Genomic DNA, 72,089 nt, shown 5'->3' on the forward strand with positions numbered 1-72,089 from the left:
AGGCAAGATCAAGAGTGGTAAAGTATCTTGCTCCTTCCAAAGTACCAATCATTTCATCTATATTAGGAAGTGGAAACCTGTCAACTACCACCTCTTTGTTTAGTGCCCTTAAATCAATGCATAGCCGAATCTCACCTGTGGGTTTCTTTGCTATGACCACAGGAGCAAGCCATTCTGTAGCTTCAACTGGGACAATTATACCATTCTTGATGAGCTTATCCAACTCATCTTGTACTTTAGCCTGTTCTGAAAGAGGAATTCTCCTAACTTTGGCCACAACAGGAAAGGCATTGTCTTTTAATCTGATTAGATGTTTATATCCACGTAAACACCCCAGATCATCTCTAAAGACATTAGGAAATTTTTTTGCTAACTTCAGAGATAAATTTTCATCACTCGCTGTATTAAGTGCATCAGAAATTTCTTGAATACGAACCTGAGGAACAGCATTTGGATCAAGGGTGACTCCCAACTGTCGCTGATGCAACCAACCTAACAATGCATCTCCTTTTCTTGAAATATATACTTTTCCTACAATTATCCGAGAGCCCAGTTCAATTTCAGCTAAAAAATATCCCAACATAGAGATTGGCTTTTCACTGTAACCTAGCGGAATAATATCACATTTAAACAATTTAACATTTTTTGCAAATAAATCATTAAACATTTCCTCATTGATAATTGTTATCTTAGAGCAAGAATCAAACTTTAGGTTTATCATGTTATTTTCTACCTTGACAAGAAACGAAGGATGATCAGATTCATCATCATTTACTTCAAAGCATATAGATCTTACTTGAGTTTGTGACCACCTCCTCCTAGGATTATTACTGTTTTGTGGTTTGGTTCTGCAAAATCTAGCATAGTGACCTCTCTTATTACATAAATTACATGTCGTTTTTAAAGCAGGACACATGGGAGAATTAGCTAAATGGCTACTTTGACCACACCTAAAACAAGACAATCTAGTGTTGAAAGAATTCATTTGCCCAAATGTCTTCTCTTCAAAATTTGCTCCTTCAGTTTTTTTAATCTGGCAAATCGTTTCATCAACTTTTATCTCCTCTTTTGAATCAGCCACAGAAGATTTATCTTTCTCTTTTTTAAGTTCACCGACACATTTTGTCATGTGCTCCACTTGTTTGGCAATCTCCAGTACTTCTTCGAGAGGTGGTTCATCTTTCAACCATAGTTCTTTTCTTATATCATCATGGGCACACCTTAAAACAAACTGATCACGAATTCTCTCATCAAGAGATTGGCCAAAATTGCAAGATGATGCATGTTTCCTCAAGGAAGAGACATAGTCTTCTACGGACTCATCTTTCTTCTGTTCCCTCAGACCAAAATGATACCTTTCCATAATCGTGCTTAGTCTGGGTAAGTAGTGTCTGTCTAGTTGTACAATAGCTACCTCATACTCATTCAAATTCCTTTGTTCTGCAGCTGACAGGTCAGGTAAATGTTCCAGAACATCTTGTCCCTCTCCTCCTAAACAATGCAATAGAAGTGAATGTTTTCTTTCCGCACTGAGATTAGTTCCACAAACTCTCGCATAGTTTGCAAAAATTTTCTTCCATTTTTTCCATTTTCCATTTGGTTCACCAGGACTAACGAGAAAAAATGCAGGTTGAGTAACATTTTGCATCTTTATACTGGATTGTGTACTTGAATGTTTTATAAATAATAAATAATATGATGAATTTAATCAATAATATGATTAATTTAACTTCAGACTTTCTCCCTTTATTTATTTATAATATTTTTTTTTTTTTAAAGTAGAGCAGAAATCAGTCTTATCAATTTATATAATTATAGAGAATGTTGTTGAATGACAGAGATAGATCAAATGAGTTATTATTTTCCAAGTGTTTATGAGGTCATTTCATTTCCATTCTAATAAATTTTTTTTTTCAGGGAGAGATATTCCTTAGTATAATACAAGAATTAATTGTGTAATAGTTCCTTTGTTTATAATGCTTCCAATTGTAGAATGTTCTAATAGAATGAATAGAACTTGTTGAGAAGTAGTGTTCTCTTTTCTACATGCGCGTTCGTTTACTTGCGTGGAACACTGTGTATTTGACGAGTTGAGCTATTCCATGTTGAAACGCAGCGCTGCTTAAGAACTGACACGCAGCGTACGCGTTCTATTGTTGGATCGTCAAAGATATGCGCGCGCAGCTTTGTCTCCTGTGTTGCGCGAGCAGAATCAGAACGTAGAGCTCGCGTAGAGCTCGCGCATAAGAAATAGCGCTTCAGTTATTTTTTTTTTTAATATCCCTGATTATATTAAATTTAAAGTTTATTTAGAGATTATCCTCCCGCTCTCCTCACCGCGTTGTTGAGATTGAGGCAGCCGCTGGGAAGTCGACGCTTCACTTCGTTTTTTTCTTCGTTCAGCCGCTGGAGGAGAAAGCGAGGTACTCTTCTTTTTATCAAGTTGTCCTGGTTGAGGCTTCCAATCGTCGCCAGTGTGAAATTTGTCAGTTGTATCAATTAAACATTAAAACTTAGAATAGGTAAATAAGGTGGGTTTATTAAAACCTCATCCCAGAAACAGCCATCAGTAACTGACAACAGTCAGAACATTGTAATTACATACATTCTCAGAACCTAGAATGTGGGAAGGGAATCTGAGAAATTAAAGGGACAGTAAGTAAGACATTACACGCCGTTGCTAAGAAAAATTCCTCTAAAGCGCGCTACAGAAATGGAGCACACAGAAATGATATTTTTTCGAAACAGAGATCACCGTGTTAGTAATGGGCAATACAGATGAATGAAGAGTTGACAAAACAAAAATATAGCGATAGAAATGCACAGATCATACCTTATTTGGGATTGTATTTCCTAAATACATGCAGAATATTACCACATAATTAAATATGCAATTATTTTATCGGCAAAATAATGGGTCGCTCACATACACAGAATGTATTATTTCACAACGTATTAAAATAATGTTTTTTTTTTTTTTTTGCAAATGCGCTTTTTGTTCCTTGGAAACCAAGGAGTTTATTTACCTGCTATAAGACCTGCTGACAGTACCTTGGATTAGGCCTGGGCCGAGTTCGCTGGGATCCGCGTAGGGACAAACCAACTCCGGGGCGCTCTGCAGAGTTCCGCAACCTGTTGAGTGAGGTAAGTTGCACTGCTCAGGCTGATTTTTAGCACCGGGTATACGTCCTGTGCTGTAAAATCAGCACAAATGGTACCTCGTGCACCACACGAGTGCTGCTCGAGTAGATGTTCTATTCGAGCAACAGCTTCCTCAATGCAAGCAGCCGTGTTAGACCTGGCACCACTGGCGTGGGTCTCCCTTCCATTTTTTGCTGTAACCTTATGTGTTTTTGCTGGTTATAGATGCTTTGGGCACTGTGCCACTACTATTCAGTGACACAGTGCAAGTGCTCCCTATGGTAAATTGATGTATGGATTAGTGACTCCATGATTCGCTGGTTTGGTTTACTTGTCAGACCCTAGTACGGTGCACTGCGTGTGCCCAGGGCTTGTAAATCAAAGGCTGCTGGTGGGCTTGCAGCACTGGTTGTTCCACGCACAGAAGCAGCCTGTAAGGTGTGTCTCAGGTCTGCCATTGCAGAGCCTATGTGCAGTCTGGTACTGCCATGTTGACTGGCAAGTGCACCCACTTGCCAGTCCCTAAACCTTCCCTTTTCTGCATATTAGTCGCCCCTCAGGTAGGCCCAAGGGCAGGGTGCATTGTAGGTAAAAGGTAGGGCATGCCCTGATGTGTGTGGCATGTCCTGAATTACAGCCATTTTAGTTTTTCACTATTGCAAGGCTACCTGTTCCCCATAGGCCTGAATGGCCAGTTTGATTATAACATTTTATAATCCTAACTGACTCGGGGAACTAGGTAGAAATTCGAGTTTAGTATGCCAGAACTCCGAATGATAAAATGCATCTTTTAGTAAAGTTGGTTTTAAGATTCTGTGTTTGAAAATACCACTTTTAGAAAGTAGGTATTTTCTTGCATGACTGTCCAAGCCTGCCCCTGCTAGGTTGTGTATTCCTTGTCTGGAGTTTGAGTGACAAGGGCTGGAGGATTCCAGGAGACAAGGTGAGCCAGCACAGGGCTGAATAGACCCATCTGCATGTAGATTGATTGGAGGAGGTGCACCTGGGTCTGAATAGGGCTGTACCTGCCTTCCACAATGCTGGCTCCACCTCTTGTGGTGCGTCGGATGTCCCTGGCCCACACTGTCAAAGGAGAGAAGGAGTCTTGTCAACAAAGTGCTCCAGGACTGCACAGAACTGATTTGGACTGGGTACAGGACCCTCTGCCTTCAGAGTACAAAGGATTTGCTAGTATAAATATGGGGACTCAGACCCCAGAAATTTAGATCACTTTTGGGGAAACAAGAAGAACCTTTGCTGAGGGGAGGAACCAGAGAGAAACTGAAGGAGGACACTATCCCTAAGCTGAGTGCTGTTTGGGGGATTGACCTGCAGTAGTTGCCTGACTGCCAAAGAAAGGAGAAAGGAACTTTGTGCTACTTTCATCAACTGGTAAAGGCTCTCCAAGGGCTTGGAAATTGATCTTGCCTCCTGCTGAAGTGTCAGGGATAACAGACTTCACCAACCGGCTCCCCTGAATTCCCTTGCTTGGAATTTGAAGTGCCTACTGTTGTGCTGGGCCTTCTGAGGGACTGCGTGTCGTAAGGAGCTGGAAGCGCGACTCACGGAGAAGCATAATGCCACTGCAGCCGCTGTTGTCGCATCACTGAAGAAGGGTGTCACCGCTGCCACTGTCGCATCGCATCACCGAAGCATCTCGCATCGCCGAAGAAGAGTGTCGCCGTCGCTGCAGACGCTGTCGCATCACCGGAGAAGCGTGTCACAGGGACTGTCTGGGCTCCGAAGATTCACTGATCACCGCACGTTCGCCGGGCGTGCACGCATCATTGTCGCATTAAGAAGTAGACGCCATTTTGTTTCATTGCACTGGATCTTCATCGCATCACGGCGTTGCGGGCCACATTGCCACGGAAGAGCAGTAAGAAACCGACGCATCACCTCCCCACGCGGAGAAGAACCGACGCATCACCGTCGCTTACGCAGCAGTAGGGAACCGACGCATCACCGTTCTTGCGTGTAAGGACCCAACAGTGGAAAAACGATGGATTTGGGCCCAGATCTTTGGACTGGGGTGAATGTGTGACATTGATCCACATTCTGTCCATCATTGTTGTGTTTGCAGTTACCGCTCTAAGTGTACTGGGGATGCTCAGACGTGAGTCCCAGTTACTCCACACCACTGGAATCAAGCTAGCCGGGCTGAAGAGAGGTGTTACCTCGAAACCGGGCCGGTCCTCGGATGCTTGTTTCCGTTCTGGGAAGGACATGGCTTTTGTAGTTCGGACTGGACTGTTCCCATGGGGCACAGGGTCAGCGCTGATTTGCATATCGCCATTGTCTAACCCAGGGTGGTGTGGAGTGGAAAAACGATGGATTTGGGCCCAGATCTTTGGACTGGGGTGAATGTGTGACATTGATCCACATTCTGTCCATCATTGTTGTGTTTGCAGTTACCGCTCTAAGTGTACTGGGGATGCTCAGACGTGAGTCCCAGTTACTCCACACCACTGGAATCAAGCTAGCCGGGCTGAAGAGAGGTGTTACCTCGAAACCGGGCCGGTCCTCGGATGCTTGTTTCCGTTCTGGGAAGGACATGGCTTTTGTAGTTCGGACTGGACTGTTCCCATGGGGCACAGGGTCAGCGCTGATTTGCATATCGCCATTGTCTAACCCAGGGTGGTGTGGAGTGGAAAAACGATGGATTTGGGCCCAGATCTTTGGACTGGGGTGAATGTGTGACATTGATCCACATTCTGTCCATCATTGTTGTGTTTGCAGTTACCGCTCTAAGTGTACTGGGGATGCTCAGACGTGAGTCCCAGTTACTCCACACCACTGGAATCAAGCTAGCCGGGATGAAGAGAGGTGTTACCTCGAAACCGGGCTGGTCCTCGGATGCTTGTTTCCGTTCTGGGAAGGACATGGCTTTTGTAGTTTGGACTGGACTGTTCCCATGGGGCACAGGGTCAGCGCTGATTTGCATATCGCCATTGTCTAACCCAGGGTGGTGTGGAGTGGAAAAACGATGGATTTGGGCCCAGATCTTTGGACTGGGGTGAATGTGTGACATTGATCCACATTCTGTCCATCATTGTTGTGTTTGCAGTTACCGCTCTAAGTGTACTGGGGATGCTCAGACGTGAGTCCCAGTTACTCCACACCACTGGAATCAAGCTAGCCGGGCTGAAGAGAGGTGTTACCTCGAAACCGGGCCGGTCCTCGGATGCTTGTTTCCGTTCTGGGTCGGACATGGCTTTTGTAGTTCGAACTGGACTGTTCTAATGGGGCACAGGGTCAGCGCTGATTTGCATATCGCCATTGTCTAACCCAGGGTGGTGTGGAGTGGAAAAACGATGGATTTGGGCCCAGATCTTTGGACTGGGGTGAATGTGTGACATTGATCCACATTCTGTCCATCATTGTTGTGTTTGCAGTTACCGCTCTAAGTGTACTGGGGATGCTCAGACGTGAGTCCCAGTTACTCCACACCACTGGAATCAAGCTAGCCGGGCTGAAGAGAGGTGTTACCTCGAAACCGGGCCGGTCCTCGGATGCTTGTTTCCGTTCTGGGAAGGACATGGCTTTTGTAGTTCGGACTGGACTGTTCCCATGGTGCACAGGGTCAGCGCTGATTTGCATATTGCCATTGTCTAACCCAGGGTGGTGTGGAGTGGAAAAACGATGGATTTGGGCCCAGATCTTTGGACTGGGGTGAATGTGTGACATTGATCCACATTCTGTCCATCATTGTTGTGTTTGCAGTTACCGCTCTAAGTGTACTGGGGATGCTCAGACGTGAGTCCCAGTTACTCCACACCACTGGAATCAAGCTAGCCGGGCTGAAGAGAGGTGTTACCTCGAAACCGGGCCAGTCCTCGGATGCTTGTTTCCGTTCTGGGAAGGACATGGCTTTTGTAGTTCGGACTGGACTGTTCCCATGGGGCACAGGGTCAGCGCTGATTTGCATATCGCCATTGTCTAACCCAGGGTGGTGTGCAGTGGAAAAACGATGGATTTGGGCCCAGATCTTTGGACTGGGGTGAATGTGTGACATTGATCCACATTCTGTCCATCATTGTTGTGTTTGCAGTTACCGCTCTAAGGGCCAGATGTAGGTAGGCTTTTACCGGTCGGTAATTCGGCCGTTACCGACCGGTAAAAGGCATTTGAGATGTAGGGGGCAGAATCGGTAAATTTACCGTTCTGTAAATTTACCGATAGGTAATTTTACAGAATCTGTAAATATACCGGTCGGTAAATTTACTGACCGGTATATTTACAGAATCTGTAAAATCGATATGTAGGTGGGACTCTTATGAGTCCCACAAGGCCTTAGAAATCGGTATTTTACCATCAAATTCAATTTGATGGTGAAATACCGATTCAGGTGTGCATGCAAATGTGCGCATGCACACCTGTGCCATATGACAGGCAGACCTGCCCTTAGGGCAGGTATGCCTGCCATATGGCCCCCGAACCTTTTTTGGGGGTGCTAGAGGGTGTCAAAGTGACACCCCCTGCACCCTTGCCAAAAATCTGTATTTACCGATCGGTAAATACCGACCTGTAATGCCCCATTCATTCCTATGGGCTTCAAAGCCCATAGGAATGAATGGAGCATTACAGGTCGGTATTTACCGATTCGGTAAATACCGACTTTTACCGATTCGGTAAATAAACATCTGGATTTCCCTACATCTCCCCCCTTCATATTTACCGACTTTTAAATACCGAATCGGTAAAATTCGGTATTTAAGGGTCGGTAAATATGCTTTACCTACATCTAGCCCTAAGTGTACTGGGGATGCTCAGACGTGAGTCCCAGTTACTCCACACCACTGGAATCAAGCTAGCCGGGCTGAAGAGAGGTGTTACCTCGAAACCGGGCCGGTCCTCGGATGCTTGTTTCCGTTCTGGGAAGGGCATGGCTTTTGTAGTTCGGACTGGACTGTTCCCATGGGGCACAGGGTCAGCGCTGATTTGCATATCGCCATTGTCTAACCCAGGGTGGTGTGGAGTGGAAAAACGATGGATTTGGGCCCAGATCTTTGGACTGGGGTGAATGTGTGACATTGATCCACATTCTGTCCATCATTATTGTGTTTGCAGTTACCGCTCTAAGTGTACTGGGGATGCTCAGACGTGAGTCCCAGTTACTCCACACCACTGGAATCAAGCTAGCCGGGCTGAAGAGAGGTGTTACCTCGAAACCGGGCCGGTCCTCGGATGCTTGTTTCCGTTCTGGGAAGGACATGGCTTTTGTAGTTCGGACTGGACTGTTCCCATGGGGCACAGGGTCAGCGCTGATTTGCATATCGCCATTGTCTAACCCAGGGTGGTGTGGAGTGGAAAAACGATGGATTTGGGCCCAGATCTTTGGACTGGGGTGAATGTGTGACATTGATCCACATTCTGTCCATCATTGTTGTGTTTGCAGTTACCGCTCTAAGTGTACTGGGGATGCTCAGACGTGAGTCCCAGTTACTCCACACCACTGGAATCAAGCTAGCCGGGCTGAAGAGAGGTGTTACCTCGAAACCGGGCCGGTCCTCGGATGCTTGTTTCCGTTCTGGGAAGGACATGGCTTTTGTAGTTCGGACTGGACTGTTCCCATGGGGCACAGGGTCAGCGCTGATTTGCATATCGCCATTGTCTAACCCAGGGTGGTGTGGAGTGGAAAAACGATGGATTTGGGCCCAGATCTTTGGACTGGGGTGAATGTGTGACATTGATCCACATTCTGTCCATCATTGTTGTGTTTGCAGTTACCGCTCTAAGTGTACTGGGGATGCTCAGACGTGAGTCCCAGTTACTCCACACCACTGGAATCAAGCTAGCCGGGCTGAAGAGAGGTGTTACCTCGAAACCGGGCCGGTCCTCGGATGCTTGTTTCCGTTCTGGGAAGGACATGGCTTTTGTAGTTCGGACTGGACTGCTCCCATGGGGCACAGGGTCAGCGCTGATTTGCATATCGCCATTGTCTAACCCAGGGTGGTGTGGAGTTGGAAAACAATGGATTTGGGCCCAGATCTTTGGACTGGGGTGAATGTGTGACATTGATCCACATTCTGTCCATCATTGTTGTGTTTGCAGTTACCGCTCTAAGTGTACTGGGGATGCTCAGACGTGAGTCCCAGTTACTCCACACCACTGGAATCAAGCTAGCCGGGCTGAAGAGAGGTGTTACCTCGAAACCGGGCCGGTCCTCGGATGCTTGTTTCCGTTCTGGGAAGGACATGGCTTTTGTAGTTCGGACTGGACTGTTCCCATGGGGCACAGGGTCAGCGCTGATTTGCATATCGCCATTGTCTAACCCAGGGTGGTGTGGAGTGGAAAAACGATGGATTTGGGCCCAGATCTTTGGACTGGGGTGAATGTGTGACATTGATCCACATTCTGTCCATCATTGTTGTGTTTGCAGTTACCGCTCTAAGTGTACTGGGGATGCTCAGACGTGAGTCCCAGTTACTCCACACCACTGGAATCAAGCTAGCCGGGCTGAAGAGAGGTGTTACCTCGAAACCGGGCCGGTCCTCGGATGCTTGTTTCCGTTCTGGGAAGGACATGGCTTTTGTAGTTCGGACTGGACTGTTCCCATGGGGCACAGGGTCAGCGCTGATTTGCATATCGCCATTGTCTAACCCAGGGTGGTGTGGAGTGGAAAAACGATGGATTTGGGCCCTGATCTTTGGACTGGGGTGAATGTGTGACATTGATCCACATTCTGTCCATCATTGTTGTGTTTGCAGTTACCGCTCTAAGTGTACTGGGGATGCTCAGACGTGAGTCCCAGTTACTCCACACCACTGGAATCAAGCTAGCCGGGCTGAAGAGAGGTGTTACCTCGAAACCGGGCCGGTCCTCGGATGCTTGTTTCCGTTCTGGGAAGGACATGGCTTTTGTAGTTCGGACTGGACTGTTCCCATGGGGCACAGGGTCAGCGCTGATTTGCATATCGCCATTGTCTCACCCAGGGTGGTGTGGAGTGGAAAAACGATGGATTTGGGCCCAGATCTTTGGACTGGGGTGAATGTGTGACATTGATCCACATTCTGTCCATCATTGTTGTGTTTGCAGTTACCGCTCTAAGTGTACTGGGGATGCTCAGACGTGAGTCCCAGTTACTCCACACCACTGGAATCAAGCTAGCCGGGCTGAAGATAGGTGTTACCTCGAAACCGGGCCGGTCCTCGGATGCTTGTTTCCGTTCTGGGAAGGACATGGCTTTTGTAGTTCGGACTGGACTGTTCCCATGGGGCACAGGGTCAGCGCTGATTTGCATATCGCCATTGTCTAACCCAGGGTGGTGTGGAGTGGAAAAACGATGGATTTGGGCCCAGATCTTTGGACTGGGGTGAATGTGTGACATTGATCCACATTCTGTCCATCATCGTTGTGTTTGCAGTTACCGCTCTAGTGTACTGGGGATGCTCAGACGTGAGTCCCAGTTACTCCACACCACTGGAATCAAGCTAGCCGGGCTGAAGAGAGGTGTTACCTCGAAACCGGGCCGGTCCTCGGATGCTTGTTTCCGTTCTGGGAAGGACATGGCTTTTGTAGTTCGGACTGGACTGTTCCCATGGGGCACAGGGTCAGCGCTGATTTGCATATCGCCATTGTCTAACCCAGGGTGGTGTGGAGTGGAAAAACGATGGATTTGGGCCCAGATCTTTGGACTGGGGTGAATGTGTAACATTGATCCACATTCTGTCCATCATTGTTGTGTTTGCAGTTACCGCTCTAAGTGTACTGGGGATGCTCAGACGTGAGTCCCAGTTACTCCACACCACTGGAATCAAGCTAGCCGGGCTGAAGAGAGGTGTTACCTCGAAACCGGGCCGGTCCTCGGATGCTTGTTTCCGTTCTGGGAAGGACATGGCTTTTGTAGTTCGGACTGGACTGTTCCCATGGGGCACAGGGTCAGCGCTGATTTGCATATCGCCATTGTCTAACCCAGGGTGGTGCGGAGTGGAAAAACGATGGATTTGGGCCCAGATCTTTGTACTGGGGTGAATGTGTGACATTGATCCACATTCTGTCCATCATTGTTGTGTTTGCAGTTACCGCTCTAAGTGTACTGGGGATGCTCAGACGTGAGTCCCAGTTACTCCACACCACTGGAATCAAGCTAGCCGGGCTGAAGAGAGGTGTTACCTCGATACCGGGCCGGTCCTCGGATGCTTGTTTCCGTTCTGGGAAGGACATGGCTTTTGTAGTTCGGACTGGACTGTTCCCATGGGGCACAGGGTCAGCGCTGATTTGCATATCGCCATTGTCTCACCCAGGGTGGTGTGGAGTGGAAAAACGATGGATTTGGGCCCAGATCTTTGGACTGGGGTGAATGTGTGACATTGATCCACATTCTGTCCATCATTGTTGTGTTTGCAGTTACCGCTCTAAGTGTACTGGGGATGCTCAGACGTGAGTCCCAGTTACTCCACACCACTGGAATCAAGCTAGCCGGGCTGAAGAGAGGTGTTACCTCGAAACCGGGCCGGTCCTCGGATGCTTGTTTCCGTTCTGGGAAGGACATGGCTTTTGTAGTTCGGACTGGACTGTTCCCATGGGGCACAGGGTCAGCGCTGATTTGCATATCGCCATTGTCTAACCCAGGGTGGTGTGGAGTGGAAAAACGATGGATTTGGGCCCAGATCTTTGGACTGGGGTGAATGTGTGACATTGATCCACATTCTGTCCATCATTGTTGTGTTTGCAGTTAGGACCCAATGCATCACCTTCCCTGCAACTCTTTCGTTGTATAGCTTTACGCATTCTAAGGTACATTGAACGCAAAGTGTTGCACTTACCATCTAAAGAGAACTAAGCTATTTCTACTATTTTAAAGTACAGTATTGTGGATTTTTTGTCGTTTGTGGTCTTGTGTTAAGTCTATATAAAGAATACTTATATTTATAATACAACCTGTGTTGTGTCCATCTATAGTGTTGTCACTGTGTTACTGTATGTGTTCACAAACGCTTTACTCACTGCCTCTGAGATAAGCCTGCCTGCTCGTGCCAAACTACTAAGGGGGTGAGCAGGAGTTATTTTAGGAGTGCACCCCCTTAACCTGACTAGATGCAAGGGTCCCTATTTGGTCAATGGTACCTACCTCTGCCAACTAGAGACCCCCAAATCTAACAGGCAGGTTTCTCAAAAACAATCGGTAGCGACCTGCCATGACCGCCCACGTTGAGAAATCTTGCTGGGATGTGGTCTAATGTTAGATTTCCTCTCCCATGCCAACTTAAGGTTGGTGAGCCGCGAGAAAGGAAAAGCTCTGCGCCGCTACGTGGAGTTTTTGGGAACTCCACACAAATACAGAATGGTAGAAACTCCATGAGTGGAGTGGAATTTTACGCACAAGCTTACCTTGAATGTTTCAAAGCTTGAGGATGATGCTTTGAACAAAGGAGAGAAAGGGTCGCTGTCGAAGACGATGCATCATTTCTGAAGTCGGGCATGTCATTTATGCATCTATGTCAAGAGCGTCGTGTCGGGCCGAGGCATCGATGTTGAACAGCTGAGCTGTAGGCGATGCATTGGCGTGAAGCCGCACAGACCCGGGAAAGCGTCAGAGTCGGGGACAGTGCTTTTCACATGTCAGCGATGAGGTGTCCGAGGCTCATGCATTAGCAGTGATTGGGAGGCCCTTGTAGTGCACAAGCCTTTGCCCTTTCCTGCCCTGGCTCCAGACACACTACAGGGAGGTATGCATATCTTTGTGTGAGGACAGGCACAGCCCTATTCCGTGCAAGTTTCAGCTCTTCCCTCTCACTCTAGCTCAGGAAGACCCATCAGCCTGGTGATGGACCACCAAGATCTGCAGGTCACATCTTAGCTCCCTTTGTGTGTGACTGTCTAGAGGGAATGCACAAAGCCCAACTGTCGCCCAACCCAGACGTGTATCTCATAGACAGGTTAAAGGCACAGAATTGTTACAGTAAGAAAATGCCAGTTTTCTAAAAGTATCATTTTCAGACCTGCAATTTAAAAACCAACTTCACTAAAAGATGTATTTTTGAATTGTGAGTCCAGAGACACCACTTACTCTTCCTACTGTTTCCAAATTGGAACTTTCACTTGTTAACGGTTACAAGGCAGCTCCAAAGATAACCTATGGTAGAGATAGGCCTTGCTGTAGTGAAATAAGAATTTGAGGGTATTTCACTACCAGACATGTAAAACTGAGAGTACATGTCCTACTTTTTAAAAGCACTGCACCCTACCTAGGATCTACCTTAGGGGTGACATATATGTGATAAAAGGGAAGGTTTGGGTCTGACAAGTAGGTGAACTTGCCAGATCAAAATGGCAGTTTAAAACTGCACACACAGACTCTGCAGTGGGAGGCCTGAGAGATGTTTGGAGGACTACTCATTCTGGTGGCAAAATCAGTGCTGCAGGCCGACTAGCAGCATTTGATTTACAGCCCCTGGGCAGGCACAAGTAGTATACTGTGGTAGGGACTTATCAGTAAATCAAATATGACAATCATTGAGAAAACAAATGCCATTACATTTTAGACACAGAGGACACGCATTTTACCACTGACCCGCAGTGAAAAAGTACACAGAGTCCTAAAGCCAGCAAAAGTGAAGTTCAGCACACAGTAAAAACCAGGAGGTCAGAAGGCAAAAAGTCAGGGGAAACTATGCCAAAATATGCCAGGTCTAACAGGATCTATTCCCTATTGCTTTTCTGTAACCTCCATTTCAAAACGCCGCCTTCACCACCACTGTCAGTGTCTCATACCTCACAGCTCTCTCCGCCTCTCTCTGAACCTAGCTCTATATCTCTCTCTCAGTATCACCTCTCTATGCCTCAGCTGTCTCTACCTCGCCCCTGTCTCTGCATCTCACAGCTCAGATTCCATGTCAGCCCCTCTGTCTCTCCTCCATGTACTTCACCTCTTCATCAACCTCCACTGTCTTTATCCCACCTTCATAGCTCTCCCATTTCTTTATACCTCTCCTCCCTCTACCTATGTCTCGCCCCACTCACTACCTCACCACGCTCTCTACTTTGCATCGCTCACTTCTCTCACACTACTTAACATCACATTTTATGTCAGCATGTTTTTGTTACCATATGTATCTGTCTCCCCTCGCTCTCTGTTCCCTCTCTGTTCCCTCTCTGTTCCCTCTACTTCCCTTTTCTCATTTCCTTACTCCTATCTGGCTACCTCGATTTCTCTACCTCCACCTCTTTTTCTCTGTCTATGAATATTTCCTATCTGCTCTGCTCACCTGAACCCTCTTTCTGTACCTCACTTCTCTGCCTGCCACCTTCTCTACTTGGCATCCTTCTATTCCTGTCTCATTCCCTCACCTTTCTGCCTGTCTACCAGTTCCTTCCCCAACTTCAAACTCTCTCTCAATGATATGTTATTGTGACGTGGCTTGTGGGTTATTTTAATATCATGCACAGGTCTATTCAAACATACACAAAGTCACCCTTGTCGTGTCGTTCCTTCAATGGGAGGCAGAGGTTGCTTAGATACAGAATTTCATGTACAATATTGTTTTCACTAGACAGAAAATCTAGTTCTGAATGAAAAAAAACATGGTTTGATTAAACCTCCGTCGAGCTTTCTGAAAGTGTACCACATAATTCAATTTTGTTTGGCATCATGGGCAACACATGAAAAGTTGATGCAAATAAGGGATTACAAAAGATGTTTCCCCGGTGTCCCAAAAATCCTTAAATGGCATTACTTGCGGTACTATACTTGCAGCAGGGCAGAATTTTTACGTGGAAGTGACGTGTGCTTCTAAATGACGAATAATGTACACATGGGAGTGTGCTTACATGGGGCTCTGCAGACGCGGAGTCTCCATATGTGGGACTGTATTCTCACAGGGGAGTTATGTTTACACACTGGGTGTGCTTGCAGATGACCCTACAGATGTGGAGTGTGTTTGTATACAGGACTGTATTCTCACAGGGGAGTTATGTTTACACACTGGGTGTGCTTGCACATGACCCTACAGATGTGGAGTGTGTTTGTATACAGGACTGTATCCTCACTGGGGAGTTATGTTTACACACTGAGTGTGCTTGCACATGACCCTACAGATGTGGAGTGTGTTTGTATACAGGACTGTATTCTCACAGGGGAGTTATGTTTCCACACTGGGTGTGCTTGCAGATGACCCTGCTGATGTGGAAGGTGTTTACATACGGGTCTGTATTCTCACAGGGGAGTTATGTTTACACACTGGGTGTGCTTGCACATGACCCTACAGATGTGGAGTGTGTTTGTTTACAGGACTGTATTCTCACAGGGGAGTTATGTTTACACACTGGGTGTGTTTGCACATGACCCTACAGATGTGGAGTGTGTTTGTATACAGGACTGTATTCTCACAGGGGAGTTATGTTTACACACTGGGTGTGCTTGCAGATGACCCTACAGATGTGGAGTGTGTTTGTATACAGGACTGTATTCTCACAGGGGAGTTATGTTTCCACACTGGGTGTGCTTGCAGATGACCCTACAGATGTGGAGTGTGTTTGTATATAGGACTGTATTCTCACAGGGGAGTTATGTTTACACACTGGGTGTGCTTGCATATGACCCTGCTGATGTGGAAGGTGTTTGCATACGGGTCTGTATTCTCACAGGGGAGTTATGTTTACACACTGGGTGTGCTTGCACATGACCCTACAGATGTGGAGTGTGTTTGTATACAGGACTGTATCCTCACTGGGGAGTTATGTTTACACACTGAGTGTGCTTGCACATGACCCTACAGATGTGGAGTGTGTTTGTATACAGGACTGTATTCTCACAGGGGAGTTATGTTTCCACACTGGGTGTGCTTGCAGATGACCCTGCTGATGTGGAAGGTGTTTGCATACGGGTCTGTATTCTCACAGGGGAGTTATGTTTACACACTGGGTGTGCTTGCACATGACCCTACAGATGTGGAGTGTGGTTGTATACAGGACTGTATTCTCACAGGGGAGTTATGTTTACACACTGGGTGTGCTTGCACATGACCCTACAGATGTGGAGTGTGTTTGTTTACAGGACTGTATTCTCACAGGGGAGTTATGTTTACACACTGGGTGTGTTTGCACATGACCCTACAGATGTGGAGTGTGTTTGTATACAGGACTGTATTCTCACAGGGGAGTTATGTTTACACACTGGATGTGCTTGCAGATGACCCTACAGATGTGGAGTGTGTTTGTATACAGGACTGTATTCTCACAGGGGAGTTATGTTTACACACTGGGTGTGCTTGCAGATGACCCTACAGATGTGGAGTGTGTTTGTATACAGGACTGTATTCTCACAGGGGAGTTATGTTTACACACTGGGTGTGCTTGCAGATGACCCTACAGATGTGGAGTGTGTTTGTTTACAGGACTGTATTCTCACAGGGGAGTTATGTTTACACACTGGGTGTGTTTGCACATGACCCTACAGATGTGGAGTGTGTTTGTATGCAGGACTGTATTCTCACAGGGGAGTTATGTTTACACACTGGATGTGCTTGCAGATGACCCTACAGATGTGGAGTGTGTTTGTATACAGGACTGTATTCTCACAAGGGAGTTATGTTTCCACACTGGGTGTGCTTGCAGATGACCCTACAGATGTGGAGTGTGTTTGTATACAGGACTGTATTCTCACAGGGGAGTTATGTTTACACAATGGGTGTGCTTGCACATGACCCTACAGATGTGGAGTGTGTTTGTATACAGGACTGTATTCTCACAGGGGAGTTATGGTTACACACTGGGTGTGCTTGCACATGACCCTACAGATGTGGAGTGTGTTTGTTTACAGGACTGTATTCTCACAGGGGAGTTATGTTTACACACTGGGTGTGTTTGCACATGACCCTACAGATGTGGAGTGTGTTTGTATACAGGACTGTATTCTCACAGGGGAGTTATGTTTACGCACTGGGTGTGCTTGCAGATGACCCTACAGATGTGGAGTGTGTTTGTATACAGGACTGTATTCTCACAGGGGAGTTATGTTTCCACACTGGGTGTGCTTGCAGATGACCCTACAGATGTGGAGTGTGTTTGTATACAGGACTGTATTCTCACAGGGGAGTTATGTTTACACACTGGGTGTGCTTGCAGATGACCCTGCTGATGTGGAAGGTGTTTGTATACAGCACTGTATTCTCACAGGGGAGTTATGTTTACACACTGGGTGTGCTTGCACATGACCCTACATATGTGGAGTGTGTTTGTATACAGGACTGTATTCTCACAGGGGAGTTATGTTTACACACTGGGTGTGCTTGCACATGACCCTACAGATGTGGAGTGTGTTTGTTTACAGGACTGTATTCTCACAGGGGAGTTATGTTTACACACTGGGTGTGTTTGCACATGACCCTACAGATGTGGAGTGTGTTTGTATAAGGGACTGCATTCTCACAGGGGAGTTATGTTTACACACTGGGTGTGCTTGCATATGACCCTGCTGATGTGGAAGGTGTTTGCATACGGGTCTGTATTCTCACAGGGGAGTTATGTTTACACACTGGGTGTGCTTTCACATGACCCTACAGATGTGGAGTGTGTTTGTATACGGGACTGTATTCTCACAGGGGAGTTATGTTTACACACTGGGTGTGCTTGCAGATGACCCTACAGATGTACAGTGTGTTTGTATACAGGACTGTATTCTCACAGGGGAGTTATGTTTACACACTGGGTGTGCTTGCCGATGACCCTGCTGATGTGGAAGGTGTTTGCATACGGGTCTGTATTCTCACTGGGGAGTTATGTTTACACACTGGGTGTGCTTGCACATGACCCTACAGATGTGGAGTGTGTTTGTATACAGGACTGTATCCTCACTGGGGAGTTATGTTTACACACTGAGTGTGCTTGCACATGACCCTACAGATGTGGAGTGTGTTTATATACAGGACTGTATTCTCACAGGGGAGTTATGTTTCCACACTGGGTGTGCTTGCAGATGACCCTGGTGATGTGGAAGGTGTTTGCATACGGGTCTGTATTCTCACAGGGGAGTTATGTTTACACACTGGGTGTGCTTGCACATGACCCTACAGATGTGGAGTGTGTTTGTATACAGGACTGTATCCTCACAGGGGAGTTATGTTTACACACTGGGTGTGCTTGCATATGACCCTGCTGATGTGGAAGGTGTTTGCATACGGGTCTGTATTCTCACAGGGGAGTTATGTTTACACACTGGGTGTGCTTGCACATGACCCTACAGATGTGGAGTGTGTTTGTATACAGGACTGTATCCTCACTGGGGAGTTATGTTTACACACTGAGTGTGCTTGCACATGACCCTACAGATGTGGAGTGTGTTTGTATACAGGACTGTATTCTCACAGGGGAGTTATGTTTCCACACTGGGTGTGCTTGCAGATGACCCTGCTGATGTGGAAGGTGTTTGCATACGGGTCTGTATTCTCACAGGGGAGTTATGTTTACACACTGGGTGTGCTTGCACATGACCCTACAGATGTGGAGTGTGTTTGTATACAGGACTGTATCCTCACAGGGGAGTTATGTTTAAAAACTGGGTGTGCTTGCACATGACCCTACAGATGTGGAGTGTGTTTGTATACAGGACTGTATTCTCACAGGGGAGTTATGTTTACACACTGGGTGTGCTTGCAGATGACCCTGCTGATGTGGAAGGTGTTTGCATACAGGTCTGTATTCTCACAGGGGAGTTATGTTTACACACTGGGTGTGCTTGCACATGACCCTACAGATGTGGAGTGTGTTTGTATACAGGACTGTATCCTCACAGGGGACTTATGTTTACACACTGGGTGTGCTTGCACATGACCCTACAGATGTGGAGTGCGTTTGTATACAGGACTGTATTCTCACTGGGGAGTTATGTTTACACACTGGGTGTGCTTGCAGATGACCCTGCTGATGTGGAAAATGTTTTCATACGGGTCTGTATTCTCACAGGGGAGTTATGTTTACACACTGGGTGTGCTTGCATATGACCCAACAGATGTGGAGTGTGTTTGTATGCAGGACTGTATTCTCACAGGGGAGTTATGTTTACACACTGGGTGTGCTTGCACATGACCCTACAGATGTGGAGTGTGTTTGTATACAGGACTGTATTCTCACAGAGGAGTTATGTTTACACACTCTGTGTGCTTGCAGGTGACCCTACAGATGTGGAGTGTGTTTGTATACAGGACTGTTTTCTCACAGGGGAGTTATGTTTACACACTGGGTGTGCTTGCAGATGACCCTACTGATGTGGAAGGTGTTTGCATACTGGTCTGTATTCTCACAGGGGAGTTATGTTTACACACTGGGTGTGCTTGCACATGACCCTACAGATGTGGAGTGTGTTTGTATACAGGACTGTATCCTCACTGGGGAGTTATGTTTACACACTGAGTGTGCTTGCACATGACCCTACAGATGTGGAGTGTGTTTGTATACAGGACTGTATTCTCACAGGGGAGTTATGTTTCCACACTGGGTGTCCTTGCAGATGACCCTGCTGATGTGGAAGGTGTTTGCATACGGGTCTGTATTCTCACAGGGGAGTTATGTTTACACACTGGGTGTGCTTGCACATGACCCTACAGATGTGGAGTGTGTTTGTATACAGGACTGTATTCTCACAGGGGAGTTATGTTTACACACTGGGTGTGCTTGCACATGACCCTACAGATGTGGAGTGTGTTTGTTTACAGGACTGTATTCTCACAGGGGAGTTATGTTTACACACTGGGTGTGTTTGCACATGACCCTACAGATGTGGAGTGTGTTTGTATACAGGACTGTATTCTCACAGGGGAGTTATGTTTACACACTGGGTGTGCTTGCAGATGACCCTACAGATGTGGAGTGTGTTTGTATACAGGACTGTATTCTCACAGGGGAGTTATGTTTCCACACTGGGTGTGCTTGCAGATGACCCTACAGATGTGGAGTGTGTTTGTATACAGGACTGTATTCTCACAGGGGAGTTATGTTTACACACTGGGTGTGCTTGCACATGACCCTACAGATCTGGAGTGTGTTTGTATACAGGACTGTATTCTCACAGGGGAGTTATGTTTACACACTGGGTGTGCTTGCACATGACCCTACAGATGTGGAGTGTGTTTGTTTACAGGACTGTATTCTCACAGGGGAGTTATGTTTACACACTGGGTGTGTTTGCACATGACCCTACAGATGTGGAGTGTGTTTGTATACAGGACTGTATTCTCACAGGGGGGTTATGTTTACACACTGGGTGTGCTTGCAGATGACCCTACAGATGTGGAGTGTGTTTGTATACAGGACTGTATTCTCACAGGGGAGTTATGTTTCCACACTGGGTGTGCTTGCAGATGACCCTACAGATGTGGAGTGTGTTTGTATACAGGACTGTATTCTCACAGGGGAGTTATGTTTACACACTGGGTGTGCTTGCAGATGACCCTACAGATGTGGAGTGTGTTTGTATACAAGACTGTATTCTCACAGGGGAGTTATGTTTACACACTGGGTGTGCTTGCAGATGACCCTGCTGATGTGGAAGGTGTTTGTATACAGCACTGTATTCTCACAGGGGAGTTATGTTTACACACTGGGTGTGCTTGCACATGACCCTACAGATGTGGAGTGTGTTTGTATACAGGACTGTATTCTCACAGGGGAGTTATGTTTACACACTGGGTGTGCTTGCACATGACCCTACAGATGTGGAGTGTGTTTGTATACAGGACTGTATTCTCACAGGGGAGTTATGTTTACACACTGGGTGTGCTTGCAGATGACCCTGCTGATGTGGAAGGTGTTTGTATACAGCACTGTATTCTCACAGGGGAGTTATGTTTACACACTGGGTGTGCTTGCACATGACCCTACAGATGTGGAGTGTGTTTGTATACAGGACTGTATCCTCACTGGGGAGTTATGTTTACACACTGAGTGTGCTTGCACATGACCCTACAGATGTGGAGTGTGTTTGTATACAGGACTGTATTCTCACAGGGGAGTTATGTTTCCACACTGGGTGTGCTTGCAGATGACCCTGGTGATGTGGAAGGTGTTTGCATACGGGTCTGTATTCTCACAGGGGAGTTATGTTTACACACTGGGTGTGCTTGCACATGACCCTACAGATGTGGAGTGTGTTTGTATACAGGACTGTATCCTCACAGGGGAGTTATGTTTACACACTGGGTGTGCTTGCATATGACCCTGCTGATGTGGAAGGTGTTTGCATACGGGTCTGTATTCTCACAGGGGAGTTATGTTTACACACTGGGTGTGCTTGCACATGACCCTACAGATGTGGAGTGTGTTTGTATACAGGACTGTATCCTCACTGGGGAGTTATGTTTACACACTGAGTGTGCTTGCACATTACCCTACAGATGTGGAGTGTGTTTGTATACAGGACTGTATTCTCACAGGGGAGTTATGTTTCCACACTGGGTGTGCTTGCAGATGACCCTGCTGATGTGGAAGGTGTTTGCATACGGGTCTGTATTCTCACAGGGGAGTTATGTTTACACACTGGGTGTGCTTGCACATGACCCTACAGATGTGGAGTGTTTTTGTATACAGGACTGTATCCTCACAGGGGAGTTATGTTTACACACTGGGTGTGCTTGCACATGACCCTACAGATGTGGAGTGTGTTTGTATACAGGACTGTATTCTCACAGGGGAGTTATGTTTACACACTGGGTGTGCTTGCAGATGACCCTGCTGATGTGGAAGGTGTTTGCATACAGGTCTGTATTCTCACAGGGGAGTTATGTTTACACACTGGGTGTGCTTGCACATGACCCTACAGATGTGGAGTGTGTTTGTATACAGGACTGTATCCTCACAGGGGACTTATGTTTACACACTGGGTGTGCTTGCACATGACCCTACAGATGTGGAGTGCGTTTGTATACAGGACTGTATTCTCACTGGGGAGTTATGTTTACACACTGGGTGTGCTTGCAGATGACCCTGCTGATGTGGAAAATGTTTTCATACGGGTCTGTATTCTCACAGGGGAGTTATGTTTACACACTGGGTGTGCTTGCATATGACCCAACAGATCTGGAGTGTGTTTGTATGCAGGACTGTATTCTCACAGGGGAGTTATGTTTACACACTGGGTGTGCTTGCACATGACCCTACAGATGTGGAGTGTGTTTGTATACAGGACTGTATTCTCACAGAGGAGTTATGTTTACACACTCTGTGTGCTTGCAGGTGACCCTACAGATGTGGAGTGTGTTTGTATACAGGACTGTTTTCTCACAGGGGAGTTATGTTTACACACTGGGTGTGCTTGCAGATGACCCTACTGATGTGGAAGGTGTTTGCATACTGGTCTGTATTCTCACAGGGGAGTTATGTTTACACACTGGGTGTGCTTGCACATGACCCTACAGATGTGGAGTGTGTTTGTATACAGGACTGTATCCTCACTGGGGAGTTATGTTTACACACTGAGTGTGCTTGCACATGACCCTACAGATGTGGAGTGTGTTTGTATACAGGACTGTATTCTCACAGGGGAGTTATGTTTCCACACTGGGTGTGCTTGCAGATGACCCTGCTGATGTGGAAGGTGTTTGCATACGGGTCTGTATTCTCACAGGGGAGTTATGTTTACACACTGGGTGTGCTTGCACATGACCCTACAGATGTGGAGTGTGTTTGTATACAGGACTGTATTCTCACAGGGGAGTTATGTTTACACACTGGGTGTGCTTGCACATGACCCTACAGATGTGGAGTGTGTTTGTTTACAGGACTGTATTCTCACAGGGGAGTTATGTTTACACACTGGGTGTGTTTGCACATGACCCTACAGATGTGGAGTGTGTTTGTATACAGGACTGTATTCTCACAGGGGAGTTATGTTTACACACTGGGTGTGCTTGCAGATGACCCTACAGATGTGGAGTGTGTTTGTATACAGGACTGTATTCTCACAGGGGAGTTATGTTTCCACACTGGGTGTGCTTGCAGATGACCCTACAGATGTGGAGTGTGTTTGTATACAGGACTGTATTCTCACAGGGGAGTTATGTTTACACACTGGGTGTGCTTGCACATGACCCTACAGATGTGGAGTGTGTTTGTATACAGGACTGTATTCTCACAGGGGAGTTATGTTTACACACTGGGTGTGCTTGCACATGACCCTACAGATGTGGAGTGTGTTTGTTTACAGGACTGTATTCTCACAGGGGAGTTATGTTTACACACTGGGTGTGTTTGCACATGACCCTACAGATGTGGAGTGTGTTTGTATACAGGACTGTATTCTCACAGGGGGGTTATGTTTACACACTGGGTGTGCTTGCAGATGACCCTACAGATGTGGAGTGTGTTTGTATACAGGACTGTATTCTCACAGGGGAGTTATGTTTCCACACTGGGTGTGCTTGCAGATGACCCTACAGATGTGGAGTGTGTTTGGATACAGGACTGTATTCTCACAGGGGAGTTATGTTTACACACTGGGTGTGCTTGCAGATGACCCTACAGATGTGGAGTGTGTTTGTATACAAGACTGTATTCTCACAGGGGAGTTATGTTTACACACTGGGTGTGCTTGCAGATGACCCTGCTGATGTGGAAGGTGTTTGTATACAGCACTGTATTCTCACAGGGGAGTTATGTTTACACACTGGTTGTGCTTGCACATGACCCTACAGATGTGGAGTGTGTTTGTATACAGGACTGTATTCTCACAGGGGAGTTATGTTTACACACTGGGTGTGCTTGCACATGACCCTACAGATGTGGAGTGTGTTTGTATACAGGACTGTATTCTCACTGGGGAGTTATGTTTACACACTGGGTGTGCTTGCAGATGACCCTGCTGATGTGGAAAATGTTTTCATACGGGTCTGTATTCTCACAGGGGAGTTATGTTTACACACTGGGTGTGCTTGCATATGACCCAACAGATCTGGAGTGTGTTTGTATGCAGGACTGTATTCTCACAGGGGAGTTATGTTTACACACTGGGTGTGCTTGCACATGACCCTACAGATGTGGAGTGTGTTTGTATACAGGACTGTATTCTCACAGAGGAGTTATGTTTACACACTCTGTGTGCTTGCAGGTGACCCTACAGATGTGGAGTGTGTTTGTATACAGGACTGTTTTCTCACAGGGGAGTTATGTTTACACACTGGGTGTGCTTGCAGATGACCCTACTGATGTGGAAGGTGTTTGCATACTGGTCTGTATTCTCACAGGGGAGTTATGTTTACACACTGGGTGTGCTTGCACATGACCCTACAGATGTGGAGTGTGTTTGTATACAGGACTGTATCCTCACTGGGGAGTTATGTTTACACACTGAGTGTGCTTGCACATGACCCTACAGATGTGGAGTGTGTTTGTATACAGGACTGTATTCTCACAGGGGAGTTATGTTTCCACACTGGGTGTGCTTGCAGATGACCCTGCTGATGTGGAAGGTGTTTGCATACGGGTCTGTATTCTCACAGGGGAGTTATGTTTACACACTGGGTGTGCTTGCACATGACCCTACAGATGTGGAGTGTGTTTGTATACAGGACTGTATTCTCACAGGGGAGTTATGTTTACACACTGGGTGTGCTTGCACATGACCCTACAGATGTGGAGTGTGTTTGTTTACAGGACTGTATTCTCACAGGGGAGTTATGTTTACACACTGGGTGTGTTTGCACATGACCCTACAGATGTGGAGTGTGTTTGTATACAGGACTGTATTCTCACAGGGGAGTTATGTTTACACACTGGGTGTGCTTGCAGATGACCCTACAGATGTGGAGTGTGTTTGTATACAGGACTGTATTCTCACAGGGGAGTTATGTTTCCACACTGGGTGTGCTTGCAGATGACCCTACAGATGTGGAGTGTGTTTGTATACAGGACTGTATTCTCACAGGGGAGTTATGTTTACACACTGGGTGTGCTTGCACATGACCCTACAGATGTGGAGTGTGTTTGTATACAGGACTGTATTCTCACAGGGGAGTTATGTTTACACACTGGGTGTGCTTGCACATGACCCTACAGATGTGGAGTGTGTTTGTTTACAGGACTGTATTCTCACAGGGGAGTTATGTTTACACACTGGGTGTGTTTGCACATGACCCTACAGATGTGGAGTGTGTTTGTATACAGGACTGTATTCTCACAGGGGGGTTATGTTTACACACTGGGTGTGCTTGCAGATGACCCTACAGATGTGGAGTGTGTTTGTATACAGGACTGTATTCTCACAGGGGAGTTATGTTTCCACACTGGGTGTGCTTGCAGATGACCCTACAGATGTGGAGTGTGTTTGGATACAGGACTGTATTCTCACAGGGGAGTTATGTTTACACACTGGGTGTGCTTGCAGATGACCCTACAGATGTGGAGTGTGTTTGTATACAAGACTGTATTCTCACAGGGGAGTTATGTTTACACACTGGGTGTGCTTGCAGATGACCCTGCTGATGTGGAAGGTGTTTGTATACAGCACTGTATTCTCACAGGGGAGTTATGTTTACACACTGGTTGTGCTTGCACATGACCCTACAGATGTGGAGTGTGTTTGTATACAGGACTGTATTCTCACAGGGGAGTTATGTTTACACACTGGGTGTGCTTGCACATGACCCTACAGATGTGGAGTGTGTTTGTATACAGGACTGTATTCTCACAGGGGAGTTATGTTTACACACTGGGTGTGCTTGCAGATGACCCTGCTGATGTGGAAGGTGTTTGTATACAGCACTGTATTCTCACAGGGGAGTTATGTTTACACACTGGGTGTGCTTGCACATGACCCTACAGATGTGGAGTGTGTTTGTATACAGGACTGTATTCTCACAGGGGAGTTATGTTTACACACTGGGTGTGCTTGCACATGACCCTACAGATGTGGAGTGTGTTTGTATACAGGACTGTATTCTCACAGGGGAGTTATGTTTACACACTGGGTGTGCTTGCACATGACCCTACAGATGTGGAGTGTGTTTGTATACAGGACTGTATTCTCACAGGGGAGTTATGTTTACACACTGGGTGTGCTTGCACATGACCCTACAGATGTGGAGTGTGTTTGTTTACAGGACTGTATTCTCACAGGGGAGTTATGTTTACACACTGGGTGTGTTTGCACATGACCCTACAGATGTGGAGTGTGTTTGTATACGGGACTGCATTCTCACAGGGGAGTTATGTTTACACACTGGGTGTGCTTGCATATGACCCTGCTGATGTGGAAGGTGTTTGCATACGGGTCTGTATTCTCACAGGGGAGTTATGTTTACACACTGGGTGTGCTTTCACATGACCCTACAGATGTGGAGTGTGTTTGTATATGGGACTGTATTCTCACAGGGGAGTTATGTTTACACACTGGGTGTGCTTGCAGATGACCCTACAGATGTCGAGTGTGTTTGTATACAGGACTGTATTCTCACAGGGGAGTTATGTTTACACACTGGGTTTGCTTGCAGATGACCCTGCTGATGTGGAAGGTGTTTGCATACGGGTCTGTATTCTCACTGGGGAGTTATGTTTACACACTGGGTGTGCTTGCACATGACCCTACAGATGTGGAGTGTGTTTGTATACAGGACTGTATCCTCACTGGGGAGTTATGTTTACACACTGAGTGTGCTTGCACATGACCCTACAGATGTGGAGTGTGTTTGTATACAGGACTGTATTCTCACAGGGGAGTTATGTTTCCACACTGGGTGTGCTTGCAGATGACCCTGGTGATGTGGAAGGTGTTTGCATACGGGTCTGTATTCTCACAGGGGAGTTATGTTTACACACTGGGTGTGCTTGCACATGACCCTACAGATGTGGAGTGTGTTTGTATACAGGACTGTATCCTCACAGGGGAGTTATGTTTACACACTGGGTGTGCTTGCATATGACCCTGCTGATGTGGAAGGTGTTTGCATACGGGTCTGTATTCTCACAGGGGAGTTATGTTTACACACTGGGTGTGCTTGCACATGACCCTACAGATGTGGAGTGTGTTTGTATACAGGACTGTATCCTCACTGGGGAGTTATGTTTACACACTGAGTGTGCTTGCACATGACCCTACAGATGTGGAGTGTGTTTGTGTACAGGACTGTATTCTCACAGGGGAGTTATGTTTCCACACTGGGTGTGCTTGCAGATGACCCTGCTGATGTGGAAGGTGTTTGCATACGGGTCTGTATTCTCACAGGGGAGTTATGTTTACACACTGGGTGTGCTTGCACATGACCCTACAGATGTGGAGTGTGTTTGTATACAGGACTGTATCCTCACAGGGGAGTTATGTTTACACACTGGGTGTGCTTGCACATGACCCTACAGATGTGGAGTGTGTTTGTATACAGGACTGTATCCTCACAGGGGACTTATGTTTACACACTGGGTGTGCTTGCACATGACCCTACAGATGTGGAGTGCGTTTGTATACAGGACTGTATTCTCACTGGGGAGTTATGTTTACACACTGGGTGTGCTTGCAGATGACCCTGCTGATGTGGAAAATGTTTTCATACGGGTCTGTATTCTCACAGGGGAGTTATGTTTACACACTGGGTGTGCTTGCATATGACCCAACAGATGTGGAGTGTGTTTGTATGCAGGACTGTATTCTCACAGGGGAGTTATGTTTACACACTGGGTGTGCTTGCACATGACCCTACAGATGTGGAGTGTGTTTGTATACAGGACTGTATTCTCACAGAGGAGTTATGTTTACACACTCTGTGTGCTTGCAGGTGACCCTACAGATGTGGAGTGTGTTTGTATACAGGACTGTTTTCTCACAGGGGAGTTATGTTTACACACTGGGTGTGCTTGCAGATGACCCTACTGATGTGGAAGGTGTTTGCATACTGGTCTGTATTCTCACAGGGGAGTTATGTTTACACACTGGGTGTGCTTGCACATGACCCTACAGATGTGGAGTGTGTTTGTATACAGGACTGTATCCTCACTGGGGAGTTATGTTTACACACTGAGTGTGCTTGCACATGACCCTACAGATGTGGAGTGTGTTTGTATACAGGACTGTATTCTCACAGGGGAGTTATAATTCCACACTGGGTGTGCTTGCAGATGACCCTGCTGATGTGGAAGGTGTTTGCATACGGGTCTGTATTCTCACAGGGGAGTTATGTTTACACACTGGGTGTGCTTGCACATGACCCTACAGATGTGGAGTGTGTTTGTATACAGGACTGTATTCTCACAGGGGAGTTATGTTTACACACTGGGTGTGCTTGCACATGACCCTACAGATGTGGAGTGTGTTTGTTTACAGGACTGTATTCTCACAGGGGAGTTATGTTTACACACTGGGTGTGTTTGCACATGACCCTACAGATGTGGAGTGTGTTTGTATACAGGACTGTATTCTCACAGGGGAGTTATGTTTACACACTGGGTGTGCTTGCAGATGACCCTACAGATGTGGAGTGTGTTTGTATACAGGACTGTATTCTCACAGGGCAGTTATGTTTCCACACTGGGTGTGCTTGCAGATGACCCTACAGATGTGGAGTGTGTTTGTATACAGGACTGTATTCTCACAGGGGAGTTATGTTTACACACTGGGTGTGCTTGCACATGACCCTACAGATGTGGAGTGTGTTTGTATACAGGACTGTATTCTCACGGGGGAGTTATGTTTACACACTGGGTGTGCTTGCACATGACCCTACAGATGTGGAGTGTGTTTGTTTACAGGACTGTATTCTCACAGGGGAGTTATGTTTACACACTGGGTGTGTTTGCACATGACCCTACAGATGTGGAGTGTGTTTGTATACAGGACTGTATTCTCACAGGGGAGTTATGTTTCCACACTGGGTGTGCTTGCAGATGACCCCACAGATGTGGAGTGTGTTTGTATACAGGACTGTATTCTCACAGGGGAGTTATGTTTCCACACTGGGTGTGCTTGCAGATGACCCTACAGATGTGGAGTGTGTTTGTATACAGGACTGTATTCTCACAGGGGAGTTATGTTTACACACTGGGTGTGCTTGCAGATGACCCTACAGATGTGGAGTGTGTTTGTATACAGGACTGTATTCTCACAGGGGAGTTATGTTTACACACTGGGTGTGCTTGCAGATGACCCTGCTGATGTGGAAGGTGTTTGTATACAGCACTGTATTCTCACAGGGGAGTTATGTTTACACACTGGGTGTGCTTGCACATGACCCTACAGATGTGGAGTGTGTTTGTATACAGGACTGTATTCTCACAGGGGAGTTATGTTTACACACTGGGTGTGCTTGCACATGACCCTACAGATGTGGAGTGTGTTTGTATACAGGACTGTATTCTCACAGGGGAGTTATGTTTACACACTGGGTGTGCTTGCACATGACCCTACAGATGTGGAGTGTGTTTGTTTACAGGACTGTATTCTCACAGGGGAGTTATGTTTACACACTGGGTGTGTTTGCACATGACCCTACAGATGTGGAGTGTGTTTGTAGACGGGACTGCATTCTCACAGGGGAGTTATGTTTACACACTGGGTGTGCTTGCATATGACCCTGCTGATGTGGAAGGTGTTTGCATACGGGTCTGTATTCTCACAGGGGAGTTATGTTTACACACTGGGTGTGCTTTCACATGACCCTACAGATGTGGAGTGTGTTTGTATACGGGACTGTATTCTCACAGGGGAGTTATGTTTACACACTGGGTGTGCTTGCAGATGACCCTACAGATGTCGAGTGTGTTTGTATACAGGACTGTATTCTCACAGGGGAGTTATGTTTACACACTGGGTGTGCTTGCAGATGACCCTGCTGATGTGGAAGGTGTTTGCATACGGGTCTGTATTCTCACTGGGGAGTTATGTTTACACACTGGGTGTGCTTGCACATGACCCTACAGATGTGGAGTGTGTTTGTATACAGCACTGTATCCTCACTGGGGAGTTATGTTTACACACTGAGTGTGCTTGCACATGACCCTACAGATGTGGAGTGTGTTTGTATACAGGACTGTATTCTCACAGGGGAGTTATGTTTCCACACTGGGTGTGCTTGCAGATGACCCTGCTGATGTGGAAGGTGTTTGCATACGGGTCTGTATTCTCACAGGGGAGTTATGTTTACACACTGGGTGTGCTTGCACATGACCCTACAGATGTGGAGTGTGTTTGTATACAGGACTGTATCCTCACAGGGGAGTTATGTTTACACACTGGGTGTGCTTGCATATGACCCTGCTGATGTGGAAGGTGTTTGCATACGGGTCTGTATTCTCACAGGGGAGTTATGTTTACACACTGGGTGTGCTTGCACATGACCCTACAGATGTGGAGTGTGTTTGTATACAGGACTGTATCCTCACTGGGGAGTTATGTTTACACACTGAGTGTGCTTGCACATGACCCTACAGATGTGGAGTGTGTTTGTATACAGGACTGTATTCTCACAGGGGAGTTATGTTTCCACACTGGGTGTGCTTGCAGATGACCCTGCTGATGTGGAAGGTGTTTGCATATGGGTCTGTATTCTCACAGAGGAGTTATGTTTACACACTGGGTGTGCTTGCACATGACCCTACAGATGTGGAGTGTGTTTGTATACAGGACTGTATCCTCACAGGGGAGTTATGTTTACACACTGGGTGTGCTTACACATGACCCTACAGATGTGGAGTGTGTTTGTATACAGGACTGTATTCTCACAGGGGAGTTATGTTTACACACTGGGTGTGCTTGCAGATGACCCTGCTGATGTGGAAGGTGTTTGCATACAGGTCTGTATTCTCACAGGGGAGTTATGTTTACACACTGGGTGTGCTTGCACATGACCCTACAGATGTGGAGTGTGTTTGTATACAGGACTGTATCCTCACAGGGGACTTATGTTTACACACTGGGTGTGCTTGCACATGACCCTACAGATGTGGAGTGCGTTTGTATACAGGACTGTATTCTCACAGGGGAGTTATGTTTACACACTGGGTGTGCTTGCAGATGACCCTGCTGATGTGGAAAATGTTTTCATACGGGTCTGTATTCTCACAGGGGAGTTATGTTTACACACTGGGTGTGCTTGCATATGACCCAACAGATGTGGAGTGTGTTTGTATACAGGACTGTATTCTCACAGGGGAGTTATGTTTACACACTGGGTGTGCTTGCACATGACCCTACAGATGTGGAGTGTGTTTGTATACAGGACTGTATTCTCACAGAGGAGTTATGTTTACACACTGGGTGTGCTTGCACATGACCCTACAGATGTGGAGTGTGTTTGTATACAGGACTGTATTCTCACAGGGGAGTTATGTTTCCACACTGGGTGTGCTTGCAGATGACATTGCTGATGTGGTAGGTGTTTGCATACGGGTCTGTATTCTCACAGGGGAGTTATGTTTACACACTGGGTGTGCTTGCACATGACCCTACAGATGTGGAGTGTGTTTGTATACAGGACTGTATCCTCACTGGGGAGTTATGTTTACACACTGGGTGTGCTTGCACATGACCCTACAGATGTGGAGTGTGTTTGTATACAGGACTGTATTCTCACAGGGGAGTTATGTTTCCACACTGGGTGTGCTTGCAGATGACATTGCTGATGTGGTAGGTGTTTGCATACGGGTCTGTATTCTCACAGGGGAGTTATGTTTACACACTGGGTGTGCTTGCACATGACCCTACAGATGTGGAGTGTGTTTGCATACGGGTCTGTATTCTCACAGGGGAGTTATGTTTACACACTGGGTGTGCTTGCACATGACCCTACAGATGTGGAGTGTGTTTGTATACAGGACTGTATTCTCACAGGGGAGTTATGTTTCCACACTGGGTGTGCTTGCAGATGACATTGCTGATGTGGTAGGTGTTTGCATACGGGTCTGTATTCTCACAGGGGAGTTATGTTTACACACTGGGTGTGCTTGCACATGACCCTACAGATGTGGAGTGTGTTTGTATACGGGACTGTATTCTCACAGGGGAGTTATGTTTACACACTGGGTGTGCTTGCAGATGACCCTACAGATGTCGAGTGTGTTTGTATACAGGACTGTATTCTCACAGGGGAGTTATGTTTACACACTGGGTGTGCTTGCAGATGACCCTGCTGATGTGGAAGGTGTTTGCATACGGGTCTGTATTCTCACAGGGGAGTTATGTTTCCACACTGGGTGTGCTTGCAGATGACCCTACAGATGTGGAGTGTGTTTGTATACAGGACTGTATTCTCACAGGGGAGTTATGTTTCCACACTGGGTGTGCTTGCAGATGACCCTGCTGGTGTGGAAGGTGTTTGCATACGGGTCTGTATTCTCACAGGGGAGTTATGTTTACACACTGGGTGTGCTTGCACATGACCCTACAGATGTGGAGTGTGTTTGTATACAGGACTGTATTCTCACAGGGGAGTTATGTTTCCACACTGGGTGTGCTTGCAGATGACATTGCTGATGTGGTAGGTGTTTGCATACGGGTCTGTATTCTCACAGGGGAGTTATGTTTACACACTGGGTGTGCTTGCACATGACCCTACAGATGTGGAGTGTGTTTGTATACAGGACTGTATCCTCACTGGGGAGTTATGTTTACACACTGAGTGTGCTTGCACATGACCCTACAGATGTGGAGTGTGTTTGTTTACAGGACTGTATTCTCACAGGGGAGTTATGTTTACACACTGGGTGTGCTTGCACATGACCCTACAGATGTGGAGTGTGTTTGTATACAGGACTGCATTCTCACAGGGGAGTTATGGTTCCACACTGGGTGTGCTCGCACATGACCCGACAGATGTGGAGTGTGTTTGTATACAGGACTGTGTTCTCACAGGGGAGTTATGTTTACACACTGGGTGTGCTTGCACGTGACCCTACAGATGTGGAGTGTGTTTGCATACGGGACTCTATTCTCACAGGGGAGTTATGTTTACACAGGGAGTGCGCTTGCCCATGACCCTGCTGGTGTGGAAGGTGTTTACATACGGGACTCTATTCTTACTAGGGGTTATGTTTACACAGGGAGTGCGCTTGCACGTGACCTTGCAGGCATGAGTGTGTTTTCTCATAAGGGAGTTATGTTTACACATGTAGTGTGTTTGCAATTGACCCTACAGTTGTGGAAGGTGTTTGCATACGGGACTGTATTCTCACAGGAGAGTTATGTTTACACAGGAAGTGTGCTTGCCTATGTCCTTGCAGGCATGAGTGTTTTTGCTCATAAGGGAGTTATGTTTACACATGTGGTGTGTTTGCACATGACCCTACAGACGTGGAACCTGTTTGCGTATGTAGGAAGGTATTCTCACAGGGGAGTTATGTTTACACATGTGGTGTGTTTGCACATGACCCTACAGACGTGGAACCTGTTTGCGTATGTAGGAAGGTATTCTCACAGGGGAGTTATGTTTACACGTGTGGTGTGTTTGCACATGACCCTACAGACGTGGAACCTGTTTGCGTATGTAGGAAGGTATTCTCACAGGGGAGTTATGTTTACACGTGTGGTGTGTTTGCACATGACCCTACAGACGTGGAACCTGTTTGCGTATGTAGGAAGGTATTCTCACAGGGGAGTTATAGGTTACACATGTGGTGTGTTTGCACATGACCCTACAGACGTGGAACCTGTTTGCGTATGTAGGAAGGTATTCTCACAGGGGAGTTATGTTTACACATGTGGTGTGTTTGCACATGACCCTACAGACGTGGAACCTGTTTGCGTATGTAGGAAGGTATTCTCACAGGGGAGTTATGTTTACACATGTGGTGTGTTTGCACATGACCCTACAGACGTGGAACCTGTTTGCGTATGTAGGAAGGTATTCTCACAGGGGAGTTATGTTTACACGTGTGGTGTGTTTGCACATGACCCTACAGACGTGGAACCTGTTTGCGTATGTAGGAAGGTATTCTCACAGGGGAGTTATGTTTACACGTGTGGTGTGTTTGCACATGACCCTACAGACGTGGAACCTGTTTGCGTATGTAGGAAGGTATTCTCACAGGGGAGTTATGTTTACACATGTGGTGTGTTTGCATATGACCCTACAGACGTGGAACCTGTTTGCGTATGTAGGAAGGTATTCTCACAGGGGAGTTATGTTTACACATGTGGTGTGTTTGCACATGACCCTACAGACGTGGAACCTGTTTGCGTATGTAGGAAGGTATTCTCACAGGGGAGTTATGTTTACACATGTGGTGTGTTTGCACATGACCCTACAGACGTGGAACCTGTTTGCGTATGTAGGAAGGTATTCTCACAGGGGAGTTATGTTTACACATGTGGTGTGTTTGCACATGACCCTACAGACGTGGAACCTGTTTGCGTATGTAGGAAGGTATTCTCACAGGGGAGTTATGTTTACACATGTGGTGTGTTTGCACATGACCCTACAGACGTGGAACCTGTTTGCGTATGTAGGAAGGTATTCTCACAGGGGAGTTATGTTTACACATGTGGTGTGTTTGCACATGACCCTACAGACGTGGAACCTGTTTGCGTATGTAGGAAGGTATTCTCACAGGGGAGTTATGCTTGCACATGTGGTGGGTTTGCACATGACCCTACAGACGTGGAACCTGTTTGCGTATGTAGGAAGGTATTCTCACAGGGGAGTTATGTTTACACATGTGGTGTGTTTGCACATGACCCTACAGACGTGGAACCTGTTTGCGTATGTAGGAAGGTATTCTCACAGGGGAGTTATGCTTGCACATGTGGTGGGTTTGCACATGACCCTACAGACGTGGAACCTGTTTGCGTATGTAGGAAGGTATTCTCACAGGGGAGTTATGTTTACACATGTGGTGTGTTTGCACATGACCCTACAGACGTGGAACCTGTTTGCGTATGTAGGAAGGTATTCTCACAGGGGAGTTATGCTTGCACATGTGGTGGGTTTGCACATGACCCTACAGACGTGGAACCTGTTTGCGTATGTAGGAAGGTATTCTCACAGGGGAGTTATGCTTGCACATGTGGTGGGTTTGCACATGACCCTACAGTTGTGGAAGGTGTTTGCATATGTCGGACTGTATTCTCACATTGTAAGTTATTTTTCAGGAGTGGCTGTATTTGCACTTCAGCGGCTGCGTGCGTTATATCAGCACAATGATTGAGCACGAGAACTTTCATCACCTTCAATAACCAAAGATGGCAAAAACAAACACAATATATTGTGAAAAAAAACTGTTGCTGCTGTGATTTGGCAGGAAAGTGATGTGGTGGGCGTAGGGGGCGTCGTGAGTTTGACAGCAGGTGCCAGAAAAGTGCAGACTACGTTCCTCATTCCTGTCCGGACTCATGACCCCTGCTGGGCACCAGCTTTCACTCTAGGAGACCATTGGCATCAGCATACCAAGGCAAGCCCTTCACGCTGCCGCTGAGACCCCAACAGTAGAGGTAACTTTGTAAGAATGCTAGAGACTTTTTAGACGGTGCCTTGAATGACTTGCACATCTGTTCGGCTGCCGCTGCACTCCCTTCTGCGAGGCGGGAAGAAGGGGGGGGGGGCATGAGAAGCATTCCAGTTATACACAGGGTAGCTAGGCCGCGGGGTGTCCTGGGCACAGGGCCCTTGCATAGGATAGCTCTCTCTAAGCGCTTTACTTGTACCCAGGCGCAGCTGAACGCTGCGAAGGGAGGAGGGTGAAGGTCTTATGGGAGCTGTCGGGGTCAGGAAGGAGCGAAACTCTGCACTGTTTGGGAATGAATGTATGTCTCCTGCTCCCGGCCCTTCTGGCGCCCTCGACACCACCCTCCAAAGCTTCATGGTAGTGCATACAACAGGCCCCGAGAGTACAACTCACACACAGAGCAGTGCTGCAGGCAACTTAGAGGCAGTGCACGTCTGCACTGCATGCTAGCGCCTAGACCATTCCCTAGGCGCTAATCAGCCCGCACTGAGCAGGGCTGTAGAAGCCCGCTACCCCTCTCCCTCCATTTACATGGTGATTTGTGCCCCCCGCCTCTAGGGCAAAGCTACGACCCGTTAGTGCTTGGAGCAGCATGTCTTGCCTCGCAGCGCTAGGCTGACTCCAGCAGGCTGATATTTCTGCCCCCATGGGAGGTGAGCCCTGGTTCTGCCCCTGGACCAGATGGGCATGCTGTTCCTTGCCCTCCTGGTAGCAGCCGCGTGCCCGTGCCCACCCATCTGTGCCCAGCGCTGCCCAGTGCAGCAGGCATGAGGTTGCAAGGAAGCGAGCAGGCAGCCCCGCCCCCCTCCCCTTAAAGATGCAGGCGCCAGAGAGGCAGGCGCAGGCATCCCTCGGTTCTGCACCTCACTCCCGGGTCCGGCTGCTCTGACCGAGCTCAGCTGCCTGTCAGCCCCCCTGTGCCCCCCGCTGCAGGTGCCCGGCTCAGGAGGGATGCTGCGCACAGCCCGCCGCCTGCCCAGGAGCCGGGGATGGGCAGAGATGCGGGGCCGGCAGCAGTGAGGCAGGGATGGGGGCCCACCTTGCCTCCCCCCTCAGCCTGCCTGCACCCGGCTGCTGCAGAGGACTCGAGGGGAGGCGTCTCCCAGCCCGCAGCCCCCGCGAGTCCTGGGCACGGGCATCCCCGGGGAGGGTGCAGCCCCGCTGAAGGTAAGGATGGAGGGGGCGTCTGCGGGGGGTGGCAGGGTACCAGGCGCGGTGGCATGGCACCCAGGGGCAGGAGCCCCCTGGGTGGGCAGCTGTCAGGGCAGGGGCCCGGGTCCCCACCCTGCAAGGCTCCAGGAATCATGTGCACACATGCTCTCCCCCCTCCGCCCCCCACCCAGGCGGGAGAGTCCAGATTTTTAAAGGAAAAAATATGGCTTGCATTTATTCACCTCTCTCCCGCTTGAAATTGTCCCGATGTCAATACAAACCAATAGGGAAAATGCCCCCCCCCCTGCAGTTACATAAAATATAGTCCGCCCCCCCCCCCCTTAATATTTTTAAATCTCCTTCTTTTCGCCTTTGCATAGGTTGGCATGTATACATATGGATACATGTCACGGGAATGGCGGCAGCAGGCCCCTAAAAATAGGTTCCTTTTAAAGATATGCCTTATATCGAAATAAAGCCAAGTTTGACTGACTGACTGAAAAAGAGGTGTTTATTTTGTGTGCCCCCCACCCCCCTTCAGCTGCCTCTATCTACACCATGAGGCATGTCGGCCCACCTTCAGCCCCGGTGAAGGCGCAGCCCGGGGTTGTGGGGGGTCAGGCCCGGCCTCTGGTGCCAGCCTGGACCGTGCCAGGGTGGGTTCACTGCCGGTTGTGCAGCGACGTGTGAATGTTGTGATGTCGACGTGTGACAAGGCTGTACCACTCTCTGCTCTGTCACAGCACAGCCACAGCCTACATGTGTGTCTAGGGGAAATATGATTGTGTGTTTGTTTGCGCGCGCAAATATATACCTACAAATAGCAGCGAGTGTGTAACATTTATATACATATGGTACACGATACATGTCTGTGTGTGTATATATATATGTATATAGAAATATATATATATATATACATACACATACACACACACACACACACACATATATATATATATTGTATAGTCGATGTGCATACAGTATATATACACATATGTGTGTGGGTCTATATTTATACATATGTATACACCTGTCATATTCATATATGTTTGTAAGTGTGCAAGCATGTATTAACGTATGAGCATATATTTTGTATAAATATTACATACATGCTGCACGTATACCTGTATATCCAAGGACACGCATTCCTACAAGTGCACACAGTATGCAACCGACATTAAACCCAGCCCCGGATTCATCTGTGTTGCCTTTTTTCTGTCCCCGCATGAATCCAGGTTCATGCGTGTACCTGTGCTGCTGACCGCACTGCCGCACACACGCTGCGGTGTGCCTGCACATACGTGCCTTGCCTGTGTTGTAAGACACGGGGGGGGTGGGGGTGGAGTGGATGTTTTGATCGCTCTGTGGGTTTTTTTTCGTCAATCCTGCCCCCTCTCTGCCGATGCTCAGAAACCTGAACATGGAAGAAGATGGCTGGTTCCGGCCTCGGCGCAGCACGTCTGCTGCGCGCGCTGAGCCTCGGTATCTGTCCGGATAAATAAGCATCGTCTTTTCCGCTCCCCCTGACATGTTTTTAATGATTGACACGTCGTTAAACTGAATTGGATTATGCTTCAACTAATGCACATACATGGTGCGCCGCAGCCTGTGGGGAGGGGAGACCGAGAGAGCCAGGGATACCCCCGACATGAACCCATGTCGCGACAGGAGTCACGACGGAGGACCCCAGAGGCTCACCTCCTCGTAAAGGAAGGGTTCTGCCAAAAAGGGGCTGGGGCGCGCTTTTCCGGAAAAGCTGCTGTCAAGAGTGTGTGGACGTGGGCAGGTTTCTTCCCGTTGCCATGGAGACGGTGCCATGCCACGGAGGAGAGGAGGGCAGGATGGAGGGGGTGAAAGAGAGGCGCCTGGCACCGCTCAGAGACGACTCTGCATTAAGAGACATTTAGGGAGGGGGCCATTCCTTCACTTTGATGCAACATGTGGGCCGCCATCCTCACGCTTTGTGCGTGATAACACCAAAGAACCACGGGGCATATTATCAACAACTAGTGATATTTATCGCTAAATAAACTTAGCGTCATTTTTTTCATCTCCGCGCATCGCCGGATTTTATCGCAGAGATAACGTGCTATTAGCAACGTTTATCTCCAATGCGATAAAATAACTGTCGATAGCGGCAAAATGCGTGAATATCGCTGGAAATCCAGCGATATTCAAGCATTATCGCTATAGGGTCTTAGCCTGAATATCCACCTCCCATTGGATATACAGGCTAAGAAGTGGTCTGAGCAGGCATTAGGTTTTGGCGATATTCGCACTTAGCGCACATTTTTTCATCGCTACGCCTGCGTTGATAATAGGCGATAGTGATGTTAGCAACTGCTTTCAGTCACTAACAGGTTGGGTACGCCCACTTTGCATGTCATTAGCGATAAATATAACTGACATGCAAAGCGGGCCCCAAACCGCTCGCTATTGCCTACAAGCTGTTGCTAACTGCTGTTAGCGACCGCTTGCTACTAGGGCGATAAAATTATCACAGCTTTGCGGCCGAAAACGGCTGCTAAAGAGGCGATAATCTTGATAATATGCCCCCACATGCTCAAGCGTGATATTCTCTAGGCACTAATAATAGACATACTGTGGCTTCACCTGTTGTTACTAGAGGTCTTGGGGACAACATGCCGTGTCCACGGCCCTGGACCCCGACCTCCAGGTCAGGCACATAGGTGCTCCGCCACATGTGCACCAACCTTCTGACCTATCTTCTGCGCTGTCTTGATGCCTTTAGAGAAATATGGAGTAAACCTCGATATCGATAACCAATAAGAAACAGCAACTAGTTTCAAGTTCAAGTTTATTTGATTTAGTTCTCGACTGAGTACAACAAATATTAAAGGGTTCTAATACAAAGTTAAAAATGATTTTAATAATGTAAACGTATTATTACACACAAATTTATTAGGTGGTGCCTTACAGAGAGAAATCAAGTTCTGAACAGAGTTCATTTTACATTTTCTTCTAACTGGATTTAAAAATCTCTTTCTAGCTTCGGCAACATTCCAGTTTGAGCAAACGAATAACACGTGTTCTACGTCTTGCACCCCGCCTTTACATAGATCACAGAGACTAGTGGCTTTTTCCATTGGATACCACTTAAAGGTGAATGATTTTAAAGGCAGTATCCCAAGACGGAGCAATATAATGCTTCGCCTGACTCCATGGTTTAAGTTAAAAAAGATATACTGCTGCGTTTTTTTTATATACAATAGTTTCTGCATATTGTTTGTACAATGGTAGGTCGGAGCAATGTTGGATATCAAGATCCATGCTTAACCTTGGTGTTAAATGTTTGAAAAAAGTTTCAGATGTACCCGAGTCCATGATTTCAACAAGTCAAGAGTAACATTTGATAGTTTAAAAGCAATAGAAATGAACAGGGGTGGGAGCACACCGATTCACTTCCCAGCACGGATCGCCCCTGGCATTGTGGTAAATGCAGTTTCGGTTACTTGGTTGCTTCAAGAGTGTTCTAGTGTTTAGCCACAGTTGGCGCAGATAGTGCTGCCCTCCAGACACGTGTTTCTGGTTCTTTAACCGTCATCAGTAGAGATTACACTCTTTGAAATTTGGGGGTTTGTTGATTAGGCTGCCAACATCTTTCTCAGGTCAGGTACCTCTCACAGGCATGCGGGTGCTTCATCCACAAGCTCGTCAGCTCAATGACTCACGGGAGTACTATTGAACAGGAACAGGGGTGGGAGCACACCGCTTCACCTCCCAGCAAGGTTCGCCCCTGGCATTGTGGTAAATTTGAAAGACTGTAATCTCTACTGATGACGGTTAAAGAACCAGAAACACGTGTCTAGAGATCAGCACTATCTGCGCCAACTGTGGCGAAACACTCGAACACTCTTGAAGCAACCAAGTAACCGAAACTGCATTTACCACAATGCCACCCCTGTTCCTGTTTAAAAGCGATAGATATGTTTCTACAAAATATATCATTCTGCGATCCTTGTTTGAATGTCTCAATATTTAGTAAGAATCGTAGGGTTCCTTGATCCACATGAACAAGGTTATATGCCCATCTTATTATGTTAGTGATGCCTCTTGCATAAGAACTGACTAATGAGAGTTGGAGACGAAGAGCTTGTACCGGCACAGCTTCTGACATCGCAGTTAGTTTCCGGAGGACTTTCCCTTCTTTCAGGTCAAGTTGTTTTCATTGACTTATTGGAATATATTCTATTGCATATGATAGTACGGATGGAATCTTAGAGCTATATACTTCTAGAAGAGAAGAGAAGTGCCTTTGATCAGTGGAGGAGTATAATCATTGGAGAGTCCCTAGGTGGACATCGACTTTACGGCCCAGGTGTTGTAAGTGCGGCCGGTTTTGCAAAGATTGTGAAAACATTCTCCCTCGGTATGTATATTTCTTTACAACTTCCAGCGGTTTTCCCCCTAAAGACCAGTTGTATTTAACATATTGTTTCCTTCCTGTAAACGGGACGACTTTTGTATTAGTGACATTAGGTATTAAATAATTTTCTTCTGTATATTTAGTGAGTGCCTGCATATTCCTTTGCAGACCAAATGGAGTCAGATCTAAGATGACTGCATCGTCTGCGTACATTATAGTGTGGACTTTATAAGAAGTGATTTTAGGTGGAAATTGTTAACCTGATTGAGACTTTCCGGCAAATCACTAAGATATAAAGAGAACAGTATGGGAGCTAGGAGGCACCCTTGCCGCAGCCCATTAGGTGTATGTATTGGGCTGGTGAGACCCTTCTCCTTCCCCATTTGTACTTGGCACCATGTCCCTGAGTATAATGATATTATTAAGTGAAGGAGGTTATCCGGAATTCCCATTCTTTGGAGTTTTTTCCAGAGCCTAGCTCTGGCTACCCTGTCAAATGCAGTCGTAAAGTCGACGAAGACTGCATACACAACCTGAGACTTATTGATGACATATTTATTAATTACAGCAACTATTAATAACCAATAATCATTGGATTTTACTTTAACCTTGCGTTACAGAGTAGCGCCACGAAAAACTGCAACTCGGCGCCAAGGGTTGTAGTCGCTAATTAAATGTAATTAAAATGATAAAGTTTCCTCAAATAAAACGGAGAGACATATTTCCGCAGTGACATTGGCACTGCGCAGGGGTCTGGCACATTATTCTATTCTCACATCACGTGCAGCGTGGGTGGAGTAAGTTCCTCGTGACATCAAGGATCTGTTCCTGCCTTGACTCCAGCTTCTATGTGGTAGAGTAAAGTGATAGTAGCTGTGTGATCATTAGTGCGAGTTCGTGCAAATAGTTGGCGGGATGATTAGAACAACTGCGTTATAGATGCATTTATATAGCATTTACTACCCCTAAAGAGGTGCAGAAGCGCTTTACGGCGGGTAGCATGCTACTCCTGAACCCATGGTTAGAGGTTAAATCAGTGGTTATTGGTGATTAGTTCTTGTTGCTGGTTGTGTGTTCTCTGTTGGACGGGGGACAGACTGCCACCTCGGACAGGATCTAATGTGCCCGATGTGGCCGAAGGTCGGAATCGCAATCCATTATGACGGTGGTGCTGAGGCAGGCACCGCCATCTGGATTATGATGTCCCTTTCCGACAGCCTTTTCATGGCTGTCCCACCACTTTGGGGGCCCCAAGCAGGGCCCCCGTCCCTCGTGGGCCACTGCCAAGTGGCCCAGGGAGCACATGTAGTGCCCCCAAGCACATCCATGCACCTCACGCCATGCACCACACAGTCCATTGCACACTGTGTATGGATGTACAAAAAGTGCCCTTTTACACTGCGGCTTGTGCTGCAGCCCTTTTCAGGACCACTGCACAAGTTGTTGTGTAAAATAGCACTTTTCCGACCACCAGCCCGGTGGTCGCTTGACAATTGGCCAGTTGCCTACCGCCTGCTTGTTGGTCAGTTTCCTGGCAGACGGGATAACGGACGGAGGTCCAACCACCGTCTATCGTAATGCGGCCCTATATCCCCCAAGTCAGACTTTGATCTATCTCATGAGGATAAGTGAGATATCCTGCCACTGAGGAGCAGTGTGGAGAAGTTACTGATTGTATAAAGAACAGTTTTGCACACTAACCTCAACAGGTGCACATCTTATTTTCTTTTTTCTTAATATAAAGGGGCTGATTTGGATGTTAGTCGGAAAGCCTCCGACCGCAGGTTAAAGGCTTTCTGACTGACATCCACGGCTTGAATTCATACCACCGTATTATGAATACGGCGGCCGGAATTCAAACTGACCGGTCATTCTGGCTGGGTTCCGAAAGGCTCAAGGAGCCCACCGGCCAGTTGGATTTGGCACATAACCCCTCAAGACTCGTTTTGGCTGTTGAGATTACGATGTAGGGCTGTCTGACATGAAAACCTCTTAGAAACTGACTTTGGGAGCCTCTAGCAGGGCCCCATTGCCTCAGCGGCCTCCGGTTAAAGGCCTGGGGGGCACCAATCCCTACACTGAGTGGCAGCCACCCTGAGGGAATAACAAACACTGCCATTCCCATATGGGAGCTTGTGCTATGGCCGGTTAGCGCCCACAGCACCAGTTTCCATAGAGAAATGGGAGTGTGTGACTGCACCATGAGCGGTCGTATCCTAATCATGCGGTGGAGACCGCCGAACGGAGGCCGGTCGGTCCTGTCTCTGCGATGGTGTCAGGCGGTCCACCCAACATCGTAATGACGGCCAATGTTTTCAGACCCTATTTTTTTATCTGTTGAGTTAGTAATAAGAATGTTACACATAAGGGTAAATTGCCCACCTCTTTTGACAGCTCAGATGCTGTCCGCCAGATTTTGTTTGGTGGTGGTCGCCAGCACTCTCTAATGCATAAATATTATTATGAACAATAGGTTCTCCTTTACCATTTGCACTTTATGCCCCGTTATTATGCGCCCAACTCTAAATAGACACTAACACAACCAACACCTGGCACAAAAGTTATTTTTACTGAAGTTATTAGTGGGCCTTACTTCACTTGTGGACTTACTGTTTTACAGGTGGGTGCTAGTTGCCAGCCCCCAGGCATTGTGACACCTTGCAGGTGGCATCTCTACCTAAATTATACCCAGGTCAAAATGAATGGGGAATAACATGTGCAGATAGTAATTGCTCTGTTTTGCACACAATTGTTGGCTGTACACTGGTTGGGGTTGGAAAGTACCACCACACATAACCTGGTAGAAGTGTCCACATAAACCCACAAGTGAGTGAAATGAGTACTCCTTTCCTAGTCGATGCTTGTACAAAACCAGGCACACATTACTTTACACCCAGTTTTTAGGCATAAATGACCTGTTTCTGTCTGCCTGGTTGCACAACTGTTATTCCCAAAGTAGGAAACAAGTCACGTAAGTATGTTCGAGTGCGTAAAGTAGTACTCCTGCAGTAGTCCTTTAGGTATTCTTACATGTAGTTATGCAGTCGACCTCAAAGCAATTAAAATGGGGATACAATAGGAATTTAGAGAGATTATTAATATACAATTAGTACAAATAAGGAAGGCTGTACCTTCGTGGCACTTTTAGGGTGTTTGGACAAAATGTAAAGTTTTTATTAACGGGATATCAAAATATTGGAAAAAATATCATGATATCAAAATATCGTGATGTAGAAATATCATTGTAAAGAGTACAGGGCCTGATTAGGATGTCGGGCGGCCCCCCACTAACAGGCCATTGGTGGCGACCCACCCGACATCCAGGCTATCAGTCCGACTGCCACATTATGATGCAGGTGATCCAACCACAGATGTCGGGGGAAAGACCGCCGCCTCCGCCAGGATCCAAGATCCCATCAGTGCGGAGGGCGGAATGGTATCCCTACCATTGGGGCGGTGCTTGCATAGTGTTGGAATTGGGGGTCTCTGGTTGGCGCAGTGCAGCACTGGCGACAAGCAGGGACCCTCTCTTCCAAGTCAGGGCAAAGGATTACCTTCAAGAATAACCCCTGCTCACCCTCTAGGTAGTGTGGCGCAAGCAGTCTAGGCTAATCTCTGGAGCACATGTGGTTAAACATTTGCAGTATCACACCCCTCACCACCAACCCACCACACAATGACACCAAACTGTATTGTAGTAAAATATATTCTCTTTATATATTCTTAGCAGCAGGCTTGTAAATACAGTTCAATTACTTCAAAATGCAAGGTTCCAGTTACTCTCAGCAAAGTCACAGTGTCTAATCAGTTTGTCCTTTTTAGTCCCCAAATACGATATTGTTTGGGGGTTTTCCTGTTCAATATTATCACAAACAAAGGCGGGGTTGCCTGCTGGGGACCTTGGCGCACCTCTGATGATTGAATGGGCCCGACCGGCCCGGGCTCACGCTTCTGGCGGGAGCGGCGGCAGGTCAGCTTGAGTCCGCCTCTCTGTGCGAGCCGCACGGCTGTGCGCAGCTGGCTGGGGAGAGAGCGGGGGCCCTGGGAGCTTTCAACGAGCAGCTCCGAGGGCTGGGCTGATCAGAGGGCGGTGCGAGTGGGCAGGCCAGATGCTCGCACCGCGGGGCAACAACAGTACCTTGTCTTTCTTGAACAGGGCTCGAGGCAGTCGGGTCACAGGTCGGCTCTGTGATCCTCGTCGCGGTGTCTTCCTCCCGGGGTTGGAGCGAGCGGCGGCTCGGCTCGAGCTCGGAGGTTGGCGTTGCGGCGCGGGCCGGGTCACGATGACAGAGCGCCTCGGGGTTTCTCACACAGGGGGCACACGCAGTGGGCGGCGATCCGCAGAGCACGTCCCAGGCAATCCAGGCGGCGTTCTTGCACCACACGCCGCAGCTGTTTCTCGGACAGCGGCAGGCAAGTTCAGGGGCACAAGACACAAAGGGGTGTTAAGCAGGCACCGGGCACGACCTCTCTTCACGTTGCGAGCTGTGGCTCGGGGCCAGTCACGGTGCTCGGGAGAGCTGGGCTGGTCTTTGCGATGCTTCTGGGCCTAGCAGGCGGCAGTCACGGTGTTTAGAGGGATGGCAACACCCAGAGCTTGATGAAGAGCGCGATGGTCACAGCGCGCTCCGCTTTTCCTGGATAGTCGTGCAGGGGGAAAGCACCGTTTCACAGCGGTTCCTCTGTCAAGGGGGTAGCGCCCACTGTTCCTGGGGCGCTGGTCAGGGGGCAAGTTCCACAGCAAGCCCTTGGAGATCTTTTAGCAGAGTTTGGCACAAAGTTCAATAAAAGCAAAAGTCTCTTGTAGTCTTTTCTCTCCTCTCCTTCTGCAGCAAGGCACCAGACACAGGCCAGAGACAGCACTCCTCCTTGTAGTCTTCTTCCAGGTCCTTTTCTTCGGGCAGAGTTTCTTCTGTAGCACAAACAGGATCTAATTTACAAGGAGCAGGGCTCCTACTTTTATACCCAGTTTCTTTTGTTCTTACAGGCCAGGGGGGCCTTTGCCTAACTGCTCTCAGCCCCTGAGCACTTGTTGTGGGTACTTCTGGTTTCTTCATTCAGTGTGAGGGCAGGCACATCAGCCGCTCCCCAGGGGGGCGGAGCCAGCATTGTGGGGACAGGGGCTGCCAGGAGCACTTTGTTGACAAGCTTCGCCCTTCCTGGGCCAGGTGCAGGCTGAGTCATCAGTCGCTCCCCAGGGGGGCGGAGCCAGCATTGTGGTGGCAGAGCACAGCCTGATACATAGTTCAGGGAAACTCCCACCTCCCACTAAGGTGTAATCCTGCCATTCACCACCTGTCATCCCCCAGCCCTGTCACTCACACAAACCAGACAGTCAGATACACATCCAAGCAGAGGCGGGCTGAAATGGTTAGGCAAGCAAATGCTAGCTTTCTAAAAGTAGCATTTGCAAACACAGGATATTAAAATAAACTTTACTAAAAGAAGTATTTTATTATTCTGAGCTCAGGCATACCAAACATTAATTTCTACCATGTTCCCTGAGCCTGCTGGGATTATAGAGTGTAATAATTCCAGCAGCCCATCTGGCCTAAAGGGAACTGGTAGCCTTACAATAGTGAAAAACGAATTTGGCAGTAATTCACTATTAGGACATGCCACACACATTAGAGCATGTCCTACCTTACACTTACAAAGCACCCTGCCCTTGGGCCTACCATAGGGGTGACTAATATGAAGTTAAGGGAAGGTTTAGGGGCTGGCAAGTGTGTGCACTTGCCCAGCCAGCATGACAGTACCAGACTGCACGCAGGTTCTGCAATGGCAGACCCTAGACACATTTTAAGGCTGCTTCTGTGGGTGGCGCAACCAGCGCTGCAGGCCCACTAGCAGTATTGGCATTTACAAGCCCTGGCACTCCTGGTGCTCTTTACTAGGGACTGACAGTAAATCCAATGAACCAATCATGGACATCAATCACAGGTACATTTTACAGTAGGGAGCACTTGCACTGCGGCACGGGTTGGCCGTGGCGCAGTGCCCTGAGTAGCGGACACCAGCAAAACATCTGAGGCACAACAGCAAAAAGTGGAAGGGAAACTCACGCCAAGGTGCCAGGTCTAACACGTGTCCCCTCCAGCAGAAATGGTGGGGGGAACTACCCTTCCCCAGGGAGTTCCACATCACTAAGGCGGAAAAACCTGGACAGACCGTCAGCATTGGCGTGATCTGTGCTAGGGCGATGTTCCACCATGAAGTCCATACCCTGTAGGGAGATGGACCACCTCAACAGTTTTGGGTTCTCACCCCTCATTTGCATCAACCATCTGAGGGGCCTGTGGTCTGTCTGAACCCGGAAGTGAGACCCAAACAAGTAGGGTCTTAGCTTCTTCAGTGCCCAGACCACAGCAAATGCTTCTCGCTCTATTGCACTCCACCTACTTTCCCGTGGAAGTAACCTCCTACTGATGAAGGCTACAGGTTGGTCCCAGCCCTCCTCAGTCATCTGTGAGAGAACAGCCCCTACACCATGCTCTGAAGCGTCTGTTTGCACTATGAATTCCTTGGAGAAATCAGGAGCCAAGAGCACGGGCGCCGTGCACATGGCAGTCTTCAGGGTGTCAAAAGCCTTCTGACATGTGTCAGTCCAAATCACATTCCTGGGCTGCTTTTTAGAAGTCAGCTCTGTCAAGGGGGTCACAATAGTGCCATAGCCCTTGACAAACCTCCTGTAATACCCAGTGAGCCCCAGGAAGGCTCTCACTGCAGTCTGGGTCTTGGGGGGTTCCCAAGCCAGGATGGTCTCAATTTTGGGTTGCAAGGGTGCCACCTTGCCACTCCCCACTTGGTATCCCAAGTACACCACTGAACCCTGCCCAATCTGGCACTTGCTTGCCTTGATTGTGAGGCCTGCCTTGCGCAGCGCCATCAACACTTCCCAGAGGTGTTGCAGGTGTTCTGGCCAGGTACCACTGAACACTGCGATGTCATCCAGGTAGGCGGCACTGAACTCTTCCAGCCCAACCAACACCTGGTTGACCAACCTCTGAAAGGTGGCAGGGGCATTCTTCATTCCAAATGGCATAACCCGGAACTGGAAATGCCCATCTGGTGTAGAGAATGCTGACCTCTCTTTTTCCCCATCGGTCAAGGCGATCTGCCAGTAACCAGACGTTAAATCAAACGTGCTGAGGAACCGGGCAGCCCCTAGCCGATCAATGAGCTCATCAGCTCTGGGGATAGGGTGCGCGTCAGTCTTGGTGACTGAATTGAGTCCTCTGTAGTCCACACAGAACCGGAGTTCAGGTGTGGTTCCCGGCGCAGCAGCCTTTGGGACCAAGACCACGGGGCTGGACCAAGGACTGCTGGAGGACTCAACCACCCTAAGAGCAAGCATCTTGGAGACCTCCTCCTTGATGCAGGCCCTGACCCTGTCAGTCACTCTGTAAGCCTTATGCTTCACAGGTAAGCTGTCTCCTGTGTCCACATCATGGACGCACCAATCTGTGACACCAGGAACCAGGGAGAACAGATCTGGAAACTGCCCCAGCAATTGGCGGCAGTCTTCCTGTTGCTCAGGGGTCAGGGTGGGTGAGAGGTTAACTCCATCCACTGACCCATCTTTCTCAGAGGTCACTAAGAGGTCAGGAAGAGGCTCAGACTCCTCCTCCATTCCATCATCAGTTGCCAACAACATGCCCACTTCGGACCTTTTCAAGTGGGGCTTAAGGCGGTTAACATGTAGGACCCTTAAAGGGTTCCTGGGAGTCTGCATGTCCACCAAGTAGGTTACTGGACTCTTGCGCTCCACAACCTCAAATGGACCTGTCCACTTATCCTGAAGTGCACAAGGCTCCACTGGGGCCAAGACCCACACCTCTTGTCCAGGCTGAAGCTCTACCAGAGTGGCATTCTGGTCGTACCACCGCTTCATTTCTTCCTGGCTAGCTTCTAGATTTGCCTCAGCAAGTTTTCTGAAGCGCCTGGTCTGGTTTCTGAAGGCCAGCATGTAACTGTATACATTCTGGGGAGGTTTCCTGGGAGATTGCTCCCAGCCTTCCTTTACCAAACTCAGAGGTCCTCTCACGGGGTGACCATACAGTAGTTCAAAGGGGCTGAACCCTAGGGACTTCTGTGGCACCTCACGGTATGCAAAGAGTAGGCATGGTAAGAGGACGTCCCACTTACGCCTCATTGGACCTTCCAGGCCCATGATCATGCCCTTCAGGGTTCGGTTGAACCTCTCAACCAACCCATTTCCTTGGGGATGGTAAGGGGTGGTGAACTTGTAGGTTACACCACACTCTTGCCAAAGGGACTTCATATACTTGGATATGAAGTTGGTCCCCATGTCGCTCACCACCTCTAGAGGGAATCCCACTGGTGAGAAAATTCCCATCAGTGCACGTCCCACCACGGGGGCCGTCACTGTCCTCAGAGGGATGGCTTCAGGGTACCGGGTGGCATGGTCCACCAAGACCAGGATGAACCTGTTGCCCATGGCTGTCTTGGGGTCCAGAGGCCCAACAATGTCAATACCCACTCGTTGGAATGGAGTACTGACCACAGGGAATGGTTGGAGGGGAGCCTTGTCCTTTCCTCCGCACTTCCCACTTGCCTGGCAAGTTGGACAGGTCCTACAATGAGCATCTGAGCTCTTGTGCATTTGGGGCCAGTAAAAGTGGGTGACAAGCCTATCATAGGTCTTGTCCATCCCCAAATGTCCTGCTAACGGCACATCATAAGCCAGTCCCAGTAGGAAGGCTCTGAACTTCTGGGGTACCACCAGCACACGGGCTGACCCAGGTTCAGCAGCCTTAGGCTCTGAATACAGGAGGTCATTCTCCCAGTACACATAATGTGTTTTGGCCTGAACACCATTGGCCTGGTCTGCAGCCTGCTGCCACATACCCACGAGAGAAGGGCATTCTTTCTGCTCCCTGCAGAATTCCTCCCTGGAGGGGCCTCCTTCTTGCTGCCAATGGGTCAGCTCAGGCAGGTCCCCCAGTTCAGCAATCTGTTCCCCAGTAGGCTCCAGGGCATCCCCCTCAAGGTCTGCTTCTTCCTGGACCGTGGGAACTTCAGGGGCCGGTTTCCCGCGCCCCCTGCGCCTTCTCCCTAAGGCCGGTTCCTGGGCCTCTCCTTCAGGCCCCAGGACCTCTTGATCACCCCTACTGGCTGCCATTGACCGGGTGGTCACGCACGCCCAGTCAGGCAGACCCACCATCTTCAGGTGAGTCGTCTTCTCCACCTTTTCCCAAGGGGAGTCCTCTAAGTCATTCCCTAGCAAACAGTCCACAGGCATGGTTTTCCTCACACAGACCTGCAGAGTACCAGAGACCCCCCCCACTCGAAGGGAACTTGAGCCATCGGACACTGACTCTCTGAATTGTCAGCATTGACAACCCTACAGTAGGCATGGGGTACAACCTGCTCTTGAGACACCAGGTGCTGCCTCACTGCAGTCACACTGGCTCCTGTGTCTCTAAGAGCCTCCGCTTTCATACCATTGATGGTCACCACCTGCCCATATTTCTTAGTGTTAGAGGGCAGGTAGTTTGTAGGGACCATCTCACTGTCTCCTAGTGAGACTAGGGTCATCTGAACAGGATCTCCACCCCCTGGGACCATCACTTCTTCTCCTAAGTGAACACTAGTCACTCGCCGGGGTGGAGCACCAGTGGGTGCTGGTTTACCAAACAGGCGACACTTGGGGTCACTGGCAATGTGCCCCGGGTCACCACATCTGTAACAATTGAAGGGCCCCTTTGGAACAGGTTTACCTGTCGGGGCCCCGTTCTGCTCGGGGGTGGGGGAGGCTGAGAACCTTTCTGCTGGTTCCCTTGGGGATTACTTTGGGGGCCTTTAGGGAACCCTTTCTGTTTACCCTTGTCCCCCCCACTCTTCTGCTGGGGACCCTGCCCACCCTTGGCGGAGTCTCCCCCTGGACCCTTGTGGACCCTGGTGCTGAGCCAGCGGTCCGCCTCCTCAGCAAGCTTCCTCGGGTTGGACAGCTTGCTATCAATCAGGTGCTGGCGTAGCTCAGGAAAACAATTACTAGACAAGTGCTCCCATGCAATTAAATCAAAGAGACCTTGAAAATCATTCACCTTGTTACCCTTCACCCAACCATCCAGGGCTCTGCAAAAAAAGTCACATACTCCACATATGTACCCCCAGGACGCTTCTCACACCCCCTGAACCTCTGTCTATACAATTCAGGGGTAAGCCCATACCTGGTCATTAAGGCCTCTTTCATGCGGGGGTAGGAACTCTGTTCTTCAAGGGGCAAATCTAGGAGGGTGTCCCGCCCTTCGCTAAGGAACCTTCCCCACAACCCCGCTCCCCAATCCTTGTCAGGGACCCGGTGGGAGGACATGGCAACTTCATAAGCCCTAAACCACTGTCCTATGTCATCCCCCCTAAAGAACTCCTTAACTACATCCTTGAGAATGTACACCCTGGACTCTACCTGCTCTGGCGTTGTGCTGCCACCAGAGGGAGGATGATCCAAACTTTTCTCTTTTAGACTCATCTCCCTCAATTTCACTTCATGATCCATTTGGATTCTTCGCTCTTCCAGAGCCATTCTTTTGCTCTCAAGCTCCAGTTGGCCCTTCAATTTCAATTCTGCCAGATTCATTTCATGATCCCTGGTTGCCTGTCTGTCTGCCAGCTCCTCTGGCGACAGGCCTCTGCCAAAGCTACGGATGCTGTCTGGTCGCTCAATTACCACATTATTTCCAGGTGCATTCTCATCCTCAGCTGGATCCCTTGACTCCACCCAGGCTTTCAGGGCCTTGTAGAAATCCTCCTTGTTCTTGCACCCTTGAGTTTTCTGCAAAAGAACGTTAGTTCTTTTTTTGTGTAGTCATCCAACTTTGATGCATCCCATTCTATCTCCAACACATCAGAGGCTACAGACTCTGCCCTGTCCACACTGTTTGTGCCAGGCATGATTTCAACACTAGGGATCTTCTTCTTAGCAGAAAAAAAAGTCTGGCTAAGTTACTGGACTGTAATCACCGTGCAATGGTCAGTAGTTAAGGTAAAGACACTGCAAATGTAAATTCGCTATCCTCACCGCTGCGTCCAATGTTGGAATTGGGGGTCTCTGGTTGGCGCAGTGCAGCACTGGCGACAAGCAGGGACCCTCTCTTCCAAGTCAGGGCAAAGGATTACCTTCAAGAATAACCCCTGCTCACCCTCTAGTTAGTGTGGCGCAAGCAGTCTAGGCTAATCTCTAGGGCACATGTGGTTAAACATTTGCAGTATCACACCCCTCACCACCAACCCACCACACAATGACACCAAACTGTATTGTAGTAAAATATATTCTCTTTATATATTCTTAGCAGCAGGCTTGTAAATACAGTTCAATTACTTCAAAATGCAAGGTTCCAGTTACTCTCAGCAAAGTCACAGTGTCTAATCAGTTTGTCCTTTTTAGTCCCCAAATACGATATTGTTTGGGGGTTTTCCTGTTCAATATTATCACAAACAAAGGCGGGGTTGCCTGCTGGGGGCCTTGGCGCACCTCTGATGATTGAATGGGCCCGACCGGCCCGGGCTCACGCTTCTGGCGGGAGCGGCGGCAGGTCAGCTTGAGTCCACCTCTCTGTGCGAGCCGCACGGCTGTGCGCGGCTGGCTGGGGAGAGAGCGGGGGCCCTGGGAGCGTTCAACGAGCGGCTCCGAGGGCTGGGCTGATCAGAGGGCGGTGCAAGCGGGCAGGCCAGATGCTCGCACCGCGGGGCAACAACAGTACCTTGTCTTTCTTGAACAGGGCTCGAGGCAGTCGGGTCACAGGTCGGCTCGGTGATCCTCGTCACGGTGTCTTCCTCCCAGGGTTGGAGCGAGCGGCGGCTCGGCTCGAGCTCGGAGGTTGGCGTTGCGGCGCGGGCCGGGTCACGATGACAGAGTGCCTCGGGGTTTCTCACACAGGGGGCACACGCAGTGGGCGGCGATCCGCAGAGCACGTCACAGGCAATCCAGGCGGCGTTCTTGCACCACACGCCGCAGCTGTTTCTCGGACAGCGGCAGGCGAGTTCAGGGGCACAAGACACGAAGGGGTGCAAGCAGGCACCGGGCACGACCTCTCTTCACGTTGCGAGCTGCGGCTCGGGGCCAGTCACGGTGCTCGGGCCAACTGGGTTGGTCTTTGCGATGCTTCTGGGCCTAGCAGGCGGCAGTCACGGTGTTTAGAGGGATGGCAACACCCAGAGCTTGATGAAGAGCGCGATGGTCACAGCGCGCTCCGCTTTTCCTGGATAGTCGTGCAGGGGGAAAGCACCGTTTCACAGCAGTTCCTCTGTCAAGGGGGTAGCGCCCACTGTTCCTGGGGCGCTGGTCAGGGGGCAAGTTCCACAGCAAGCCCTTGGAGATCTTTTAGCAGAGTTTGGCACAAAGTTCAATAAAAGCAAAAGTCTCTTGTAGTCTTTTCTCTCCTCTCCTTCTGCAGCAAGGCACCAGACACAGGCCAGAGACAGCACTCCTCCTTGTAGTCTTCTTCCAGGTCCTTCTCTTCGGGCAGAGTTTCTTCTGTAGCACAAACAGGATCTAATTTACAAGGAGCAGGGCTCCTACTTTTATACCCAGTTTCTTTTGTTCTTACAGGCCAGGGGGGCCTTTGCCTAACTGCTCTCAGCCCCTGAACACTTGTTGTGGGTACTTCTGGTTTCTTCATTCAGTGTGAGGGCAGGCACATCAGCCGCTCCCCAGGGGGGCGGAGCCAGCATTGTGGGGACAGGGGCTGCCAGGAGCACTTTGTTGACAAGCTTCGCCCTTCCTGGGCCAGGTGCAGGCTGAGTCATCAGTCGCTCCCCAGGGGGGCGGAGCCAGCATTGTGGTGGCAGAGCACAGCCTGATGCATAGTTCAGGGAAACTCCCACCTCCCACTAAGGTGTAATCCTACCATTCACCACCTGTCATCCCCCAGCCCTGTCACTCACACAAACCAGACAGTCAGAAAGACATCCAAGCAGAGGCGGGCTGAAATGGTTAGGCAAGCAAATGCTAGCTTTCTAAAAGTAGCATTTGCAAACACAGGATATTAAAATAAACTTTACTAAAAGAAGTATTTTATTATTCTGAGCTCAGGCATACCAAACATTAATTTCTACCATGTTCCCTGAGCCTGCTGGGATTATAGAGTGTAATAATTCCAGCAGCCCATCCGGCCTAAAGGGAACTGGTAGCCTTACAATAGTGAAAAACGAGTTTGGCAGTAATTCACTATTAGGACATGCCACACACATTAGAGCATGTCCTACCTTACACTTACAAAGCACCCTGCCCTTGGGCCTACCATAGGGGTGACTAATATGAAGTTAAGGGAAGGTTTAGGGGCTGGCAAGTGTGTGCACTTGCCCAGCCAGCATGACAGTACCAGACTGCACGCAGGTTCTGCAATGGCAGACCCTAGACACATTTTAAGGCTCCTTCTGTGGGTGGCGCAACCAGCGCTGCAGGCCCACTAGCAGTATTGGCATTTACAAGCCCTGGCACTCCTGGTGCTCTTTACTAGGGACTGACAGTAAATCCAATGAACCAATCATGGACATCAATCACAGGTACATTTTACAGTAGGGAGCACTTGCACTGCGGCACGGGTTGGCCGTGGCGCAGTGCCCTGAGTAGCGGACACCAGCAAAACATCTGAGGCACAACAGCAAAAAGTGGAAGGGAAACTCACGCCAAGGTGCCAGGTCTAACACATAGGCACTGCCATGGGGATTACAATGTCGCTTTCTGGCTGCCGACCGCCATGAAAAGGCAGCCGAAAAGTGACTTTGATGGCCCTAAACAGGGCTTCATTCTCCCACGGTCACTACAAAGTGGCCCTGGAGGCACATGAAGTGCCCCCCCAACACATTCATGGTGCCTGACACATGGTGCATGGATGTGTACAAAGTGCTTTTTTCCACAGTGGCTTGTGCTAAGACCCTATTCCTGGGCTGCAGAGGAAAAAAGCACTTTTCCAACCTCCTCAACGGCGGTCTCATTCTATTTGGGTGGGCAAAACCAACGACTGATTGTCGGGCAGTCTCCTGCTTACTACAATGGCGGTCGGCGATCCGTACGACCGTAGTAGTGAGGGTGAACATGTTTTCAGGTAAGTAATATCGTTATTAAGAATACTGTTGTTGGTAAAAAAGTTTTCAATAATATAGTTGTAAAGAATATCTTTTAAAATTATTTTATTGTGTTTAGTTCATATATTAAGTGTATGTGTTATAGGGTGGGAAGTTAATTAAGTAATTGTTAATATTAATTTATAGTATCATAGTAGGTTGTTGGATTTTTAGGAGGATAGGATGGGAAGTTAATTAAGTAATATTAAATGATTAATGAATGAATCATTTTTAAATAAGTATGTGATTGATAATAATTATGTATACAAAGTAATACTCATTCATTTATTTTTATTTTAGGTGTGGGTTGGTGTGTTTGGAGGGGTATAGTTTGGAAAGTTAATTAGCTAATAATTAATTAAGAATTTGTTATTATTATTAATTATTTAATTGTTTATTCATTATGTAAACTATGTAATAATGATGCATTTTAGTTAAATTTTAGGTGTGCGCTGCTCGGTTTATAGGGGTGTAGGGTGAGAAGTTAATTAAGTAATAATTAATCATAAATTGGTAATTTATTATGAGTTATTTGAGTGATTATTAATAATGTGCATTATGTAGTAGTCGATTATTTTAGTTATATTTTAGTTATGGGTTTGTGGGGGTACATGGTGGTATGTTAAATAAGTAATATTTTCAAAATAAAAATTATTGATGTAATGCATAATTAAATATTTAATTGATTAATAATTATGTAAACTATTTAATAAATATGTATATTTTAGTTATATGTTTGGTGTGGGTTGCTGGATTTGTAGGGTTGTTGGGTGAGAAGCTAATTAAGTAATTGTTAATTAGTTATTTAATTGATTATCAATTATGTAAATTGTGTTATGCTTATTTATTTTAGTTATATTTTAGGTGGGGGTTGCTAGACTTGTAGGGGTATAGAGTGGCAAGTTAATTAAGTAATAATTAAAAATCCATTATTTTTAAACTGCAAATTAATTATTACATTGTTTATGAAATTTAAAAATTGGTTAATTGTTTAAAAAAACTTTTAATAGATATATATGTATATTTCATGTTAAGTAATAATGTTTATATTAAGAGTTTTATATTTTTCTAAATTACACGGTTATGAACACATGTAATGTGTTTAAAGTGAAGTAGTTTACCAACTGTTGCTTAGATTGTAGCGGGAATAGTAAACCTTACTCCTCGAAGTCCGACACTTTCCCTAATGTTGCACAGATTTGAGTGGGAATAATAAATCTTACCGCTCTTAAGTCCAATGATTTCCCTATTGTTGCACTCACTGGAGTGGGAATAGTAAATGCATTTCCTCTGAAGTCTAACTCTTTCCCTAATGTTGTACTGTTTGGGTGGGAATAATATATTTAGCCCCTCTGAAGAGCTCCACTTTCTCTGCTGTTGTATAAACTGGAGTGGGAATAGTGTATGTATTATTCCCAGACTCAAAAACATTTCCTAATATTGTGTGAATATATATTTATGATTAACATTTGTTTATAACTAAAAAATATTTAGTATTTGTTTATATTTTTATCTTTCTAAATGTTTATCATATTTTCGTAAATGTCTTTTTTGTTTTTTGTTTTTGACTTTTTTTTAGTAATTTATGGAATGTTTTGGAATTGAATTGTTAATATTTTGTAAGTAGCTTGTAATATATATATATATATATATATATATATATATATATATATATATATATATATATATATATATATATATATATTACCTACTGGCGGTCGCCAGTAGGTATATATAGTTAGGACCTAGTTACCATAGGAAATTCCGAACATTCTATTGGGAATAACTTTGCCGCCGATTGAGGGATCTGCCTGTAATTTTCCTTAAATTTGCCTCGCTCCTTCCCTGAAAGTTTCGGGGGGATTCGTTAAGCGGGGGCCGAGAAAAAAGGGGGGTCCCAAAACGTGTTTTCCCCATGTTAATTTCCATAGGGACATTCTGACAAGGCTACAGCTCGAACGGTTGAACGGAATTATACCAGATTTGGCAAAATGGTAGGGACTGGTATGCAGCAGTGCCTTTTGTATGTTTGGTGTAAATCCCTCCAGTAGTTCTTGAGAAAATTGAATTTGAAATTTTTCAAATGCCATTTTCTATGGGACCTTTAGACACGGCTACAGCCCGAACGGCTGAACGGAATTACACCAAACTTGGCAAAATGGTAGGGACAGGTATGCAGTAGTGCCTTTTCTATATTTGGTGAAAATCCCTAGAGTAGTTGTTAAGAAAATGAATTTGAGAAAATTATATATCTATATGCGCTCAACATTCTATTGGGAATAACTTTGGCGCCGATTGAGGAATCTGTGTGTAATTTTCCAGAAGTTTGGCCAGCTCCGCTCCGCTCCTTCCCTGAAAGTTTCAGGGGAATTCGTCAAGCGGGGGCCGAAAGGGGGGTCCCAAAACGTGTTTTCCCCATGTTAATTTCCATAGGGACCTTTAGACACGGCTACAGCCCGAACGGCTGAATGGAATTACACCAACATTGGCAAAATGGTAGGGCCTGGTATGCAGATGTGCATTTGCTATTTTTGGTGAAAATTCCTCCAGTAGTTCTTTAGAAGATTAAATTTGAAAATTTTCAAATGGCATTTTCTATGGGACCTTTAGACACGGCTACAGCCCGAACGGCTGACCGGAATTACACCAAACTTGGCAAAATGGTAGGGACAGGTATGCAGTAGTGCCTTTTCTATATTTGGTGAAAATCCCTCCAGTAGTTGTTGAGAAAATTGAATTTGATCAAATTATATATCTATAAGCGCTCACCGTACGCGCACCGTACGCATACGGTACGCGTACCCTTACGTGCGCGAGCGAGTTTCTGATTGGCTGGCAGTCAACTGTCAACATTCCAAACTGTCCAAACCAGGAAGTGTTGGCCACCATCTTGTTTTTCAGGAGAACTGAGGCACAAGAGAGCCCAAAACAAGAGTTGAAAACACGAAAAGAGGGCAGGGTAGAGACCCCCCAACCCTCTAGCCCTTCTCAGGGGTCCCAAAAGGACCCCAAGGGCAAATCCCCCCAAAAAATCGCGGGGTACGCACACCGTACGCGTAGGGTACGCGTACCATGCGCGTACCCCGCAATTTAAAATGTTTGCACTTGGTGGTCCTTCTGGGACCCCCTGAGAAGGGCCAGGGGATCATGGGGGTCTCAACCCTGCTCCCTTTTCGCGTTTTCCACTCTTGTTTTGTGCTCTCTTGTGCCTCACTTCTCCTGAGAAACAAGATGGCTGCTCAGGTGGTCCCAGAAGGATAATAACATATATAAACGTTATCCGCTAATAGAATTAGCATTTACAAAACCTTTGAAATTTATTTTAAAAAATATAGCTTTCACGCATGATTTAGTTAGGAACCGCTGGTGCAGGCACTGAGAGAGACAGTTTGGTAGTGGGGGATGAGGAAGAAGAGACTCTAGACGAGACACGTCGAACAGGGTCGATCACGCCCACGGCAATTTCGCCAGATGCACACAGACAATAAGAAGCATTGACTCCGTTTTTCCCACAATTTGGGCCTTATGATTGCACCGATCACTGACGCAGACACAGGGAGGGGTGGATAGGGGGAGGGGGGTCTTTGTTCAGGGTTCCCGGGGTGGGTTACACACATCACGATCAAACCAGTAGTGCGATAACACTTTACACGCATAAAAGCAGAGTAAGGAGTTCCTGCAGAGCTAACAGTAAGATCGGGCTCGGCCCGCAGAGTGTACAATACAGCGAACTGACGCCGCCCTGCCTCCGGGATGTGGGCTAAATGGCTGTGTCTAATATAACTGGGAAACGAATGTTGAACTGTAACACTGCACTGCATGATGCTCACTATGTCGTGGTATGTTTTATCTATCCCTGCAATAAAAATAGTTTTACAAAAAAAAAAAAATGATTTAGTTAGGAATTAGCATTTAAAAAACTTTGCAAATTCACTCAAAAAACCATAGGTTTCAGGCCTTATATAGTTAGGAATTAGCATTTAAAAAACCTTGCAAATTCACTTAAAAAACTATAGGTTTCAGGCCTTATATAGTATTATAGTTAGGAATTAGCATTTAAAAAAACCTTGCAAATTCACTTAAAAAACTATAGGTTTCAGGCCTTATATAGTTAGGAATTAGCATTTTTAAAACCTTGCAAATTCACTTAAAAAACCATAGGTTACAGCCCTTATATAGTTAGGAATTAGCATTTAAAAAACCATTGAAATTGCTCCTATAAAGTTAGTTGTACTAACTATATTTCGCGCACCCGCAATCCACTGCTGATGATGTCACATATTACATCATTCATGACATGGTCAGTGACATCACTGATGACATCACTGATGACATCACTGATGACATCTCATTTGACATCACTGATCACATCACTGATATCATTCATGTGATAATACGATGCACCTCCTCACACTCTAATATAAACTTTGATACACCCAGTGTTAAATACAGACTACCATTCTTGAAACCATTGACACACCAATACCAGTTACTACATACACACTCACTGATTCCTAGGTCTACACACACATTCACTCATTCACCCATAGAATCACTCATACATACAGTCACTCATCAATACAACACTATCATATGCACTCATACACCTATACAGACACTCACTCACTGCCACTCATCCATGGAGTTACTCGCACACCTAGTCAGTCATGCAAAGAATCAATCACACTTCCATTTCCTCAACTATACAGTTATCCCTTTAGGTGCTGCCGTCGGCCAACGGTCGTCACGGGCACTACCTCCCCAGTGCTGCGTGCGACCGCTGGACGTCCAGTTCAGCACTGGATAATGGACAGCGCAGCACTGGGGAGGTTTGTTTACGAGCTCCTAAGGTGTTAAACACACAACACCTTACTTATTCAAACATATACTAACCCATACTTACTCTCTTATACAATCACTGATACAAGTACACAATGATCCATATAGCCACTCACACATTCACTGGCTCTCATGTATAGTCATTTATATATGCCAACTCTCACATGCACTGTGTTTTACATATGTACTTACTTGCACATGTAGCACTGAGATATCCATTCACTCACCAACACACCCATGCTCACAGTCAACCGCCCATTTAGCTGTTTCCACATGCACTCTTGAACTCATACACCTAGTGAATCAACTGCTCACACATCTATGCACAGAGTCACACACCTCCCAGTCACCCACACACACACTCAGTCTCACATACAAACACTTGGGCAACCAATCAATAACCCATATAGCCACTCATATAGCTACTGATCAACACATGCAGCAGCTTACACAACAACAGACATACTGATGCACACATTCAGACAGTTTAGTCACTAACCCATGCATTTAGTAAGACACATTTAATCACTCACTCATACAGTCAGTCACGCACCTACTAAATCCTTCATCCAGACACTTATACATCCACTCATTCTTCAATATGTAAAACATATTTAAACTTTACAGAAACACACAGTCACTGGATGATGTCATCAGTGATGTCATCAGTGATGTCAAATGAGATGTCATCAGTGATGTCATCAGTGATGTCATTTAAGATGTCATCAGTGATGTCATCAGTGATGTCACTGGCCATGTCATGAATGATGTAATATGTGACATCATCAGCAGTGGATTGCGGGTGTGCGAAATATAGTTAGTACAACTAACTATATAGGAGTAATTTCAATGGTTTTTTAAATGCTAATTCCTAACTATATAAGGGCTGAAACCTATGGTTTTTTAAGTGAATATATATATATATAGATATATATTTAGTGTGCTTTTTGAAGTAGCTCATTTAAATAAGTAAAAAATATATTTATATATATTTTTATATACATATTTATTTATTTATATATATTTTTAATAATTGTTATATTATGTATATATGCGGAGATGCAAATGAAAGTCCTTCCGTGGTAGGCAGGAAAGGCGAGCCACTCTGGAATCGGGATGCAAGGTTGAAATTTAATGGCACAAAAAATGCGTTTCGACCTCTGCGAGGTCATGGTCACATGACCATACACAGAGTTCCGGAAATACAAATAGTGCAAGCGTCAGACATGACGCAACGTGAAAAGTGCAACAATGAAAGATACACTGTATAGTGTAAAAAAAAATTAAAATAAAAGAAAATCATGTAATGGAGAAAATACATACATTCACATAAGACCCCCAATTAATACTACTATCCCTAGTTTAAAAATCGAGATGTTCAGAAATCTTCTTCATTAGATTGTCAAAACAAAACATAAACAGTTTTTTGATAAAGTTCACCCGCATATACAGATTGTGACATTTGTACTAGGGGTGTATTCGTACGTTGTAGACGATTTTGGACCCAGAACACCATACTCCCATCTTGCTTAAAGTAATAGAACCTGTGTATTGTGTTAAGAAAAATTTGTCATTCCTTGTATGGCAGATATATGTATATAAACACAACACACATATATGAATGTGTGTTTATATAAGTATTTATTGATATATATATATAGTATTAAATATTAGTGAGATTTATTACATTAGCATTATAATAATGGTATGCAGTAAAATATTTAAGATGTACTACTTTAAACCATATATATATATATATATATATATATATATATATATATATATATATATATATATATATATATATATATATATATATATATGGTTTAAAGTAGTACATCTTAAAATATATATATATATATTTGCAAAGGCGTGTAAGAGTACGTAAAGGAGCACTCGTCTAGCTCTAGTTTTGGGGTGATTTGCAAATGCGTGTAGTAGTACGTAAAGGAGCACTCATCTAGCTCTAGTTTCGGGTGATTCGCCAAGGCGTGTATGAGTACGTAAAGGAGCACTTGTCTAGCTCACGTTTCGAGGTGATTTGCAAAGGAGTGTAAGAGTACGTAAAGGAGCACTCGTTTAGCTCTAGTTTCGAGGTGATTTGCAAAGGCGTGTAAGAGTACATAAAGGAGCACTTGTCTAGCTCTAGTTTCGGTGTGATTCGCCAAGGCGTGTAGGAGTACGTAAAGGAACACTCGTCTATCTCTAGTTTCGAGGTGATTAGCAAAGGGGTGTAAGAGTACGTAAAGGAGCACTTGTCTAGCTCTAGTTTCGTGGTGATTCGCAAAGGCGTGTAAGAGTACATAAAGGAGCACTCGTCTAGCTCTTGTTTTGTGGTGATTCGCAAAGGCGTGTAAGAGTACTTAAGGAGCACTCGTCTAGCTCTAGCTTTGTGGTGATTCGCAAGGCGTGTAAGAGTATGTAAGGGAGCACTCGTCTAGCTCTAGCTTCGTGGTGATACGCAAAGGCGTGTAAGAGTATGTAAAGGAGCACTCGTCTAGCTCTAGTTTCGGGCCGATTCGCAAAGTTGTATAAGAGTACGTAAAGGAGCACTCGTCTAGCTCTAGTTTCGGGGCGCATCACAAAGGAGTGTAAGAGTACGTAATGCGTGTAGTAGTACGTAAAGGAGCACTCATCTAGCTCTAGTTTCGGGGCGCATCACAAAGGAGTGTAAGAGTACGTAATGCGTGTAGTAGTACGTAAAGGAGCACTCATCTAGCTCTAGTTTCGGGTGATTCGCCAAGGCGTGTATGAGTACGTAAAGGAGCACTTGTCTAGCTCACGTTTCGAGGTGATTTGCAAAGGCGTGTAAGAGTACGTAAAGGAGCACTCGTTTAGCTCTAGTTTCGAGGTGATTTGCAAAGGCGTGTAAGAGTACGTAAAGGAGCACTTGTCTAGCTCTAGTTTCGGGGTGATTCGCCAAGGCGTGTAGGAGTACGTAAAGGAACACTCGTCTATCTCTAGTTTCGAGGTGATTAGCAAAGGCGTGTAAGAGTACGTAAAGGAGCACTCGTCTAGCTCGAGTTTCGTGGTGATTAGCAAAGGCCTGTAAGAGTACGTAAAGGAGCACTCGTCTAGCTCTAGCTTCGTGGTGATTCGTAAAGGCGTGTAAGAGTACGTAAAGGAACACTCGTCTAGCTCTAGCTTCGTGGTGATTCGCAAAGGCGTGTAAGAGTATGTAAAGGAGCACTCGTCTAGCTCTAGTTTCAGGCCGATTCGCAAAGTTGTGTAAGATTATGTAAAGTAGCACTCGTCTAGCTCTAGTTTCGTGGTGATTCGCAAAGGCGTGTAAGAGTACGTAAAGGAGCACTCGTCAAGCTCTAGTTTCGTGGTGATTCGCAAAGGCGTGTAAGAGTACGTAAAGGAGCACTCGTCTAGCTCTTGTTTCGTGGTGATTCGCAAAGGCGTGTAAGAGTACGTAAAGGAGCACTCGTCTAGCTCTAGCTTCGTGGTGATTCGCAAAGGCGTGTAAGAGTACGTAAAGGAGCACTCGTCTAGCTCCTGCTTCGTGGTGATTCACAAAGGGGTGTAAGAGTATGTAAAGGAGCACTCGTCTAGCTCTAGCTTCGTAGTGATACGCAAAGGCGTGTAAGAGTAGGTAAAGGAGCACTCGTCTAGCTCTAGTTTCGGGCCGATTCGCAAAGTTGTGTAAGAGTATGTAAAGGAGCACTTGTCTAGCTCTAGTTTCGGGGCGCATCACAAAGGAGTGTAAGAGTACGTAAAGAAGCACTCGTCTAGCTCTAGTTTCGTGGTGATTCGCAAAGGCGTGTAAGAGTACGTAAAGGAGCACTCGTCTAGCTCTAGCTTCGTGGTGATTCGTAAAGGCGTGCAAGAGTACATAAAGGAGCACTTGTCTAGCTCTAGTTTCGGGGTGATTCGCCAAGGCGTGTAGGAGTACGTAAAGGAACACTCGTCTATCTCTAGTTTCGAGGTGATTAGCAAAGGGGTGTAAGAGTACGTAAAGGAGCACTTGTCTAGCTCTAGTTTCGTGGTGATTCGCAAAGGCGTGTAAGAGTACTTAAGGAGCACTCGTCTAGCTCTAGCTTTGTGGTGATTCGCAAGGCGTGTAAGAGTACGTAAGGGAGCACTCGTCTAGCTCTAGCTTCGTGGTGATACGCAAAGGCGTGTAAGAGTATGTAAAGGAGCACTCGTCTAGCTCTAGTTTCGGGCCGATTCGCAAAGTTGTATAAGAGTACGTAAAGGAGCACTCGTCTAGCTCTAGTTTCGGGGCGCATCACAAAGGAGTGTAAGAGTACGTAATGCGTGTAGTAGTACGTAAAGGAGCACTCATCTAGCTCTAGTTTCGGGGCGCATCACAAAGGAGTGTAAGAGTACGTAATGCGTGTAGTAGTACGTAAAGGAGCACTCATCTAGCTCTAGTTTCGGGTGATTCGCCAAGGCGTGTATGAGTACGTAAAGGAGCACTTGTCTAGCTCACGTTTCGAGGTGATTTGCAAAGGCGTGTAAGAGTACGTAAAGGAGCACTCGTTTAGCTCTAGTTTCGAGGTGATTTGCAAAGGCGTGTAAGAGTACGTAAAGGAGCACTTGTCTAGCTCTAGTTTCGGGGTGATTCGCCAAGGCGTGTAGGAGTACGTAAAGGAACACTCGTCTATCTCTAGTTTCGAGGTGATTAGCAAAGGCGTGTAAGAGTACGTAAAGGAGCACTCGTCTAGCTCGAGTTTCGTGGTGATTCGCAAAGGCGTGTAAGAGTACGTAAAGGAGCACTCGTCTAGCTCTAGCTTCGTGGTGATTCGTAAAGGCGTGTAAGAGTACGTAAAGGAACACTCGTCTAGCTCTAGCTTCGTGGTGATTCGCAAAGGCGTGTAAGAGTATGTAAAGGAGCACTCGTCTAGCTCTAGTTTCGGGCCGATTCGCAAAGTTGTGTAAGATTATGTAAAGTAGCACTCGTCTAGCTCTAGCTTCGTGGTGATTCGTAAAGGCGTGCAAGAGTACATAAAGGAGCACTTGTCTAGCTCTAGTTTCGGGGTGATTTGCCAAGGCGTGTAGGAGTACGTAAAGGAACACTCGTCTATCTCTAGTTTCGAGGTGATTAGCAAAGGGGTGTAAGAGTACGTAAAGGAGCACTTGTCTAGCTCTAGTTTTGTGGTGATTCGCAAAGGCGTGTAAGAGTACTTAAGGAGCACTCGTCTAGCTCTAGCTTTGTGGTGATTCGCAAGGCGTGTAAGAGTACGTAAGGGAGCACTCGTCTAGCTCTAGCTTCGTGGTGATACGCAAAGGCGTGTAAGAGTATGTAAAGGAGCACTCGTCTAGCTCTAGTTTCGGGCCGATTCGCAAAGTTGTATAAGAGTACGTAAAGGAGCACTCGTCTAGCTCTAGTTTCGGGGCGCATCACAAAGGAGTGTAAGAGTACGTAATGCGTGTAGTAGTACGTAAAGGAGCACTCATCTAGCTCTAGTTTCGGGGCGCATCACAAAGGAGTGTAAGAGTACGTAATGCGTGTAGTAGTACGTAAAGGAGCACTCATCTAGCTCTAGTTTCGGGTGATTCGCCAAGGCGTGTATGAGTACGTAAAGGAGCACTTGTCTAGCTCACGTTTCGAGGTGATTTGCAAAGGCGTGTAAGAGTACGTAAAGGAGCACTCGTTTAGCTCTAGTTTCGAGGTGATTTGCAAAGGCGCGTAAGAGTACGTAAAGGAACACTTGTCTAGCTCTAGTTTCGGGGTGATTCGCCAAGGCGTGTAGGAGTACGTAAAGGAACACTCGTCTATCTCTAGTTTCGAGGTGATTAGCAAAGGCGTGTAAGAGTACGTAAAGGAGCACTCGTCTAGCTCGAGTTTCGTGGTGATTCGCAAAGGCGTGTAAGAGTACGTAAAGGAGCACTCGTCTAGCTCTAGCTTCGTGGTGATTCGTAAAGGCGTGTAAGAGTACGTAAAGGAACACTCGTCTAGCTCTAGCTTCGTGGTGATTCGCAAAGGCGTGTAAGAGTATGTAAAGGAGCACTCGTCTAGCTCTAGTTTCGGGCCGATTCGCAAAGTTGTGTAAGATTATGTAAAGTAGCACTCGTCTAGCTCTAGTTTCGTGGTGATTCGCAAAGGCGTGTAAGAGTACGTAAAGGAGCACTCGTCAAGCTCTAGTTTTGTGGTGATTCGCAAAGGCGTGTAAGAGTACGTAAAGGAGCACTCGTCTAGCTCTTGTTTTGTGGTGATTCGCAAAGGCGTGTAAGAGTACGTAAAGGAGCACTCGTCTAGCTCTAGCTTCGTGGTGATTCGCAAAGGCGTGTAAGAGTACGTAAAGGAGCACTCGTCTAGCTCCTGCTTCGTGGTGATTCACAAAGGGGTGTAAGAGTATGTAAAGGAGCACTCGTCTAGCTCTAGCTTCGTAGTGATACGCAAAGGCGTGTAAGAGTAGGTAAAGGAGCACTCGTCTAGCTCTAGTTTCGGGCCGATTCGCAAAGTTGTGTAAGAGTATGTAAAGGAGCACTCGTCTAGCTCTAGTTTCGGGGCACATCACAAAGGAGTGTAAGAGTACGTAAAGAAGCACTCGTCTAGCTCTAGTTTCGTGGTGATTCGCAAAGGCGTGTAAGAGTACGTAAAGGAGCACTCGTCTAGCTCTAGCTTCGTGGTGATTCGTAAAGGCGTGCAAGAGTACCTAAAGGAGCACTCGTCTAGCTCTAGCTTCGTGGTGATTCGCAAAGGCGTGTAAGAGTATGTAAAGGAGCACTCGTTTAGCTCTAGTTTCGAGGTGATTTGCAAAGGCGTGTAAGAGTACGTAAAGGAGCACTTGTCTAGCTCTAGTTTCGGGGTGATTCGCCAAGGCGTGTAGGAGTACGTAAAGGAACACTCGTCTATCTCTAGTTTCGAGGTGATTAGCAAAGGCGTGTAAGAGTACGTAAAGGAGCACTCGTCTAGCTCGAGTTTCGTGGTGATTCGCAAAGGCCTGTAAGAGTACGTAAAGGAGCACTCGTCTAGCTCTAGCTTCGTGGTGATTCGTAAAGGCGTGTAAGAGTACGTAAAGGAACACTCGTCTAGCTCTAGCTTCGTGGTGATTCGCAAAGGCGTGTAAGAGTATGTAAAGGAGCACTCGTCTAGCTCTAGTTTCAGGCCGATTCGCAAAGTTGTGTAAGATTATGTAAAGTAGCACTCGTCTAGCTCTAGTTTCGTGGTGATTCGCAAAGGCGTGTAAGAGTACGTAAAGGAGCACTCGTCAAGCTCTAGTTTCGTGGTGATTCGCAAAGGCGTGTAAGAGTACGTAAAGGAGCACTCGTCTAGCTCTTGTTTCGTGGTGATTCGCAAAGGCGTGTAAGAGTACGTAAAGGAGCACTCGTCTAGCTCTAGCTTCGTGGTGATTCGCAAAGGCGTGTAAGAGTACGTAAAGGAGCACTCGTCTAGCTCCTGCTTCGTGGTGATTCACAAAGGGGTGTAAGAGTATGTAAAGGAGCACTCGTCTAGCTCTAGCTTCGTAGTGATACGCAAAGGCGTGTAAGAGTAGGTAAAGGAGCACTCGTCTAGCTCTAGTTTCGGGCCGATTCGCAAAGTTGTGTAAGAGTATGTAAAGGAGCACTTGTCTAGCTCTAGTTTCGGGGCACATCACAAAGGAGTGTAAGAGTACGTAAAGAAGCACTCGTCTAGCTCTAGTTTCGTGGTGATTCGCAAAGGCGTGTAAGAGTACGTAAAGGAGCACTCGTCTAGCTCTAGCTTCGTGGTGATTCGTAAAGGCGTGCAAGAGTACATAAAGGAGCACTTGTCTAGCTCTAGTTTCGGGGTGATTCGCCAAGGCGTGTAGGAGTACGTAAAGGAACACTCGTCTATCTCTAGTTTCGAGGTGATTAGCAAAGGGGTGTAAGAGTACGTAAAGGAGCACTTGTCTAGCTCTAGTTTCGTGGTGATTCGCAAAGGCGTGTAAGAGTACTTAAGGAGCACTCGTCTAGCTCTAGCTTTGTGGTGATTCGCAAGGCGTGTAAGAGTACGTAAGGGAGCACTCGTCTAGCTCTAGCTTCGTGGTGATACGCAAAGGCGTGTAAGAGTATGTAAAGGAGCACTCGTCTAGCTCTAGTTTCGGGCCGATTCGCAAAGTTGTATAAGAGTACGTAAAGGAGCACTCGTCTAGCTCTAGTTTCGGGGCGCATCACAAAGGAGTGTAAGAGTACGTAATGCGTGTAGTAGTACGTAAAGGAGCACTCATCTAGCTCTAGTTTCGGGGCGCATCACAAAGGAGTGTAAGAGTACGTAATGCGTGTAGTAGTACGTAAAGGAGCACTCATCTAGCTCTAGTTTCGGGTGATTCGCCAAGGCGTGTATGAGTACGTAAAGGAGCACTTGTCTAGCTCACGTTTCGAGGTGATTTGCAAAGGCGTGTAAGAGTACGTAAAGGAGCACTCGTTTAGCTCTAGTTTCGAGGTGATTTGCAAAGGCGTGTAAGAGTACGTAAAGGAGCACTTGTCTAGCTCTAGTTTCGGGGTGATTCGCCAAGGCGTGTAGGAGTACGTAAAGGAACACTCGTCTATCTCTAGTTTCGAGGTGATTAGCAAAGGCGTGTAAGAGTACGTAAAGGAGCACTCGTCTAGCTCGAGTTTCGTGGTGATTCGCAAAGGCGTGTAAGAGTACGTAAAGGAGCACTCGTCTAGCTCTAGCTTCGTGGTGATTCGTAAAGGCGTGTAAGAGTACGTAAAGGAACACTCGTCTAGCTCTAGCTTCGTGGTGATTCGCAAAGGCGTGTAAGAGTATGTAAAGGAGCACTCGTCTAGCTCTAGTTTCGGGCCGATTCGCAAAGTTGTGTAAGATTATGTAAAGTAGCACTCGTCTAGCTCTAGTTTCGTGGTGATTCGCAAAGGCGTGTAAGAGTACGTAAAGGAGCACTCGTCAAGCTCTAGTTTTGTGGTGATTCGCAAAGGCGTGTAAGAGTACGTAAAGGAGCACTCGTCTAGCTCTTGTTTTGTGGTGATTCGCAAAGGCGTGTAAGAGTACGTAAAGGAGCACTCGTCTAGCTCTAGCTTCGTGGTGATTCGCAAAGGCGTGTAAGAGTACGTAAAGGAGCACTCGTCTAGCTCCTGCTTCGTGGTGATTCACAAAGGGGTGTAAGAGTATGTAAAGGAGCACTCGTCTAGCTCTAGCTTCGTGGTGATTCGCAAAGGCGTGTAAGAGTACGTAAAGGAGCACTCGTCTAGCTCCTGCTTCGTGGTGATTCACAAAGGGGTGTAAGAGTATGTAAAGGAGCACTCGTCTAGCTCTAGCTTCGTAGTGATACGCAAAGGCGTGTAAGAGTAGGTAAAGGAGCACTCGTCTAGCTCTAGTTTCGGGCCGATTCGCAAAGTTGTGTAAGAGTATGTAAAGGAGCACTCGTCTAGCTCTAGTTTCGGGGCACATCACAAAGGAGTGTAAGAGTACGTAAAGAAGCACTTGTCTAGCTCTAGTTTCGTGGTGATTCGCAAAGGCGTGTAAGAGTACGTAAAGGAGCACTCGTCTAGCTCTAGCTTCGTGGTGATTCGTAAAGGCGTGCAAGAGTACCTAAAGGAGCACTCGTCTAGCTCTAGCTTCGTGGTGATTCGCAAAGGCGTGTAAGAGTATGTAAAGGAGCACTCGTCTAGCTCTAGTTTCGGGCCGATTCGCAAAGTTGTGTAAGAGTACGTAAAGGAGCATTTGTCTAGCTCTAGTTTCGGGCCGAATCGCAACCCCTGTGTTATCTGTCAGGGAGCTCTTTCCTTCTCCCGGACCATGATTGATGAAAACAGCTCTTTATTCATTACATAGGTGAAACCGATGCATTACCAATGCTTGTTATTAAATAGTAAGAATACAGGCACTTTAAGCAGCTTTTCCGTATTCACCACAGGGCTTCTGTGTAGTTTTGCTGTGCAGTGGTAGTATGCGGCAAAAACATGTCTGAACGTAATCTGCATGTTCAAGGTAGGAATAGGAGCCTTGTTTGTTTGCCTTGTTCACCCCCTGCCCCGTTTACTAACCCACACCAGCAATAATTACTTTTACGTAATAGTAACATGGTGAGTGCAGCGCCTCGAAGCAGCTGTCTGTTGAGCAGACACATTAATGAGAGTCAAAGAAACTGGAGAGCATGGAGTGAAAAACAGAGAGAGGAAATAGGAGAGAGAAGCGTGGACGTGAGAGAGAGTGGCAGCCGTGGGAGGGAGGAGAGATACAGAGAGGAAACTGCAGAGAGGAGAGAGGGGGGAGAGAATACTTGAAGCTCGGCATTTAAAGCAGAACACTGATGAGACAGAGAGAAAGAGAAAAGGAGAGCGAGAGAGAAAGAGTGAGAGAGCGAGAGAGGGAGAAAGAGAAAGAGAAAAGGAGAGTGAGAGAGAGAGAGAAAAAGAGAGCGAGAGTGAAAGAGAGACAGAGCCAGAGAGAGAGAAAAAAAGATTGAGAGAGAAAGTGAAAAAGAGAGAGAGAAAGAGAAAAAGAGAGAGACAAACAGAGACAGAGAGACAGAGAGAGAGAGAGAGAGAGAGAGAGAGAGAGAGAGAGAGAGAGAGAAAATAAGGCAGAGAAAGAGATAAGACGTCAGTGGTTTAGGAAAGTGGAAGAGATGCTGAAAAGGCAGTCGAGATTTCAGTAAACATCCATTGTATGTATGAATTTAAAAATACTTTCAGTGACCTTGTATCACTGGCGCCATTTATAAGCATATGCAAATGTTGTCATCTTCATAATTAGACACAAAATCCTTGCCATAAATGCACAGAATAACCGCAAACGTGACATGATATGCAGAAAATATACATGGTTATGAATCATTCTCTTTTCCTATGAACAAAATATATCCTGATAAGAAGTTGAGGATGTGGTAAGTTATGGGACGGGGGAGGAGGAAAGGTGGAACCAGTCCCAGACGTGGGTTACTTGCCCTGTGGGCCGGTGGTTCCAGGCTTCGTACCCTGGCACCTCTCTGCACCAGTGTATGTAATGGACCTGGAGTTGTCTGGTTTCAGACCAGCTCCTGGCGCTGTCTCTGAGGATGTCAGGTTTATCTGGCTGAAAGGATGGGTGAGATAAGTGGTACAAAGCCCAGCCTTTTTAGATCTCGGCTGGCGAAAGCAGCGCGCATGCGCTGCTCTCGTCATACAAGGGTTTCTTGGACTCGATACAGATTCCAAAGCTCTCGGAGGCGGAGTTGAAGCCCTGCCCATCTTTTTGATTGGTTCGCGTCATCTTGTATGCAAAACGCTGGCTTCTCATTGTAAAAGAGGCTTCTTAGTCCCTCCTTGTTGCCGCCTTGTCTCCTTTTGGCCACGCCCACCGGGATTTGATCTTTTTACCAGCGGCGTGACACTCTCTCCTTCATTAGGCCCTACGCACTCTTTTTTCTCCCTCAGCTTTGGCAAAGTCAGCCGCGTGTTTATTTTCGCATCGAGCTTTCACTTAATGCAAAAAATGTTCTGCCTTTTGAAAAATTAGTGAATGGTAATAACTGTACATGCTGTCCATATTGGGGATTATATCATTAAAGTGAAAGCTCGATGCGAAAGTAAACACGCAACTGCCTTTGCGGTACCGCATTTGTTATTCTTTACTTTTAAGTTGCATCTCTGTTAGGGGCCACCCTCTGACGCCACCCTTAAGCAGAGCAGCGTAGCAGGCAACAAAGCCTGCCAATAAAACAAAAGTATTCCAAACCGAAAGAGGCAATTCTAGAGGTCGGTTGTTGGTGACACTCCGTCGAGCAGGCTCCTCGGTTCCGCCAGGACCCTCTGCCGGGGCAGTCACTATCCCACCACGAAGCAAACAATGCCAAGTCCCTGAACACCACACCCTACTGTTGGTTTTATAACACAAGAAGCTCGGAGCAATCTTTGTGAAATCTTCCGCGCTCTAGAAGACTGACTACACAAGATCACGGGTGTGACCTTTAATGCTAATTACTTAATTACTCTTAAAAGGTACGCGCAGTCGACAACTGGATATAATGTAAAGTGGTCCGTGCAGGGGCCGGGTGAGGGGGAATTTCTAGGGACGATGCAGAGCGAAAATTAATTATTTATTTAATTTCCCCTCTGCATCGTCCCTCGAAATCCCCCCTCACCCAGCCCCACCGCCCCACCGCTGTTACCTGCACGGACCACAGCTGTTTGTGGGCCATGAGTTGGAAGTCGTGGCTTATTCTGGTATTGTGGCACAACACACTAGGGCCATTGGTAAACCAGCTGTTGCGGGGATTCT

Source organism: Lissotriton helveticus, chromosome 2_1 (genome assembly GCF_964261635.1).
Source record: "Lissotriton helveticus chromosome 2_1, aLisHel1.1, whole genome shotgun sequence".
NCBI lineage: Eukaryota > Metazoa > Chordata > Amphibia > Caudata > Salamandridae > Lissotriton > Lissotriton helveticus.